Source organism: Nuphar pumila, chromosome 15 (genome assembly GCF_984573655.1).
Source record: "Nuphar pumila chromosome 15, dmNupPumi1.hap1.1, whole genome shotgun sequence".
In the NCBI taxonomy this organism is placed as follows: Eukaryota; Viridiplantae; Streptophyta; class Magnoliopsida; order Nymphaeales; family Nymphaeaceae; genus Nuphar; species Nuphar pumila.
Window position 1 is genome coordinate 41,412,735 of NC_143263.1, and position 60,948 is coordinate 41,473,682.

General features: G+C 39.5%; 3 protein-coding genes across 4 annotated transcripts in view; all 3 read right to left on the reverse strand.

The window, feature by feature from the left end:
• The window catches only part of LOC149815240 (aldehyde dehydrogenase family 2 member C4-like), a 14,797-nt gene extending 2,892 nt beyond the window's left edge, over positions 1–11,905 (reverse strand). For both annotated transcript variants that reach the window (XM_089989434.1, XM_089989433.1), the window contains exons 1-6: positions 11,736–11,905; positions 10,175–10,317; positions 7,941–8,324; positions 6,133–6,222; positions 2,322–2,495; positions 1–10 (exon numbers count right to left, since the gene is read on the reverse strand). The exon at positions 1–10 is cut by the window's left edge and continues 128 nt beyond it. In XM_089989434.1, the coding sequence (XP_089845560.1) occupies positions 1–10; positions 2,322–2,495; positions 6,133–6,222; positions 7,941–8,324; positions 10,175–10,317; positions 11,736–11,841 (907 nt within the window). In that variant the 5' untranslated portion in view covers positions 11,842–11,905. The remainder of the gene's footprint in view (positions 11–2,321; positions 2,496–6,132; positions 6,223–7,940; positions 8,325–10,174; positions 10,318–11,735) is intronic.
• Positions 11,906–27,574: 15,669 nt separating this feature from the next.
• LOC149815241 (FRIGIDA-like protein 4a) lies at positions 27,575–45,872 on the reverse strand. The gene is made up of 3 exons (XM_089989435.1): positions 44,760–45,872; positions 42,351–42,511; positions 27,575–28,545 (listed from the first exon to the last, which is right to left on the reverse strand). The coding sequence occupies exons 1-3, from the start codon at positions 45,598–45,600 to the stop codon at positions 27,967–27,969; spliced, it is 1,581 nt and encodes a 526-aa protein (XP_089845561.1). The 5' UTR covers positions 45,601–45,872; the 3' UTR covers positions 27,575–27,966.
• Positions 45,873–47,136: 1,264 nt separating this feature from the next.
• On the reverse strand, positions 47,137–60,731 carry LOC149815242 (serine/threonine-protein kinase AFC3-like). Its single transcript, XM_089989436.1, has 12 exons — positions 60,617–60,731; positions 60,033–60,207; positions 58,448–58,474; positions 58,215–58,368; positions 58,072–58,120; positions 57,448–57,562; positions 57,169–57,260; positions 56,926–57,073; positions 48,562–48,626; positions 48,371–48,468; positions 47,965–48,070; positions 47,137–47,781 (listed from the first exon to the last, which is right to left on the reverse strand). The coding sequence occupies exons 1-12, from the start codon at positions 60,713–60,715 to the stop codon at positions 47,644–47,646; spliced, it is 1,266 nt and encodes a 421-aa protein (XP_089845562.1). The 5' UTR covers positions 60,716–60,731; the 3' UTR covers positions 47,137–47,643.
• Between the last annotated feature and the right edge of the window lie 217 nt (positions 60,732–60,948).

The following is a 60,948-nucleotide window of genomic DNA, read 5'->3' on the forward strand; positions in this document are numbered from 1 at the left end:
ATATCTCACCCTGCAATTGGCAACACTAACATCATTAAGAGCTTCAAGAGATAATATCAGGGCACTTGATTGATCTAACAAGCCAATTAAGCATAGAAAATGATATGGAATGATATTATGAAAAGAAAAACCCTGCAATGGAGTGATCATTTTTTTTTTGAAATGCTAGCTGGGGTTAGGTAGACCCCTACTAGATAACTCTTAAGCCCCATGTGGCAGAGGGATTCGAACCTGAGCCTTGAGCTTAGCACAGGACCCCGCTTACCACATGGGATACCACCTCGTCTTGAAAATAATTAAAAATTATTACATGTCAAACAGACCGTGACACGTGACATAGCTATTAAAATAATTTTGAGTATTTTTTATATTTATTAAAAATAACCTATTCAGGGGTGAAGTGTATCGATTTTCTGCCGATACTGACAACATTGGTGTTAGCTTTTATTGGAATGGATGGATGACCCAACCAGAAATGATGGAGGATCGAAGTGGGGCTATTGATAAATCATGGTGTATCCAAATCCATGCCTGAGTTTAAGAAGTGAGTCTCAAACTGAGTCCAAATCATAGCACTGTTTTTTGGCGTATATTAGGGGTGTAAAAAACACTTGAATAGGAGAACGCCTGCGAAATTAAAAACTAAAATTGCCCAGAAACGTTCCCACTTCTCTCTCTCTCTCTCTTATATATATATATATATATATATATATATATATATATATATATATATATATATATATATATATATATATATATATAGTCTACTAGAATATGAGAATGTTTTCGATGCTTTTTTGCAAATCTGACTATGCAGATGTGTTCAGCATGCACCATTTGTTAGAAATGGACTGTTGGATTATGTTTTTTTTTATGAAAAACATGTTTTTTTAATACATGGATATTTACTAAAATTATGAGCATCATGCATCACAATCAGATGATTCAAGAGCCTGCTCCGTATGATAAGATGTAAGAAAAAAACAAAAAAAAACCATGAAAAACTCGGTTTCACTCTGGTTATTATATTTTCAATTCTAGTGGCCATTTTATATATATATATATAGAGAGAGAGAGAGAAGGAAATTTTTAATACTAATGAAGGTAAGGAACTAATGAGCTAGAAATCATATATAGGTGCAAGTTATAAAGACTCAATCTAACTGCATAGATGTGTTCAACATGGTTTGTTTGCTAAGGATCAAGCCTTGGATCATGTTTTTCTGGTGTAAAATTGTGAACTTTTGAGTTATGAAATTTTGGCATATTGTGGACCATTGATTTTTGGACCCCTTTAAAAACCTAGTTTATTTGTCATAAATACACCATTCAAAACAAGTTTACTACTAAAAAACTATGTAGATCACATCCATTACGTTTGATCTACAAAAAAATGGAAATTTTTTTAATAAAAGAGTGATTTCCACTCATTTTTCCTTACCTTCATTAGTAGCCAATATTTACCCAAATATAAATATGGGAAATAGAAACCTACGAATTAGGCACCGTACTAAATGAAACATGTTATTGGATTTTCAGTAATTTTTTTTTCAAAATTCCGACCCCATAGATGTGTTCAGCATGCTTGATTTACTAAAAATTGACACTTCGATCATGCATTTTGGATGAAAAATGGTATTTAGAGCCTCAAAAAATTATAAAAATTATAGGCCATTGATTTTTTTAAACCTTATAAATATCTATCCATGCATCGTCAAATGCTATTAGAAGTGATTCCTATAAAAACAAGCATATAGATAACATATGTATAGCAAGATTTTGAAAAAACACAAAAGATCTAATTGCATGTTTCTTTTTGCGTCGTGCTCATTTTGTAGGTTTTTATTTTCTTATATATATAACTAAAATATATTAACTGAGAATATGTGCACTGGAGTGTAAACTGAGATTTTCAAAGATATTTTTTCCTTAAATTTTACGAGATGATCTAGATGCTTGACTCTTGGATCATCCGATTACAATGAATAAGAAGGATCCTTTAAGACCTGAAAATCAATGACTTAGAATTTTCATAAATATTCAAGCATCCAAAAATCATATTTTTTTATTAAAAATACATAATCCAAAAGGTCGATGATTCCTAGCAAATGGACCACGCCAAATGCATTTGCAGGATTGGATTTGCAAAAAAAGTATTAGAAATGTCTAACTCACACTCATTCACATATTTTAGTCACCCATTATATATATATATATATATAGAGAGAGAGAGAGCCGAAAGTAATTCAACATTACCACTCATGAAGATCAACATTACCAATATATATATATATATAGAGAGAGAGAGAGAGAGAGATTGCCTTGTTGTGGAAGCAGGCAATTTGGGCAAGGTTGACAGCCATATCGAGATCAGCATCATCGAAGACAATGAAAGGTGACTTGCCACCAAGTTCGAGAGTAACAGATTTGAGGTTGCTCTTGGCAGCAGCTTCCATCACCAGCCTCCCAACTTCTGTAGACCCTGTAAAGCTCACCTACACAAAGTCCAACCAGAACCAACATCAAAACATATGTGCAATGACAAAGTTCAAAGTTGCAGCTAGGCACGTGAGGCATTCGGACGAGTACAAATGAATTTACTTAGATTACTTCATTTTTCATACATTTTTCATTTCATTTTTTACAAGCAGAAACTGCATTTGGGATCAGACACCTAGTTCGTATTGTTCTTAGCCTAATGTACTTACGTCGCTGTCCTAACAGCATAAAACTAGGGATGACAGTAGAACGGGAAAATGGGGCCCCTCCTTGCCCCGTTTGGACCAGGGATGGAGGATATAAAATGGGGAATAGAGTGGGGATGGAGGTTGCAATCAAGACCCGTGCGAAGATAGAGGGCAAAATTTCGAGAAGGGGGTGGGGGTAGACACCTTGTCCACCCCACCCCTTTCCACTGCCATCCCTACATAAAACTCCATAAGCGCCACCTTGACCTCTAGATATATGGAGACTAGAACATGGGATAGGGAGAAGTTAAAGAAAGTGAATGATTTGAAATTTGAGTGACTTCACATAATGAAAATCGTTTATATTGAGCAGGGTTACCTGGCAATTGAAAAATGTCTCTGTGGCTGAAGAATGAACATGTTCTTGGGCCATTGTAGAAATATAAATAGGGCTGACGTTGAGAAGAAGGAAACTTTACTACAGCTTTTTTTTCACATGTTCACTTGCATCACATGCACAAGTGCTCGCCAATGGGGACTCGACTTGTCTAGTAGGAGCAGCTATTGTACGTCACCTTTTGTTGAGACGTTGCAGGTTCAAAACTCAATTAATGGTATAGTTGTATAACTGGCAGGGGTCTGCTTAATCCCAGCTTGCCTTTCAAAAAAAAAAAAAAACATGCACAAGTGCCCTCTGAACCGGTCACCCCTAACACGGGTTCTTTTTCTTAACGCAAAAAATTAAGAACCAAAGTAGGGTTTGTTTGAGAAATAACTGCATGTTCTTATAAGTTGCAAGTAGCTTAAATTAGGACTATAGAAAAAGGATCAATCTTGCCAGTCACTTGTTGCAGACAAGTAGAATCGCGTTAGGGAAAAAAAGGTAAAAATGTAGACAAGTAGAATCGCATGTACTATCTAATTAACATGTTTCAAAATTTTCTTAAAAAAAAAAAAATGCTCCCAAGTCGTTTTAATTTAAGAAAATAGCATTTTCTATGAACAATAGTAATTAAATTCTTCTACAATCCGTGTGCTTCTAACAATTATTGCATACAAAATAATGAATTGCTCTCTCCCTCTCTTGATTAAAATTTATCTCTTTGCTATGCTGATGATGTTATCATTTTCTGCAAGGCCTTTTGTAGAATCTTATCTTATCTTCAACAGTTATTGGTTGATTTTAAAATCATTCTGGTCTGGCTGTTAATGCTTCTAAATCTACTATGGTGCCAATTAACTTGAGAAGGAACGAAGCTGCTAGATTGTGTAACAGATTTGGATGGCAGTTGGGGACTTTGCCAATTAAGTATTTAGTGGTTCCTCTTTTTCATGGTAAGCTAACTGGAGGGTTATGTCAATAGCTCTTGATTAAACACTGCAAGAAAATAAACTTTTACTGGCGCACCCCAGAGGCAGCACCAGTATAAAGTTGCTTTTGCTGGCGCAGAAATGAACTGTACAGAAATTACAGAGCCAGTGAAGACCTTTAAAGTTAATAGTAGATTGGCAGGCTGAAAGAAGAAGCATCTTCCTTTTGCAGGGAGAATTCGTCTGATAAAACGTTTGTTAACTAGCTGGGTTGGCTTATGGTTTTTCGAATCCCTGTTAGCATCATTTCAGCTTTGGAAAGATTTTTTTCATCGTTTCTATGAGATGGTGCAGATTCGGTTCCTCACCTTCGTTTTCTTAATTGGGCTATGTTACGTAGACCTTATAATGAGGGGGTGTAGGATTGAAGCGAGTGAAGAACACAAATGTTGCAGACTCTGCTTTTCTTGGATGGACTGTGTTAAATGGTCAATCTCAATGGTGTGCGTTAGTAGGACCCAAATACTTGAAGACCAATAGTTGGAAGAATATTCAAGCTTGAGTGTCATGGTAGTATAGGTAATGGCAGCTCTGAGATTTTGGAAAGAGTTTATTGGAAAAATGTAGGCCTGAGATTTTGGACAGCCGGTTGGAGGTGAAAATATTTTGGTGGATAGTTTTATAATTTTACTTAAAAACAGCTTTACTTAGACTCCTTGCGGCCGTGAATGTAGGCAACTCTTGTCGAACTAAGTAAAAAAAATTCTTCTTTATCTGATTGATTTTCTCTTTTGTTTTTTTCTTCAATCTAGCGATAGTGTGTTTGAGTCATTCCCTAACAAAGACTTGGCCTGCTCTTGGTGTTCTTGTGAACTCTGTGCCAGATAGTGAACATGGTCTGATTGTAAAGGATACCAGTATATCAGTAAATAAAGCATGCAACAAGTATGCTCGGGATACTACATTTATTCAGGTTTTCCCTCGAGAGCTGCAGCTTCCAAACCATATCGTCAACTTCTGCTGCAATGACTGGGTAATGCTAGTCATGTTTACTAGGATAATAAACCAGTCAAATGGGTTGTGGTTTCTGATTGAAGTTGTTGGATGTAAGAAGAGATGAGGTAATCCAAAGAAGAAAATAATTGGGAACCACTCATTTATAGAGTACTTTTGGACTTTGATGATGTGGAATAGTCTCATATAGAAAAATCTCAAAAAAGGTTGTGGGCTTTATAACCTACATGCATATTCTATCACTTTTCCAAAGAATAAGGGGATGGAATGCCTACCACACATGCGCGAGCCCGCCGTGCCGAGCCGGGTTTGGGTTTGGGTAATTGGCTTTTTTATCCCGCATTTATTATTTTTTAAATAATGAGAAAAGAGAAATCGTTAACGAATCGTTCTGTTGACAGGTTACGTTACTTCGTAAATGGTTAATAGATCGTTTCGTTGACGGGTTACATTAGACGCAAGTGACTCTCGCATTTTTGTTTTCTCTCTTTCTGCTCTCTTGCTTCATTGTGGGTGTTTTTCGAAAAGGAGAGTTATGCAGCAGTAGTTTGCTGAGGTTGTATTCGAAGGGTGATCTACCGTCGGAGTGCACCGATCCAGGTCACCAAGGCTACTGTATCCTGGAGAAAAGACGCCGAACCTTTTGCACCGTATGTGGGGGCGAATCTTCTTTAAGGAGAGTATTTTTATACGCCTTAGCCTTATGTAGAATATTAACATGCTTTCTTTGTTGTTTTTATTCTATTCAATGCATATGTTTGATTTGTTGTTTTTGTTTGGATTTTGGTTTTAAACCGTATATGACATGCTTGAACCTCATTACGATTTAAATCAAATATTTTATTTGCATATCATGTTATTTGCAAATCCGATTTACAACATTATTCCGTCTTTTATTCTAACAGAAGCTACCATAGGTCAAAAAAATTTGCAAGCACGTGCAGTGCCAAACAACCCAATCTGACCAGCCTAACGGCCCTAATCCTTGTGGCGACAGAAGCAATTATTTTGTATATTTCTTTTGATGTACATAAGTTTTCTTTAATGGTAGGGAGCCTAACACAAAAAATATTTTATTTGCATATATATATCAAATTAAGCTTGGTTTTGAAGTACTTACTTTGTCAACCTCCATGTGGGATGCAATGGCAGCACCAGCTGTGGGTCCGAACCCAGTCACCACGTTGATCACCCCATCTGGGATGCCAGCCTACAATGCCATACAAGGAGGGGGGAAAATTAAACAAAATCAACCAAGAGACCCATCTTCTTCTCATGTAGTCCTCCAGTACAGAATGACAAATACTGGTGATGTTTTCAAAACATTCCAAAAAACCGCAATACTTTAGTTCACCATTTTATAAAATGAACAAATTGTGACATTTTCATTAAAACCTCAATTGGTCACTATTTTATCATGGCATTTATTTTTTATCGGCTATATATTTTTTAAAAATGAGTTCTTGATTTTATTTTTAAGTTTTTATTTTGTTTCTTCTTTCATATTTTTGTTCCTGGTTTTTAATTCTGCCAAGGATTTGCTGATAAAATACATAAAAATAAGAAATTTCAATTTCTCACTAGAATTTCACTGCTTTTATTTCCCGTTTTAAATGTTTGCCATTTTACTTCAAGGAGGTGTCAAAACAAACCGTCCATCTCCAGTTGGTAGGCTGGTAGCGCAGTCTCTTGTTGTCTAATTTTTGCCTCTTTACGGGTGCGGATCTAGGTATGTAAAGTTCAAAGAATACAATGGCGACAAATGAGTAAGGGTCCAATTGGACTTGTATTGGTTCCATGGATCCAATCCATATTATATAATTCTAGACAATGTCACAATTCTCATTATCAGTATTTCTTGGCAAGGCCCATAAGGGCTCGGTTCATCTGGTAGGGTTGACTTGTAAATGTCACCAAGTTGACAGAACGTCACAAGTTCAAAACCCACAGGCATCCCTTAACACAAGGTCAAAGTTGGGTGTATTCCCTTGGGGGGGGGGGGGGGGGGACCTCAAGGATTTTACCAATCAAAGGAGAGACAATGCGTGGTCCGTGATGGAGGGTTTTTTCTTGGATTATCTAAAAATTTTAAAAAAACAGCTAGGACAAAATCTTGCAATAAATTAAAGTTTTAAGATTTTAATTTCTTGGAAAAATCCCAACAAGATATTAGCCTAGACATAGGGTCAAAAAAGTGAATAAAACATATAAAATATGGGGGGAAACTTAAAAAATAGAGAAACATGTTAATATTAGAATAGATCACAATATTTTGAAGCGGGTTGATAATTTTGAAATTTCCATGTGCTTCTTCGAAAACATGTTAACATTACAATAAATTGCAATATTTTGAAAGGGGGTGTTGAAAATTTCATGAGCTTATTCAAAATTTATAGGTTTTTGAACATGATAAAATCATGATAAAATTCATTTAACTTTTGCCCCTAATTTCAAATATGGGCCACATGTTTATGAAATTTCAAATATCAGACAAATTTTTCTTAAAAATGTCAAATAGGAACCTCATATAGTCATATCAACGCGCCCCCTCATATTGGAATACATGAGTCCTTTTTGGTTTCTTGTTGTATTATCCCTTAAAACTGAAAAGTATTTATTTATCCTAAAAAAAAGTATAAACTTGTAATGATTAAGGTCACTGTTGTAATTTGACCTATGATTTAACATGAGTTAAACGAAAATAATAAATGCAAGCCCTTGTTTGACAGTTTTCAAAAAAAGTTCGGTATATTTGAAATTTCAGAAACATGTGATCATATTTGGAATTAAGGGTAAAAGGTTGGCACGTAAATGAAATTTTCCCCTATAAGGACATAATGTCTAAGTGGGGCCCAACCCAATAGTTAGCAGATTCGTCCACCCATTTGCCTCCCAATATGAGCATGTAGTTCTAAGAGATTAGCTCACCAACTTGGATAGGTGGGCGTAGTAGAGTGCGGTCAACGGGGTCTGCTCGGCCGGTTTGACTATGACCGTGCAGCCAACTGCAAGGGCCGGGGCTAGGCTTGAAAACAACAACAAGGAAGGGAAATTCCAAGGAACTATGATCCCGACTATGCCGACTGGCTCGCGCCAAGTATGCCCCAAGACGGCTCTGGACATCTTGAGGGTTTCGCCGTGGATCTTGTCGGCTGCGCCTGCATAGTACCGGAGACAACCCGACACGAACCAAAGGTCGTGGGCCTTGGTCAATGCCAAGACCTTGCCAGCGTCCAATGCCTCAATGGTGCCCAATTCGTCCACACTTTGGTCAACCATGTCCGCGAATTTCATCATTAGCCTTGCTCTTTCCTGCAAATGCCAAATGTATCCGATTAAACCAAGGATTTTGAGAGTACGGTTGAAACGGATTGGAGTTCTCACCTGAATCTGAATCAGATCCAACCCACATTGTTGGGTCAGGTTCAGATACAAAAATGGATATACTCGGATAAATTTGGATCCAGGTCAAAATAGGACAACCTGATATGGCCATGTTCGGTTCAGAATTGGGTCTAATTCACTGTGTTTATCTCTTTTACTTTTTTCTTGAAAGGCAAGCTAGGGTTAGGCAGACCCCTACCAGTTACACTATACCATTGGGTTTTGAACCTGCAACGCCCCAACACAAGGTGACGTTCACTAGCTGCTCCTACCAGACAAGCCGAGCCCCCCATTGGTATTTATCTGTTTTACTTGACTCAACAGATTTACCCATTTCATTGGATCCAGTACCACAGGGTCCTATTTCTTTACGAGATTTATAACTTGAGAACCGAGTCAGATCGAGATCCACCTTCAAAATTCAAAGTCAGTGTCAGGTTGATCCCGACCTGACCCGACCCATATCCAACCCATTTACATGACTAGTTTAGAACTGGTAGGGTTCTGATGATCATCTGAGTAGGAAATGTCCAAATTATGGCTTATGGAAGTAAACATTGTCATGTCTGCATATGGGTTTGGGACTGAATCAGATTTATGGGTGTTGATTGCCTCATATCTTGGATCTGATGGGATTTGAGACCTATGCATTAGGGAGCGTTTGAGATCGAGCCTCGGATCATGAGGTGACATCTGGCATGCCGATGTGGTGCAGGTCCCATGCCAAGATTTAAGGTTTCTCAAACATGGGGTCTCTACTCGAGGTTTTGAGATCCCTCGAGCCGGGGATCAAGAGAGTGGCTAAGTATCATGCCTATTTGACACTGGTAATTAGGAGTGTCAACGGGTAAGGTTTGGTTCGGACCCAAGTGGAACCAGACTTAGGACCAGATTTTCGGGTATGATATCGGGTTTAATATAAGAGAAACCATACCCGGACTCGATAAGAACTACATGAACCAAACCCGGACCATTGAAAATTTGCTGGTCCTAATAGGAACTCGGGTTGGGCCTAGGTCTGGTATAAAATTTCACAAACTATATTCGGGTCCAGACCTTCAGATCCGGATCTGAGTCTTAATTAGGTCTTTTTATTTGTCACCATACCCGGACCCTCTAGGGTTTGGTCCAGGTCAAGTCCAGGTTAACCACATGACAGTGGGGCTGCACTATGTAGCTGTGGACCCCCATGCAATGCTGTCAATGCGATAGGCTAGTGGTACAATCACATGACAGTGGGGCTGCACTATCTAGCTGTGGGCCCCATGCAATGCTGTCAATGCGATAGGCTAGTATGGCACTTAACCCCTCCTTTGATCTCAACTCTTTTAAAGGTGAGTGAAAAGGGAAATCCTGAATTTGAGAATGAATAAGGGAAGGTCTGTTTCCTCGAATCTCAAATCCAAGGACTTTGTCCCGTTTGAAATCTGAGGGATTCAAACCTACCCCCAACAATAGTCTAGAGATCAGAACATTATCACACTTTTAGCGTGCTGCTGCACCTGATCACCTGGCCACTCACCATCTTTAGATATAGCCAGTCAGCTGTGGGGGCACGGCTACAGATGGTGGGTGATCAGGTGCAGCAGCACACTAAAAATATGCAATCATATTGCACTTGATCCTCCCTCTATTTAGTGGAGTCCTGGGGATCTAAGATTCTCTGGTTGTAAAACATTGGATCTAGCTTGGAGCCCATGCCAGATCAGACCTTCGGGTCTGAAATAGATCCAATCAAACGCCTCTATGGGACTCAGCTTAGATTCAGTATGTCTTACCGAGCCGGACATCCTGGGCCATGGCCCTTTGTCGAAAGCCTCGCGGGCAGCTTTCACGGCTAAGTCGACGTCTTCCTTGTCGCCCTCTGCAATTTTCGCAACCACTTCTCCTGTCCTAGGGTCGACTGTATCGAAAGTTTTCCCTGTCAAATATACAAAGCAAAATTGACCATGTATCTATATTGAAAGTGACCATACAAGGGAACATCTAGAAAGAGCAACATTTAGATGAGCATCAATCCCACATAGGATGGCATACACTGCCAGTGCCACCATGTCATAACTAATCTTCAAAAGCAGGGGAGCTACTCCGTGGATCTGGACCCGGTTTGAACCATTGAGATAATTATAACTGAAACCAGATCCATTAAGACATGAACTAATTCTGTACGTTTAACTACTGGTTTTTTGGCAAAATTTGCGTGTAAAAACAGTCCAGACAAGGTCAGCCTCAGGTGGATAAGTTATTTACATGAGATTCAGGCCCTGATTCGGATCAGAAACACCAAAATTGATTTTTTTTTTTCACCTTTTATTTATTCTTTGATAAAAAATTCATTCAAGGGTCAACCTTTTTGGCAAAAAAATGAGATTCACTTTTCTGAAATTCTTGATATGAGCCATAGATTTCCTAGAAACTGTCAAATATGAATCTCAGGTGAACACCCATCATCTCTAAAATATCTCAAAAACCATGATTGTTTTTTATCATCATAAAAAAGAGAAAAAAAAAAAAAAGTAAATATTTGAGCAATTGATCGTGAAGGTTATTATTGTAATTTGACTTCTGATCCCCAAGGAGTTTTGGGTAGTGGAATGGGCCTAGACGGCTTGGCAGGCTGTCTAGGTTCAAATCTCTTTCTATGTTTATTCTTTAATTTAAAATTCTTTTTCATTTATTTTCAGTTTTGGTCTTCTTAAAATAGTTTTTATTTAACTCCAAGTAAAATGTGGACCAACATGAGATCCTCAATGGCATAACATTTAGGGTGGGTTTGAATGCCTATCGGATTTCAAATTCATGGCACTTTATTCTATATCTCACAAAAGTGGAGATTTCAAATCCGAGGTAACCTCATATTGACGTTCGGTTGCTTGTAGGGTGCTGTGCAAATGAGAATCACTTTCTAAATAAATCTCATGAGGTCTCAATTGCAAAGGCTTGCTTTGAAGGGGGTGTTTTGCACAACTCGCTTTTTTTAAGCTAGGTGGCTTTTGAGGGTGCTGTGCAAATGAGATTCACTTTCTAAATCTCATGAGATCGAACCAAACGTCTAATTGCAAAAGCCTGGATTTCAATTTCACACCAGCACCACATCAGTTTTTCTGTGCCACACAGATCCTCGGAGGCACCCAATTATGCAGAAAAGTTGGACAAGTTGGGATAAATTTCATTATGCTTCGCGATTCAATATCCCAACTTATCCCAGTTTTACAGATAAAGGGGGTTGTTTGGATTGCCCGGATGAGCTGGGAAATTGCTCGTCCACTTTAGAAAATACAAACAACGTGAACCAGTATAAAAAAAACAATACAGATTCGAAAAGCAAATAATAATAACCTGAAACAGCGTCAACGAATCTCCCATTGATGAAGAGCTTCGTGAACTTGATCTCTGGAAGCTTCGCCTGGTCACCCAAATACTCACTGCTCCCCTCTGACCCCATCCCCTCTTAATCTCTCTCTCTCTCTCTCTCTCTCTCTCTCTCTCTCTCTCTCTCTTAGCCCTTCATTACTTCCCTCGCCTTTCCATTAAATAGAGAGCAGATCAGGTCCAAGGTTCTTACAACCGTCCGAGGGACCCTAGCTGCCGTTCATCACCAAGATGAACGACCCTCAAGAGAGTTCAGTATTTTGAGTGCATCCTGACCGTTCATGTCATACCCCAAGACGGGGAGCAATTATGGGTCGGCCCCAGTTCTTGTCGTGAGGTATGACTTTCAATGCGCTCACATGAACGACACCCCCAGACCCTCCAAACAGTTCAGTATTTTGAGTGCATCCTGACCATTCTATGTCACACCCCATGCAAATGGGTTTGTTTGTTTTTTTTTGTGATGAGGAACTCTTATCCAAGCCACAAAAAATTTCGGGTGGAGCCCACCAACGATCATCCTGCCTTACCGGGCCCACCTCTGAAAGCTACAGGTGCCAGCCGGGTTTGATCCGACTCAATACTTTCACAACCACCCCTCTGGTTGGTCTTGTATTGGGGGTGACTTCAATTAGCTGTCAAAAGAGGGAGAAACTCTTGTAGGATCCATCCACATAGAGTAGAGGGGGTAGCTCGTTTAGAACGATTTTACCTGTCCTTCATCTTGAAGGTGAATGGCAGCATCCACAGCTTGTAGGAAAGAAAATGAAACTTTTTTGGGGGGAATTTTATAATCCCTACAAAACTTTCTGTTTTTCTTTAATATGCTTGTCAACATTTAAAGACTTCACATTATATGCAGTGTCGCCGCATTGTCCATTTCGAGAAATGTTGAGATGGACGGTAGGCAGTAGTGGAGCTGCATGCAGCCCCTCTGCATAAAAAATGGCCCCAAGTTTTAATTATCAAGAGAAATTTTGTCACCCTTAATGCAAACACCTTACAAGGGTTCCACTTTCCTGGCCAAGGGTAACCGTGGTTTGTCACCTGACAAGGATAACCGCAGCTCAAAACCCAAAGTGGAGCTTCCCTTGCCGCATGGTCGAAGACTCGAAGCTGGATGTACTCCTCAGTGGGCGATGAGGGGGCTTTTTTCATTCGCCTTACCAAAAAAAGGTGAAAATCTGTATAACGTGTGGGTTTCTGCTTTTACTTCTTGGTGAGTGGGTTTTACCATAAGAGATCATGAAGGTCAAAATATTTATTTGGGATGATGGTTCAATCGTTCTGCAAACATACAAAATGATTTTTGATATTGATATATGATCCTTGTGCACTTGTGAGTCTTACATACACATTGATAAATGCGTTTGTCTATTCGTGCATAAGGAATTGAGTGTGATTTCTTCATGCAAAACTTGTCCTTTTATGGAAATTATGCACTCATCCTTGTGGAATTTATGTTGAACTCCTTTATGAGGTTTATGAATGCTTTTTTAAGTGTGTCATTTAAAACTATTAAAAATATTTATGTTATTGTGTGTTCTCTTGTTGGCCCTTTTAGTAGCCCTTGTGATTGTGCCAATTTGAGTAGTAGTTTAGTGCACTTGAATGGTTTGTGCCTTGTGATTAGGGGCGGCAAAACCTGACACGACCCGCCAACCCGCCTCTTAGGCGGGTTCGGGTTGGGCTTAAGCCAACCCGTTTAATAAATGGGTCGACCCGCGTAACCCGTTTATTAAACAGGTCGGGTTCGGGTTGGGGGTATGCCAACCCGACTGACCCGTTTAATAAACGGGTTAGATGGGTGGGTCAACCCGCCAACCCGACCCGCGAACCTGAGAACCTGTTTACCCGACCCAACCCATTTATTAAATGGGTTGGCAGGTCGTGTTGGGTTACCCGTTTATTAAACGGGTCGGGTTCGTGTTTGCCACAGCCAACCCGTTTAATAAACGAGTCGAGTTCGGGTTGAGGTATGCTGACCCGCCAACTCGTCGGGTCGACCCGCCAACCCGACACGATTGCCACCCCTACTTGTGATTATGATACTTCTTAGACTCATGGCTCCTTAATGAACGTTATTGCACATGTTTTTTTTTTCATGTTACCTCACATGAGTTTTAAGTATATATTATGCTTCTTGCATGCTTGTGATACTTAGTAAAAATGATATTTTTTATATTTTGAGCCTTCTTGTGTGTACCCCTTTGTGGGTTTTTGTGAGTGTGTTCTTTTAGAGAATACTTTTGTGTTTGTTCACTTGATATTGGTGGATATTTTGGTTCGTGATTGAAGGCTTTTTCGTTCTTTACTTGGTATTAATAAAGTTTGTGTTTTTTGGAGAACCTTTATTGTGTTTGCCCTTTGTGGGTTTTGTAAGTGTACCCTTTGGGTATGTTCGATGGCGTGTTCCGTACGTCGCACAAGATGAAAAGGACACTCTTTTTTTCAAACGTTGGACTCTGTAGACACGTGGAACGCGATCTGCCGCATCCAAAAATGGGCATCATTTTCATTCCACCCCTGTTACGAAAATAGCAGAGCAAGGAAAACAAAATTAAAAAATAAATTGCATCAACGGGCGCACTCGACCCTCTCTCTCGTCGGCAGCCGATGGAGGGTCAAAGGTGAGGCCGCCCGACCCCCTTATTCTTCTTATTCTTCTTCTCTTGCTTGTTCTTTTTTATTTTCTTATTGATTAGGGCTTTTTTTATTTTCTTTGATTTTCTTTTTCTTCTTCTTTTTTTTTATTTCCTTCTTGTTTAGGGCTTTCAAGAATCTCCATTGAAGCCTGCTTGGAAGAAATTTCATAAGACCGATTCTTGTGGCAAGAATTTTGTGATTATTATTCATGCTCATTGTGTTATTATTTCAAGTCTGGTCATGCCAATTGTTTGTGGCTTCATTTTCAGGTGCACTTTTGGAATTGTCCAATCTAAATTGTTGTGTTCATCATTTCTTAGTGATGATTTTTGATGAGGCATTCAGAATCAGAGTTTATCAGCAACCACAAAAGTGGTAGTTTATCTCCTACTGGTTGTTTGATAACATGATTTCTTATGGAGGCATATGTGAAAAGTCTTACACACAATCAAGTTTCCAAATAACATGATATTCAAAACATATACGAACACAAAATAGCATAAAAAAGCTTCACACCACAAGAGAGAACAAGTGTTTCAAATGCACTTGTTATTGCAATGAGGGGATAAAACCCTTTCATTAATTCACTTTTACAATGGGCTCATTGCCCTTATTTATAATACATTACACTTTGAAAGAGTCGTTGGGTTATTCCCAACAGTTCTAATTAGAGCTGTTGAGAATCAACTCAACGACTCTTATTTGACATATTGTGTACACAGTCAGTGGCTGACTGTTGTGCACTGTATACAGTCAGCTACTGATTGTGTACAGAAAGGGAACAAAAAGTAAAAAAGAAAAAGAAATAAAATGAGAAATTGTAGAAATAAGAAAATAAAAATTACAAGAATATATGTATATACTTTAAATATGTATTTATATACTTATACATATACATATTCTTGTATTACAAAGAGTATATATATATATTATTTTCTAACAGTCTCCCTCAAACTTATGGTGACATCACCGAAAGTTTGTCAAGTAAAAAGTTGAATCTTGGTGAGCACAGTGCCTTGGTGAAGAAATCCGCAAGTTGATATTCTGATATCACGTAGGAAAGATCAATAGTCTTCTTTAAATATTCTTCACGAACAAAATGACAAATCATCTTTATATGCTTGGTTCTTTCATGAAACGTATGATTTCGAGCAATGTATATGGAGCTCTTGTTGTCATAACATAATCTTGTAGGATTCTGAAGATGAATCCCCATATCTGAAATTAGTTATCACAACAGATCAGTCCTAGCTCTAAAATCACATCCATATTGTTAAATGGGATAAGCTACATTGTTTGGTCTAAGGCAATTACGCTCTATCTAAGTGGCAAATCTAAACTTGGCTTTATAACCGAGAAAATCGTTAATCCCGGAACGTTAGATCCAAAATATGATGATTGAAAATCTAATAATGACTTAGTTATGTCATGGTTACTTAACTCTATGAAATCAAAAATTGTTGAAGGTTTTTTGTTTCTTAATATTGTTGAAGATGTTTGGAGGTCAGCTAGTGAATTGTATGGAGAATAATATAATATTGCCTGAATGTATCAGTTGTCTCAAGGCATACATGATTTTAAAAAGGGTGATCTTCCTCTAAGTGAGTACTTTAGTAAAATGTGTATGATATGGGATGAATTGGACTCCTATTCCCCCATATCACTGATCTTCGGCTTCTTCATAAAGCCAAAGAGCAAGAACGCATTTTTCAATTACTTGCTGGCTTTGGATGTGATTTTAAACAAATGAGAAGTCAGATCCTTATGAATTCAGAGCTTCCTTCATTAAACTTTGTTTTTGCTATTTTTATGAGAGAAGAATCAAGAAGGAAAGTTATGAACCATGTCAACAGAATTGAAACTTCTGATAAGACTGCCTTCAATGTTAAAACAGAATCTTTGAAAACTCTTGATGATCGTAGAAAGAGAAAAAACAAGAAATGGTTTTGCATTCATTGCAAAAAGGAGGGACATTCACGTGAGCGATGTTGGGTTCTACATGGTCAACCTGGCACTGAAAGACCTAAACAAGAACATGTTCATGTTGCTATAGAACAAAGATTTGATAACACTCAAGCTTTAGATAAAATCTTTGATCTTCTCCAATCTTTAAAAGATGGACAGGTTGGAACTGCTTTCTCTCACTCTTCCATATCTTCTTCAAATAAAGGTACATCTTCTAACTCTTATGACACTTGGATAATTGATAGTGGAGCTTTAGAACATATTGCAAAAAATGTTTCTCTTCTTGAAGATTTCAGTTATGATCATGGAAAAAGACTTGTTATTGTTGCCAATGGGAAAGTCGTTCAAGTGGATGGAGTTGAAAAAATACACTTCTTTAACAATCAGTCGGTTTCCAAAGTTCTTTATATTCCTCAGTGTACATCTAATTTGTTGTCTGTTGCCAGAACAGTTGAAGAGTTCGATTGCACTGTCACATTTTCTTCAACTAATGTATTGTTTCAGAACCGCAAGACGAGGAGGACGATTGGTGAAGAAAGAAAAGTTCATGGGCTATATATTCTCGAGAAAAACTGTAGAGCTTTCATGTCAAAGGGAGAAGAAAGTAAATCATGGCATCTTTGGCTTGAACATCCATCTAATTATGCTCTTGAGAGTTTATTTTTCGGCTATAAGTTTGATTGCAATAATTATGATATTTGTAGACTTGCAAAATTATCATGTCGTCCTTTTCCTAATTCAGATATTGTTTCTTCTTGCATGTTTGAATTAATTCATTCTGATATGTGGGGACCAGCCCCTATTGACTCATATTCTGGTTTTCAATATTATGTGACCTTTATAGATGATTTTATCCAAACTTACTTGGGTATATATATTGAAAACAAAAAATAAAGTGCTTATTAAGTTCAGGAAATTTTACAGGTTTGTTGAGACTCAATATGGAGCCAAAATTAAGGCTATTCGGTCTGATAATGGAACTGAATTTAAAAATCAGCTCTTTGAGCTATTTGCAAAGGAAAATGACAGTTACCATCAATTTTCATGTGTTGGGACACCTCAACAAAATGGAGTCATCGAACGAAAAAATAGGCATCTGTTGGAAAAAACTTGTGCCTTACTTTTTCAAATGAATGTTCTTAAATACTTCTAGAGTGATGTTGTTCTTATTGCCTGCTATCTGATCAACAGGCTTCCTAGTAAACGTCTTGATGGAAAGTCTCTGATGAAAATTCTCAAAGGAAGGAAAGTGAGTCTTAGTCATCTTAAGATCTTTGGGTGTTCTGTGTTTGTATCCACTAGCCCATATGAAAAGGACAAATTGACTCCTTGTGCTATTAAGTGTCTTTTTTTAGGATATTCTTCATCCAAGAAAGGGTATAAAAGCTATGATGTTACTCATAGTCATTTATATATCTCTAGAGATGTTAGCTTTGATGAAGCTACTCCCTATTTTTCAGAAAACTTTGATGAATCCAAAAACCTTCATCAAGGGGAGAAAAATATATTTGATTCTATTGTGCTTCCCAATGTTAGTCCTTTTGATGATGTGATATCAGTTGAAGCGAGCAACATTGAACCTATAACACATATTCAGCCAAGTGATATCCAAGCCACTCAGCCAAGTGATTCATTTAATCAGTCGGAGGAGCAATCTATAAGAAGATCAGAGAGAACTACTAGGCCACCAAGCTATCTCAGAGACTTTGTCACTTACATGACAACTGAGCATCCTATTGAAAAATGCATTAGTTACAATAATCTCTCAAAAAGGTATGTTGCTTTTTTGAGTTCAATTGTGCAAGAACCCGCCACTTTTAATGAGTTAAAAAGTCAGGATATTTGGGTTAAAGCTATGATAGAGGAATTATATGCCTTAAATAAAAATAAAACTTGGGAAATTTACAAGCTACCTAAAGATAAAAAGATTGTAGGATGTTGATGGGTCTATAAAACAAAATTTAAGAGTGATGGTACTATAGAGTGTTTTAAGGTTCGCTTGGTGGCTAAGAGATTTACACAAACCTATGGTGTTTATTATGAAGAAACGTTTGCACCATTAGCAAAAATGAATAGTCTTCGGATTCTTTTGTCTGTGGCTTGCAATTATAATTGGAAAATGTTCCAACTTGATGTTAAAAATGTCTTTCTTTAAGGAGATCTAAAAGAAAAAGTTTATATGCAGTTACCCCCTGGGCACCTCCAAGAGGGAAATCCAGAACTAGCTTGCAAATTGAAGAAAGTTATTTATGGGTTAAAACAATCTCCGCGAGCTTGGTATCTTAAACTCAGTCTTGCTCTTGAGAAAAAAAGTTTTAAAAGGTGTATTTATGATAATTCTCTCTTTGTTCTTAAAAATCATCAAAATCTCATTGTTATGTTAGTATATGTTGATGATATTATAATAACAAGAAATGATGATGATGAAATTCTCAATACCAAGAAGTACCTTTATAAAGCCTTTGATATTAAAGATTTAGGAAATTTAAGGTACTTTCTTAGAATAGAAGTTGCCTATTCTAAAAAAGCTATTTTTCTATCTCAAAGAAAATATACTTTAGACCTTCTCAAAGAAACATGTAAAACTTGATCCAAGCCTGCAGAGACTCCTATTGAGACTAATGCTAAGTTTGATATTGATGAAGAAAGTCTTTCAAAAAGAGATGTTGAACAATTTCATAGGCTAGTAGGAAAACTTATATATCTTACTATGACAAGACCAGATCTTGCCTATGTTGTCAATGTTATTAGTCAATATATGCATGACCCAAAGCCATGTCATGTCAACGCTATTGACCGTATTCTCAGATATATCAAAAGTAGTCCTGGGCAGGGTGTCACTACAAGAAACCTGTGGATTAGCGACAACCTAAATCCGTCGCTAATCTGACGCTAATCTGTCGCTAAACAGTTTAGCGACGGATAACTTTCATCGCGAATTTTTCGACGCTAAGTAGTGTCAGAACTTATTCGCCGCTACTTTCGTCGCTAATTTGTGACGGACATGATCCATCGTGAGTCCTTCGCTATTTTAAATTAGCGATGGATAATATCTGTTGCTAATCCATCATTCAATTTTAAAAATAAAAAAATAAAAATTGCTCTCTGTCGGCGCGTTCTTCGGCATGGAGCAAATTTTTTTTTCACAAAACCTACGTGTTCCGGCGTCGGGACACTCTTCCGCAGCGAGCCAGTCACGGCGGGAGAAGGGACGTGGGAAGTCGTAGGTGGCCTCTCACGGTAGCCGATCGGGAGGGAGAACGACTCCCTCTGGAAGGAGACCGACAAGCTCTGTGTCGACGGCCAGAGGACCATCTAGCAGAAATTGGAGGGGTCGGCGTTGATGAACATCATCAACGTCTTCTTCGACGCCCGAGACTTCCTCTTGGAGATCCGTCTGATGGGCAGAGGGGCGACGGTGGTCCGACGGGCGGGAGGGAGGAGGGGGTCGTCCGTCTCGGAGCTGGTGGCACTCGTGGTGGTGAGGGCGTTCGGCTTGGGAAGGGAGGCGAGGGAGTCGGAGTTGCAGATTTCAAGCTGGAGCGCCCGAGTGAGGGCGTCGGTCTCATGGGTCATGAATGCCTCCAAGAACTAGGAATCGACAGTCAGCGAAGGCTGGAAGGCCCACGTGTCGAGGCTTGAGCAATTTTGGGACGCCATTGATTTTTTCTCTCTTCCATTCCTTTCTCGCCAGAAACTTCACGGTCAGAGTTCCAAAAAAAATCTTGAAATTTAGTTAAATTAGCGATTGGAGAACCAATGCACCTATGCTTCCTTTCTGATAAGTAGACCGCAGTTTAGAGTTCGAACCAGAGGGAGGGAAAAACGTAGGGAGGAAAAATTTTGCGCCTCGGGTGGGACAGTTTAAATCGAAAATTAGCGACAGAATTAGCGAGAAAATTTTTTTGTCCCTAATCTGTCGCTAATTAGCGATGAAAAAATTCTCTCGCTAATTTTGTCGCTAATTAGAATGTTTTTGTAGTGTTTTGGCGATAGAAAAATGGTGTCGCTAATTCATCGCTAATTAGCGAGGGATTTAGCGAGGGAGATATTTCCGTTGCTAATTTCATAAATATTTTGAATGTTAGCGACAAATAGTTTTCTCTCGCTAATCCGTCGCTAATTTGCGAAGGAAAAAATTCATCACAAATTATCGTCGCTAATTAGCATTTTTCTTGTAGTGTGTTATCTATACCAGAAATAACCATCATAAAATTGAAGGCTACTCTGACGTAGACTGGGTGGGATCTTTAGACAGAAAGTTTGTCACAGGATATTGTATTTTTGTTGAAGAAAATATTACTTGTTAGAAAAGCAAAAAACAAAACATGGTTTCAAGATCCAGCGCTGAGTCTGAATATCGTGCAATGACTGCTACTACTTGTGAACTGATATGGACCAAGTTCCTTCTCACTGAATTGGAAGTAAGCGTTGAATTGCCAATAAATATGTATTGTGATAACAAGTCAGGTATTCATATTGTTGCCAAACCAGTTTTTCATGAAAGAACGAAGCATATCGAGATTGGCTTCCACTACATCAGAGAAAAAAATTAAAAAGGTGAAATGTGTACTCCTTTCACCAAGAGTCAGGATCCACTTGATGATGCTCTCACTAAGGGATTAAGCCATGCACAATTTAAAATCATTATGAGCAAATGGGGTTGTTTTGATATACATTCCCCACTTGAGAGGCAATGTTAAGAGGCAATGTTAAGATTGTCTTTCCTTCTAAGCAACCAGAGTTTTCTGCTTTTAGCGCTTCTAATAGCCTGGTTATATAAAGCCCTTTGTATTGCTGGTTGACAAGATATAAAGTCTGAGCTTTCTTGTTGTACCGTGGATGTAGGCCATAAGGTAAATGATTCTTTGTTATCTTGTTCTTTTTGTTATTCTATTATTCTACTTGGTTGGAAGTTGTGATGGGGGATTTATCAAATCCCAAGCATCTCCATTGTTCCAAGTCACTACCTTGTGAGTAAAGACCGATATGTGCGTATTGGGAGGGGAGATGGTGTTAGAAATGGGTCGACTTCAAAAACATCATGTTGTTACCAAATCCACTGATTTCATCACCCACTCTGAACAACCTGACAAACGGGGCACTCTGCGTGGTTGGTAGGAGCTGTCAGTGCACGTCTCCTTGTGGTGGATGTTGCAAGTTCAAACCCCAATAGTACGTTGAATAATAACTGGTGGGGTCTGTCTAACCCCAGCTTGCCTTTAAAAAAAAAACTCTCAACAACCAGGGAAGGTGAAAAACTGACACTAGCCAGTGTTGAAGACGTGGTTATCTGATTGGCCAAACACCTTTTTTGAATAGGAGGAGGTGTGGGGCCCCCGTCTTAATTGATGAAAGCAGCTACTACGTGGTTGGACCAAACACGGATCCATTGAATCTGCTCCCCCCTATATTGGGTCCTGCTGAGCTAAGGTCACCCAACAATAGGGCTACAAATGGGTCAGATTCAGGACGGAGGTTTTGCAAATTTTGGCTGTTCTGTATCCGACGGGATCTGACTTTCCAATGTGTTTAGCTGTTCCAGATCCAAACCATTTGCATTCTTACCCACCAATAACATTAAACTCAGTAGTGACCCTCCTCTCTCCCAAGGAGCCTGCCGCATCGTCGTAAGAACAGGGGATGCATCTACGGCGGGATTCGAATATGAGACATAGACTATACTAACCACATGGCAACCCTGCAGGGCCAAGCTACACTAATTTGATCCTTTATTTTTTAAATTAAAATATGAAAATTGATGTAGTCATTGAAAACAAACAACAGAATATGATGGTTAGATGAGTAAAAGTTTCTCTATAGCCAAACCCAGAAATCCACAAGTTGGGAGTTGGGTTCAATGAAAATGAAATGACAATCACATCACATGCTTGACCATATGAACAGGAACGAGGAAAAAAGATGGAAGAGAGAGTAAGATTCTAGTCTCTGATGGCTTGAAGACAACTTACTAGGCAGCTATATTTGACCAAGTGATCCTCTGGATTCTTTTGCATGGTGAAGGCAGATAGAGACATTCTAGATCTCAATTGGTGCACAGTAAAAAGCACCTTGGAAAATCTTTTTTTTTCTGACAGCTTGAAGTTCTAGAGGCCTTCCTGTATAAAATGAGAGCTTCTAGATTTTCAGTGGTGGCCTACTTCGTAAGCAAAGTGAATTTTTTTAAACATGACTTCTTGTACATAGTTGCCAAAAATTTGAATAGATACCAGAAGAGAAGCCAGTGATAGAAAGTAGTATGAAGCGGGAAGCGGGAAGTGGGGTATGGTTGTTTAGTGAGTATGCAAGTGCATGAAAAAATGAAAAGAATACACAGCAAGCAATATCAAGCACAGGCCCAAGCTGATGAGAAATAGTGCAAGTACAAATATAAATATATATATATATAACCAACACGCAAGCTTGTTATTAAAAAGTTTTACTTTTTCTAATATGAAAAATGTAGGAAGTGAGGAGAAAGCAAGTTGGAAGTGAAAAGAACCAATAAATAAATGTTACGGACACGAAAGGAATCAATTTTAGAAACGAAAAATAGGGTTTCTCACTATAGAGAATCAAGTTTTCCATATATTGAAAGCAGGTTTCCCAAAGCTTCTCCTCCTTTTCAATCGCTTCCTAAGCGAGCTTCATCTTAACAACAATTTTACCAAAAAAAAAGTAAGTGTGCACAGCTTAGGTGTCTATGCTCAAGTGACTGGTGAAATCCATAAACAAGTTTTCCTATGTAGCATGAACTTCCGGTAACTACGGTCTTGTTGTATACATCAATTTTACCAAAAAGAGTAGGTGTATAAATCAATTTTACCAAAAGCTGGTCCCCACTAAATCGACTGTGTAAAACACATTTCTATAGTTAGATTTGGAAAAAAAAAAAGATTTAAAATTAGTGAGCATTATAAGTGAGCTTGGTTGTGCATAGGGCTGTCGACGGGTCCAGTTACCTAACCCGAACCCGAATTCTCAGGTATGAGCATGGAAGGTGCCGATTCTTCAAACCCAACCCGAGCAATATGCAAACCGGGTTTGGGTCATGATTTTTGGCAGGTACCTGACCCGGATTTTTTGTGGGAACCCAATCCGAGTATTTTATATATTTTTTTAATAAAAATAAAACTCTAAAATTATGCTGGTCTGGGTTTGAGACCCTATTTTCGTGACCCGACAAAATCCGAACCTGAACCCGAACCAAGTTATTAGTTATATGGTTGAGTCTGAGTCAACCCTGACCCTGCCCTGGCCCGACTCGTTGACAGTACTACTTGTGTATCACAATTATCGGTGTCAACGGGCCTAGTTTACTCGGACCCGACCCAACCCGAACCAAACCTTATAGGGTTCGAACTTGGTGATAAATAAGAAGACCCGATTAAGACCCGGACCTGGACCCGATGGTCTGATTAATACATGGACGTGGGTATAGTTTGTGAAAATTTATACCAGACCTGCAATTTTTCATTGTAAAAATGATAAAAAAAAAAATATGGTTTTACCAGGTATTGTTCGGTTTTGGTTCATGTAGTTTTTATTGGGTATAGGTACAGTTTTTCTTATAGTAAACCCAATTAGACCCGAGTCCAGACCCTATACCATACCCAAAAATCTGATCCAAGTCTAATTCCACATGGGTCCCAATGCAACCAAACCCGACCGTTGACACCCTAATCGCAATGAATGTGACCTTTGAATTGTGAAACTCAAGATAAGAGTTGGTGGAACGCACACCAACCAGATCAAAAGTGTGTTGAGAGAGAGAGAGGGGTCTGCCCTGTTGAATAAGTCACAACGTATCTCTGCATGCATTTTCAGCCACACACTGACTTCCGCAGGACCAAACGCACAACCTTTGCTTTTGCAACGCATGGTTGACAAACGCACCCACCCCATCCCCCATATGCATGTACGTAGTCTCTCCTACCTAGCTACCTACCAATAACTCTGTCACCAAGATACGGGTAGAACCTGACACTTGATTCGAGTTTGACACCTGAGGTATGAATTTTTAAATTTTGTAAGTAAAAATAAAAATTTAGTTTTATATTTTAATATAAAAAATGTATGTATTGTTGAAACTGTATTAAATGTACTAAAAAATAAAAAATAATGCTTATACATGCCAGTTGTGTCACCGTGTCCAATGGCATGTTACTTATACATACCACTCACCCTACCCACATCAGACATATAGATATATTTTGGCAGGATTAAGATCTCTGAAACTCCTGTTTGTTTGTTTTTTCAAAAAAATCTAACACCATAGATGTGATCTCCAGGTTTTGTTTAGTGGGAAAAGGCTTTTGGATCGCCCAAATCCCACCTGTACAGGTTTTTTCAGAGATCCAAAAATCAACGGCTTTGAAGGCATCAATTTTTTCTGTTTCATAAAAACATGTTTTTTTCATAAAAAAAAACAAATCCAATAGTCAATTCCTACCAAATCGAGCATGCTAAACACATCTATGCGATTAGATTGTGTTCAAACAACTCACATCGTATGATTCAAACAAGATTGCAGGTGCAATCGACTGTACCAAATATATATATATATATATATATATATATATATATATATATATATATATATATATATATATATATATATATATATATATATATATATAATGTGTGAGAACTGAACATATTAGGCCTCATTTCTCATTCTGCCCCAAAGGTTTTAAGTCTTTTATGATGAATATAAACCGTTAGATATGTTTAGCATGGTCGATTTAGTGGGAATCAACTCTTGAATTATGTTTTCGATGAAGAAAACTGAACATATTAGGCCCCATTTCTGGTACTACCCAATAATTTTTAAGCGTTTTATGATAGACCTGAACCGTTAGATATATTTAGCATGCTCAATTTAGTGAGAATCGACTCTTGGATCATGTTTTTTCGACAAAAAAACATGTTTTTATGGCCCGAGAAAAACTAGTACCTTCATTGCCATTGATTTTGGATCACCCAAAAAACCTGTATTCTGGTTAGATTCCGGTGATCTAAAAGCTGCACTAAACAAAACCTATAGATCACATCTATGGTGTTAGATGTGAGAAAAATGCAATTTTGAAGGGGCAGAACGAGAAAACAATATAAGACACAGGATTTGTAAAAACCTTCCGCGAAAGCGACCACTGCCTTAACCATTAGGAAAACAATGATGTTTTTTCAAACATGTTATATATATATACATTATACGAGCTTGACTTGTTTAGGCACACCAAGCCTGGTCTTGTGTTCAAGCTAGGCTCATTTATATTCACAGACGAACTCACACGGCTAGTTGTGCATCCCTACCATTGAACTGTGGTTAACTCCTAAACCGGCTGCTCCTATTTTCACTCAAACTCTCCCTTTTATAATTATTAACAAAGTCCCGACAGCGCCACCCTCATCTTCCACACCACCACGGTGAATGCCCATGGAAGTCTCTCTCTCTCTCTCTCTCTCTCTCTCTCTCTCTCTCTCTCTCTCTCTCTCTCTCTCTCTCTCTCTCTCTCTCTCATGTTTATGATAGCTGATGCATTATTTTGTTCCTATCTAACAATAGTTTAGTTTACTATGTCAACAGATTTTTTTTTTATGATGAAGAACTCTCGCCAAAGTGGGGAAAAACCCAGGTGTGACCCATGACCACCTTTACATGGCCGACCTCTGAAAGCTAGAACACACCCATGCACCAGTGGAGTTTGGTTTGGTACCTTCGTCTTAGCATCCTCACAAGCACCCTGCTGGCCACATAGGCAACCCCCGCGGTGGTGTCAACAGATTATTAACGATACTTAACTAGGAGATAATTACTTTGGGTATGAAAAAATAGCTGAATATAAACCTAAGCATGCTTTTGAACTATCTTTTTTTAACTATGAATTTGAATTACTCAAAACACGATAAATGAAAATGACCATATTGTACAACAAAAATGATGTTTCTCAAAAAAAAAATTTACAATTTTCAAAAATTCATCAGTGTCTAAAACTGCAGCCTTTCAGGTGTAAAGAAAACTTTTCACCCTTCCAATATGCAAATTTTCTCTTATATGTGAACTTCTCTCTCAAATATCCAAATATGTGAATTTTCTCTTGTATTTGCAAATTTCCTCCCACATTTGTGAATGTCTTGTTGAATGCTTTCACATTTGCAAAAGTCTTCCTGCCTTTGCCTATTATGTTGTTTTTAGTAAAAAGAGTTTGTTGAAAAAAACTGACACTTCAAAAGTGTGATGGCCATTTAGTGACACTTCAAAAGCACTACGAAAGACTTTAGATCAGCTTCAAAAGCACGTATTTTAAAAAAAAATCATAAAATACAGTACATTTGCATATTTAAAAAAATGAATATATGAAGGCATTCACATATTCGTGTTTTGAGAGAAAATTCACAAATGTATGAGAAAAAATCATATATGAGAAAAAATCAGTAAATAAAAGAGAAAATTGGCATATTTGAATATTTATAGGAAAGAAGTTTGAATAACTAGAGAAAATTAGCATGTGAGAAGGGTGAAAAGATTCTTTTACAACCAAAAAGTTGCTTTTGACACAGACAGATTTTAAAAAATTGTTGGATTTTTTGAGAAAAGCATCATTTTTGTTGTACGATCATTTTCAAAAAAAAAAACAGGTATAATGTTGTAAATAACCGTACAAAGATCACTACTAACATATAAAAGCCATATCTCTGGAGCTACACATGAAAAGACCGAGAATTTGGCTCGATAGTGACTGGATCAATCCTTCTGGCCTCTTGAAAGAGGTGCCTCTGTAAGACAAAATGTCTAATGGCAGAAGTTAGCGGGTGATGCACTTACTACTTGGGAATCCACAGTCCAAGGAGCTCGCTTTCCAAAACTCTGGATAAAACTCAATTTACGAAAAGCCCCACAAGGTAGATACCCATTGCCTTCTCTTTAGTCTTTATTTTGCCGATGCCTGGGCTTGCTAATTCATATATAGTTAATAGGTCCTATGAGGGTGTTTTTGCACCACTTATCCCACAAAAGCAGGATAAAATGACTTCTCGATCTATCCCACTTTTGCGGATATTTGTGCGTCCAAGATCTCCCTAATGTAGAGACAATCTCTTAAAGTTCGGAAATTGTTCCAAGTCTTACAAAGAAATGGCATTCACAGAGATTAGCAATACCCAAAAAATAATAACAATAAAAGGATATAGTTCAGGAGGCAAAGAAGAAATCGGATACTCATTCGAATTTGTACAGAAAATATAGTGCATATTAAACTTACCAAGATAACATGAAGACGCCAGTCAGAAGTCAGATGCAACTGGCACTAGTCATGGCCTTTCATTTACTGCATACATCGAGCCAACCAAGACCTTTCCTCATCTTAACTTCCCTAGATTTCCCCTTCTATGATGTCCAAGTTATCACTTGAGCATTGTTATTGTCTGTTATTTCCCAAACATAGGAGGAGAAACAAACTAGAACTTAAAAGAAGAGAAAGCAGATTAACCTAAAGGTCAGATTACATGAAAGTGAAAGAAAGGGCGATCAGTCAAAATAACAACTAGAAAGCAAAAGTTAAGTAATGCCTACAAGTGAAGAGAGCTAATTCAGATATGTAGGAGCCGGGTATGAAGACAAGCCAGATGCATAGTCATAGCCACTGTAACTAGCAGGAGCAGCAGAGTAAGGAACAGCCGCAGCAGCGGCGGCGGCGGCGGCAGCAGCTGCAACAGCAGCAGCAGCAGCAGCAGCACGAGAGGTGGCCACATCTTCCGGCATATATGGGTAGTGACGTTGAGACATCGCTGCTGGACTCCGGCTTCCACCAGTGGTAGACTCTGGCATGTACGGATAGTCATAACCACTGTATGTTGAAGGGAAGGTAGCAGGGTGCTGATGGGATGGTAAAGTCTGGTCCCGCCAAGTTGACGACGGGTACGCATTGGAGTGCCTCCCAGCTTTGGCAGGTGGGAAGGAAGCAGAACCTACACCACCACCACTAGCCCGGCTTCTCTTGTTCTGTGACTTGGGGGGGCCAGTAAACTTCTTCTTGTCCATCTTGGCTTTCTCCAATTGAGTGACACGTCTCTTGAGGCTTTCAGGTGAGAACTCAGACTCCAGCTTGTGGTCTTCAATGCACTTGATCATGGTTTTGAGAGTGTTCAGTTCTGAAAAGTCATCCTAAACAGAAGGAAAAGAAAATCTATGAAAGGCCCATCAAGATTATATCTCATTTGAAATCTTAAGCCCATAACTCAAGGTCAACGGAGCACTAAATAGCCTCTTAAGACTCATTTTCTAAAAAAGCATCTAAAACTAAGGATTTTACAGATTACCTATTTTAATTTTTTCATCATGCAATCCTTTTCCTTTTCTTGGTCTCAATCTTGTTCTCTTATATCAATTCATATCATGACAAGGGATTGCTCAATCCTCTAGTTGAGAATTGGCAACCTCGGTTCTCCTCTTTTCTCTTGTTCTCTTTCTAGTCTCTCTTGCCACACATTTTTTTCTCTGCCAAATGAGAGTTTGTAATTCTTTTTCTTTATACATCATGTTTCTATTAATATTACTAGATAATCGTGGTCGGGCTCTATAAGATAATTCAAACGGTAAAAGAAAGTTTACATCACAAACATTTATCCAGATTGAAAGTAAAAATAATGAGAAACATAAACATATTGATAATTTTAAAAATTTATGAAACAGTTTTATTTTGTGGTTATCAAAAAGGGGAGAAAGGCATTTTAGAGATGAAGTTTCCTCATTTTATATGCCTATTAAAAAGGGAAGAGAGATGTCTTGGAGAGAGAGAGAGAGAGAGTTATAAATAGTAACTCATAAATGTTTGAAAAAATTACTATGTGCCATGTAACACTTTCTTTTTTATGAAAACTCTCCCATAAAAAATTTTAATTACATTCTCAACTCACATGACATAATGCCAATAAAGAAAAAGTTATAAAGTAACTAATTTTTTGCACTTGATATTTAGGATTGTGATAAATATATGAATAAAGAATGAAAATATGTATTTAAAACAAATTATACTACTTCCATTTAAAACATACAAAAAGTGAAGCAAACAACACCTAAAAAGGAAAAAAAACTTAAGGTACCAAAGATTGCCTCTATCTCGTTTACCCACCCATACAGCACAATAAAGAAAACTACAAAAAATAACAACTTTTAGTTACCATATCAAAGGTGAAAAAAAGGTTCATAGAACTACAGGAGGCCAGCTAACATGCTGTCGGTGACGAAGGGTTTTTCATTGACCTAGCCAAAAAATGACTTAAAAGGTAAAAAATGAACATATTTACAATGGGAGAGGGATGAAGTGCTTGGTCAACAAAAATTCATCCATTGAAAAGAAAAGGAAGGTAATTTGAATATGTTGAGAGTAGGTGGTTTAAAGTTAAACCTTCTTAGTTTTGGAGGTTATTTGAAAAGTTTTTAAATATTGGACTTGGATGTAATTTATTAATTTGGACTCTCTCTATTTAACATAGAGAGAGCCCTAATGTCGATCAAGTGAATTAAGTTTTCTCTTTATGTGCTCTCTCTCTCTCTCTCTCTCACCAGGGTTCGGTACAACATCCTATATCATTCTACATGGTATCAGAGCATCGATCGTGGGATCTTACTCGATCGTGATCAAACTGTTGCCGAGTTTCTCCCTGCACCAACGAAGGATTTTTTTTTCTTCAGGTTAGCTGCTTGTGATTTCTGTGTAAGATCTGATAACAGATCTGGGATTTGACCAAGGTCATGGCCCAGATCTGTCATCAGATCTAAGGAACAGGATGCGTGCCTCTAGTTTCCTGTTTTTTTTCTCCGTGATTCTCTGTTGCCGTGATCTCCCTGTTGCCGTGATTCCCTGGTACCGTGATTTCCTGGTGCCGTGATTCCCTGTTGTTGTGATTACTATTGCTGTGATTCCTGTTGCTGTGATTTCCTGCAATCTTCTTGTCGATATCTGTTTATTTCTTGTCGTGACTTCCTGCTATTTGGGAGAAACAGCAATTGCACTTGTTGTGCTGTGCTGGTGATTAAGATATGACTGTCGAGCTCTATATGTCTGGAAACACCTCTGGTATGATTCAATTTATGCATATACAGAGTTGTGTTGGTCGTGACTTCATGATGTGCTGAAGAAAAATTATATTTTGGAACTATTACTCATGTGTATGGGCTGTTGTTCACTAATGTCGTGGAAACTGTGTTGAGAAAGTAACTTTGTTGTGGGTTGTGGATTCTTATTGTCGTGGTTTTGTGTGTGTGAACAGCTGCTGGTTGTCGTGTGAATGTAACACACGCTATCCCCTGTATTGGTTGAAGTCTCTCCAGTTTTTGTTTGCTGAAATAGAAGTATATCTTCAGTATGGCTGAAAGTTCGAAATGTGATTCCAAATTGGAACATGTTGGAGAGTATAAGGCATTTGCCAATCCCTTTTCGTATGGATCTTCTGTAAGGTTGAATGAAACTAACTATGCCAGGTGGTCCAGAACGTTCATGATGTCAGTATCTGGACATCGTAGAAAGCATATCTTGCTGGAAGAAGAACCCACTGAAAAATTGGGAAAATATGCTACCTGGGATGAAGATAATGACATAGTTAGTCATGGATCATGAATAGTGTTGAAACCCACATTGCAGATGGTTTAATTTATTATAATGCAGCCAAGCAGATGTGGGACAATCTTAGAGATACGTATTCACAAGAGACCAATGTGAGTCGTATCCTGCAAGTCGAACAAGAGATATATAATTTACAGCAGGGAGATCAGACCTTGGCCCAGTATTATGCATCAGTAAAAGCTGCGTTTGAAAGACTCAATGCTCACAGGCCTCTTTGTTGCTCGAAGCAGAAAGATCATCAAGAACAGACTATGGTTGCTCGGTTTCTTACAGGTTTATCTTCAGAATTTTCTGTTGCAAAAGTCCAAATGTTGACTGGATCAGATGTACCTACCCTTGCTGATGCATATAATCGCCTTAGTAGACTTGCGATATCTCTTCCACAATCACAGCCTGTGACCCAGTCATCTGCTCTAGTTGCCTCCTCTGGTTATGGGCGTGGAAATATTCAGAATATCAGAGGACGAGGTCGTGGACGAGGTATAGGAGGCAGAGGAAAGCTTCAATGCACATTCTGTGGAAAATCTGGACATTTAGAAGATCGGTGCTGGGATAAACATGGCAGGCCAACCTCTTCATCATCAAATGCTTATGCTCCTAAAGCAAATGTTACTACTCTTGAGGCAACAAAGGTACAGGAAAATATCTCTGCTGGTGACAGTAGTATCACCCTCAATCGTGCTGAATATGATGAGCTGATAGCCCTTCGTTCTGTGAGTTCCATCCCTCCTGTAGCTGGTGTTGCCTATTCAACAGGAAATCACCTACATCCAACAAACAGTAAGTGGATTATTGACTCCGGTGCATCCAGACATTTGTGTGGAAATTCTCTTGTTTTTTCAGATCTAAAGGATATTAATGCTCATCGAGGAGTCTCATTAGCCGATGGGAGTTCCTCCCCTGTTGTTGGTCAGGGCAATATTTCTATATCCTCCTCATTACAGTTGCAAAATGTTCTTCATGCTCCAAACTTTCCTCTAAGTTTACTCTCTGTTAGTTGCCTTATAAAAGAACAAAACTGTAGAGTAATATTTGATCCGATGGGGTGTCATTTTCAGGATTTGCTGACGGGGAAGAAGATTGGTGGAGGCTATGAAGCAAATGGAGTTTACTACCTACATCATCCAATGGGTAATGTTCATGCTGCCGTGGAACATTCATCCAGTCCTGTTCAGTGGCATCGTCGTCTGGGCCATCCTTCATTGTCAAAGCTTCGTTCAGTCTTTCCTCAAATTCCTTCCACCACATCATTTCAGTGTGAAGAAGCATCATCGAAGCTCGTTCTCTTCAAGTCAAAGTCAGTCTAGTAATAAAGTTTTTGAACTTCTTCATGCAGATGTATGGGGTCCTAGTAAGATTCCTACTAGGACTCAGTGTCGTTACTATTTGGTTATTGTTGATAATTTTTCTAAGTTGTCATGGGTGTTTTTAATAAAGGAACGATCTGAAGTTCCACGTATTATTCAATTCTTAATTCTTGAAATAAAAACTCAGTTCGAATCTATTGTCAAGATTGTTCGCACTGATAATGCTCTCGAGTTTAAATCAAAAGGTCTGTTACAATTTTACCAAGATAATGGCATCCAACCCCAAACTTCCTGTGCCTATTCTTCTCAACAAAATGGTGTGGCTGAGCGAAAACATCGGCACTTGCTTGATGTTGCCAGGACTATTATGATTCAATCCAATGTTCCTGCGTTATACTGGGGTGATGCGATTACCACTGCTTGCTATCTGATCAACCGCATGCCTTCGTCTTCTGTGGGCGATCAAATTCCATTTCATATCCTAAAACCTAATGTCCCACTCTTTTCTTTTTCACCCAAAATATTTGGATGTGTTTGCTTTGTACACAAACTTGGCCCTGACCGTGATAAATTAGCTGCTCAAGCTACAAAATGCATATTCATAGGTTATCCCAAAAATCAAAAGGGATATCGATGTTATGATCCTATTTCTCGCCGAGAGTATGTCAGTGCGGATGTATCTTTCTTGGAATCCACTCCATATTACTCCAGTACCGGCTCTCCACTGCAGGTTGATCCAGCTGAGTCTTTTCCATTACCTATACCTCCTTTTCCGTTGGAGTATGTGCCCTCACTACCGAACCAAACTTCATCCGCTTCCAGATTTCATAATCCTCCATTGGTATATGTGCGTAGAGCTCCATCTCCGCAAGAGCCTTCATCTTCTTCTTCCCCTGAGGTAAGTTCTACTGACAATAGTGATCTTCATGATGATGATAACAGGCCTATTGCTCTACGAAAGGGGACACGACAATGTACCTTATATCCCATATCTCATTTTGTCTCCGATGTCAGAATTGGAAATCAGATGAAGTCTTTTATTTCAGCCTTATCTGCTGAAACTATTCCACTGAACTATCGGCAGGCAGAACTTGATAAGCGATGGAAACTGGCTATGCAAGAAGAAATGGATGCTTTAGTATCTCAGCATACATGGGATCTAGTTGATTCCCCAACAGATGCTGACATTGTTGGATGTAAATGGGTATATACAATAAAGTACAAATCTGATGGTTCTATTGAAAGGTACAAGGCCAGATTAGTAGCAAAAGGGTATACTCAGACATATGGAATTGATTTCTTTGAAACTTTTTCCCCTGTTGCACGGATGGGTACGATTCGTCTTGTTCTCTCAGTAGCTGTTCAGCATGGTTGGAGTTTGAACCAATTAGATGTGAAGAATGTGTTTCTATATGGGGATCTATCTGAGACTGTTTACATGCAACAACCTCCAGGATTCGAGGTTGAGGGGGAGTGTCAGAAAGTGTGTAGATTGAGAAAGGCGATTTATGGTTTGAAACAGAGTCCTCGCGCATGGTTTCAAAAGTTGTTTGAAGTGATGTCACGCTTTGGCTTTAATAGGTCAGCAGCCGATCATACACTATTTATCAAGAAAACTAGCTCTGGCATAGTTGTTATGGTGGTATATGTGGATGACATTATTCTTACAGGAGATGATGTGAAAGCCATTGAAGCCACAAAGGCTCATCTTCAAAAACATTTTGTTACAAAAGACCTTGGTTCACTGAGGTATTTTCTGGGTATAGAAGTTGTCAGGAGCCGTGAAGGGATGGTTTTGTCTCAACAGAAATATGTTCTTGACTTATTAAAGGAAACAGAAATGTTGGGAGTCAAACCAGCAAATATTCTCATGGACCATAAAGTTCAGTTGTTTGAAGAAGCGTCAAAAACGGTTGATAGCAAAAGCTATCGCTCCCTAGTAGGGAAGCTATTGTATGTGACTGTGACCAGACCGGATATTGCTTTAGCAGTAAGCAAGGTTAGCCAGTTTATGGACAAACCAACTGAGGTACACTGGAATGCAGCTATTATGATTCTCAGATATCTAAAATCTTCTCCTGGAAAGGGGTTATTGTTCAGGAAAGGTGGAACTCTGGAGATAGTGGCCTATTCTGATGCTGACTATGCAGGATCTGTAGTGGATAGAAAATCTACCACAGGATTCTATGTGTTTTTTGGAGACAACTTGATCTCATAGAGAAGTAAGAAACAAAATGTGGTTTCTAGGTCAAGTGCAGAATCAAAATATCGGGCTATGGCCCAAACAGCTGCTGAAATGATGTGGGTTCGTACTGTTCTTCATGATCTTCAGGTGAAGGTTTCATCTCCTATGACCATGATGTGTGATAACAAGGCTGCAACATATATAGCAAACAATCCTGTCTTTCATGAGAGAACAAAGCACATTGAGGTTGATTGTCACTATGTAAGAGATATGGTCCAAGCTGGACATATCAATACCAAATATCTTAAGTCAGAAGATCAAGTTGCAGATATGTTTACAAAACCCCTTGCTAGACCAAATTTCTCAAAATGTTGTGACAAGCTGAACATGATTGATATCTATGCTCCAGCTTGAGGGGGAGTGTTGAGAGTAGGTGGTTTAAAGTTAAACCTTCTTAGTTTTGGAGGTTATTTGAAAAGTTTTTAAATATTGGACTTGGATGTAATTTATTAATTTGGACTCTCATAGAGAGAGCCCTAATGTCGATCAAGTGAATTAAGTTTTCTCTTTATGTGATGCCGTCTCTCTCTCTCTCTCTCTCTCTCTCTCTCTCTCTCTCTCTCTCTCTCTCTCTCTCTCTCTCTCTCTTCCTCCTCTCTCTCTCTCTAACCAGGGTTCGGTACAACATCCTATATCATTCTACAGAATATACAAAAAAAAATGCTTACTATGGTTAAAAGGTGAACCTAAAAAGCAACCATACACAAGGAAGTTGAGAAATTCTTGGCAAATTTATAGGAGATGGAGGGCAGTGTCTTGATTTTAGACGTTTCCAAGCGGGGGGAGAAAAAAGGAAACGTCTCATACGGAGATACATTTCAATTCCAGAAAGAAAGGGAGAGAAAGAGTTTAGAATATGAAAAGTGATAGATGTTTAGTATATGAAAAGTTAACTGGTGTACATTTAATTTGCTCAAAATTTACATAGTTGCTCAAAAAATACATAGTTCAAAAATTACACATTCTATTTTTGAAAAGAAAACTAAAAATGTCCAATAAATTTATATTTCCATTCATTGGACACATGACAAAGCTATAATTCAGAGAAAAGTTATAAAGAACCCATTTTTTGCCTCAACTACCCCTGCTTCAGCTTTTATAAGATTTAGGATTTAGAACATATATATATATATATATAAATCAAAATTTCAAATTTCAAGGTGTCTGAGAACGTACCCATGTCTAACACCAAGATTCATATCAGTACCCAGGTAACATTGTGTGTGTGTGTGTGTGAGAGAGAGAGAGAGAAACTGTCATAAAACATTAACAGCATCAGAGCAACAGGTCCCATAACTTGCCATAAACATAACTTTAGACACAATGCTATGCCTTTATATATATATATATATATATATATATATATATATATATATATATATATATACAACAGCAACTACGCCTTCATCCCAAAACAATTGGGGTCGGCGATATGAACCAACAAAGAAAATCATTCTAGGTCTTCCACATGAATCCTTCTCCTCCATTCATTTTTATCCAATGTCATGTCCTCGGTGAGGTTCAAAGCATTCATATCCTTTCCTATCACCTCCACCTGTGTCTTCCTAGGCCTACCCCGACCTCTTTTAACTAATATGTTTTCCCATTTCTCCATCTTTCTAACTGGAGCATCATTAGGCCTTCGTCGAATATGTCCAAACCACCGTAAACGATTCTCTCTCATCTTATTTTCAATGGGTGCAACGCCTACCTTCTTACGTATCTCCTTGTTCTGAATCTTATCTTTTATTGTATTTCCACACATCCATCTCAGCTACACTCGTTTTTTGAATATGATGTCTCTTGGCAGCCCAACATTCCGTACTATATAGTAAAGCGGGCCTAATAGTCGTCTTATAAAACTTTTCCTTCAACCGCAATGGCATTCTACGATCACACAACACTCCAGTTGCACTCTTCCATTTCATCCACCCAACGTTTATCCTATGATTTACATCTCCATTAATTTCTCCATACTTTTGAACAATAGATCCCAAATATTTGAAAGAATCATCCACCGGTATTTCTTGCTCACCAAACTGCACTACACTCCCATCACTACTTCGTTGCTTACTAAATTGACATTCCATGTATTATGTCTTACTCTTACTACACTTAAAACCTCTTGCTTCCAATGTATGTCTCCATAATTCTAACTTAGCATTAACCCCAGCTCTAGACTCATCAATCAAAACAATATCATCAGCAAACAACATACACCACGGCACATTTTCTTGAATTGATCTCGTAAGTTCATCCATCACTATAGCAAATAGGAAAGGGCTTAAAGCAGATCCGTGATGTAACCCAACCGTTATAGGAAAATTGGTTGTCACCCCTCCACAAGTGTGGACATTGGTTACTACTCCTTCATACACATCTTTAATTATACTAATGTACTTGAGAGAAACACCTTTTTTCATCATTGTCCACCAGAGAATGTCCCTAGGTACTCTATCGTAAGCCTTCTCCAAATCAATAAAAACCATATGCAAATCTTTGTTCCTCTCTCAATTTCTCTCAATAAGTTGTCTAAGAAGATGTATAGCTTCCATAGTTGATCTTCCAGGCATAAAACCAAATTGATTCTCTGATATCATGACAACCTTCCTCAACCTAGACTCAATCACCCTCTCCGACAGTTTCATAGTATGACTCATGAGTTTTATACCACGATAGTTTGTGCAATCTTGTATATCACCCTTATTCTTATATAGAGGCACCAAAGTACTCTTCCTCCACTCATTAGGCATCTTATTTGTCCGCCAAATCTTGTTAAAAAGATTTGTCAACCATTCTAAACCTTTCTCTCCCAAGCACGATTCATCTCATGAAAAGGAATGGAAAAGTCTCCAAGATCCTGAGCATGATTTTCATTAAATAGCTTATCAAAATAATATTTCCATCTCTCCTTAATCTCCTCATCTTTGACTAAAACTCTTTGTGTTTCATCTTTCATACATCTAACTATACCTAGATCTCTCGATTTCCTATCTCTCATCTTTGCAAGCCTATAAATATCCTTCTCGCCCTCTTTGGTATCCAACTTGTCATAAACCTCCTTATATACCTCATCCCTCGCGTTCCGAACTACTTTTTTAGCTTCCTTCTTTGCTATCATATACTTCTTCAAATTCTCATTATCACGACTTTTAATTAGATTTCTATAACACTCTCTTTTAACCTTAATAGCTAATTTGACATCCTCGTTCAACCACGATGTATCATTACCTAGCAGTGCACCGCCTTTAGACTCACCCAATACCTCCTTAGTCACCTTTCTCATGTCACCCGCTATCCTATTCCACATAGATTCTGAATCCTCCTCAAGACACCAATCAACTTCCTTAACTACCCGCTCTACAAACATTCCTTGTTTAGCTCCTTTCAGTGCCCACCACTTAATTCTAGGATCTATCATATGTCTATCTCTTTTGCGGCATTGTCTAATTCTAAGATCTAAAATTAAGACTCTATGTTGTGTAGCTACACTTTCTCCCGGTATAACCTTACAATCGATGCAACAACCCCTATCTCTCTTTCTAAGTATGAAAAAATCTATCTCACTCGTATTAAACCCCACTTTTAAATGTTACTAGGTCAGACTCCCTCTTCCTAAACCAAGTGTTTGATAAAATCATATCATAAGACAAACCAAAATTTAAAATCCTTTCTCCACTTTTGTTTCTTTCTCCTATACCATAGCCTCCATGGATACTCTCGAATCCATCCCTACTAATGCCTACATGCCCATTAAGGTCACCGCCGATGAAAAGCCTTTCTCCATAACATATCCCTTATACTACTCCATTTAAATCTTCCCAAAATTGACGCTTAATGGAATCATCTAAACCTACTTGAGGTGCATAAACACTAATAATATTAATAATACCCGTACCTAATACTAATTTAATAACTAAAATCCTATCACCCTTCCTACGGACCTCAACTACATTATCTATAAACTCGTGACTCATAACAATCCCTACTCCATTCTTATTCCTATTTATTCTTGTATACCAAATCTTATATCCCCAAGGTTCTATCACTTTTGCTTTCTCACCTACCCATTTGGTCTCTTGTAGACATAAAATATCAATCTTTCTCCTACACATAACATCTACTAACTCTACCAACTTACCAGTTAAAGATCCTATGTTCCAAGTGGCTAACCTAATTTTATGGTCTTGGACTAACTTCTTTACCCCCACCCGTCCAACAAAGTGAGGGAACCCTTGCCTATTTGACACCACACCCGGGCGCCGGTGTGACGCGTCGCTTCCGGGCGACGACCTATCAACCCTTGCCCATTTATCACTGCCTCCAGGCCTATAGAGTACAGCGCATCGCTCAGTAGGGAACGCCCTAACGAAATTCTCATATTGGTTAATATTCATAGGGTATGACTAAGTTTTTATGTTGTCTGTCACAGGCCTACCGCAACCCTCCTCCTTTATCTGGGCTTGGGACCGGCAGTGTATAACTAAACAGTTATACACAGGCGGTATATATATATATATATAAAGGTCTCAATTCCAGTTACATGAATTACCAAGCATTTTTAGTTAATTTTTTTTCTCTTATTGGAAAATGTCACACAACATTACTCCCTTCCAGGGGGCAATACTAATATACTCAACCAATCAACTTGCTATTGGACAATTTCTCGGCATGCTAAAAGATCATCAAAAACCTAGTCTTCCCTTTCATCAAAAAGTTTAAGTTGACAAATGTTTCTGGCATTTGTTCTTTTGATAGTGTTTGAAACCCTAACAAAACGACATATAGAATAGCATAGTGCATTGATTCATGGAACAGTCCATGCATGTGGCAAAATAGTCATACTATAAAGGGAAAAAAAGTATGAAGCCCCTAGGACCCTAGAAAACATATCGTAACTCATATCGGCCAGGCCCAAAATAAGATATGTATCTTATCATATCGTATCGTAAAAAATCAAATGTTTTAAATAAAAAAATCATAACATAAGAAACAATGATGAATTGCATAAGATAAAACCATAATATCACATATCAAAATAATTATGTGCTATGAATGGCATGAATAAGACATGGAACATTCAATAATCAATATAATATGCTATAAATGGCATGCATATCTCACCAAAAATGTAAAATATGAAATAATATGCATGTTAAATAACAAATCTAAGCTAATAAGTCACAAGGCTCATAATAATGTGTGTTTACATAAGCAAAAAAATCATAAAGGTGTTTTTTCAATACTTAAAATTGTCACATAACCATTTTTTTTTAATTAAAAAAAAAAGAGTTAGATAATGTCAATCATGAGTATCATCATCATCTTCCTTTTTTTGGCAAAAAATCTCCCTAAATCACTCTTAAGCTCTTTAGGGATGAATACGAACTAGCCCCAAGGGGCCTTATATGTTTTCGAAAAAAAAAATGAAATGAGTGCAGTTAAATTGGTGTTTATAGTGTATGTAAGATACACACCCATATTGAGATACGGGTGTGTATCGTATCAGAACACCCCATAGATATGATATGTATCATAGCATATAATATGATACACTACGATTATTACAACACTGCTTAGGACCCAATAAAGGATAGGATCCAACCCTGACAGCACAGTTACTGACAATGGTCTTGTTTTCATAAATAACATAAAACAATGCATGATCTTGAATTCTATCATAAATGTCAAGAATCGGATTCCTCCATTAATAACACAAACAAAAGAAATTCTCAAAAGAATATCTTTGAAAAATGAATTGAAAAAGCTAAAAACAGGATCTCTTTTATTTTTGAAATTTTTTGTTACCTTTTATTTTTCAGGTGCACTACATCCTGGCTAGGTGGGTCGGCTTAAGACATTCAAGTTGAAGGATGCTGCAAGTTTGACACCTAGGGTGCAAATTCCTTGCTGCATGATCTCTTTTATTTTTGCAATTTTTTGTTACCTTTTATTTTTCAGGCGTACTCCTACATCCTGGTTAGGTGGATCGGCTTAAGACGTTCAAGTTGAAGGATACTGCAAGTTTGACACCTAACATGTGCATTCCTTGCCGCAAGATCGAAGCAACATAAAACTATCCCGGTGGGCATGGGGGGTGGATTTTTATACTGAACATCGAAGCAGGGACACATCAAGGTGGCACCTCTTCACCTGTAATAAGATACCCGAACCATAATAGTCACTTCTCTCCATTTTTGAGAAAAAAGAGCATTCCTATATCATATTAGCTCCTTTTGCCATGACCTAGTTTTGTATCCAAGCTCCATTAAATTTGTAGTCCCCTAGTTAAACTATGATTCCTTTTTGAGCTGTATGAGGAGAAAACTTCCTATACATTTCCAATAGAGGTATTGCCGATACCATCTATCGGATTCTATCCCAATAAGCCACCTACAAAATCATTGCAATTGATATCAGACCCTGAGGAGAGGGAAGAGAGCTTCGGACAGTAGAGTTTCACAACCGAATAAGAATCAAACTATATTTCAATCCAACAATAAGATTTTGTTTGTAACTAGTAGTTTTTTTTCTGGTTAATTGGTCATGTTTAATTGATAAAATGTAATGAATACTGACCATGGCAAAAAATGAGATTTAATAAGTAACGTGTCAAAATGGAAAAATTATGTCTTCAATCTTCTGGAACTCTTCCAGGTATATATAACCATACCCTGATGGATACCAAAAGATCATATTGCATTGATTCTAATTTCTCAATCAGATGTAAAAAAGAAAGGGAACACTTTCACTTTTATCTTATTTTATTTAGTTTACTGCATCTCTTTCTTTGTCATTTGTGGCAAGCTGGTGTAAGTTTTCAAGGAGAACCTTGATATTGTTCTAGATAGATTCATGATTTGTTTAATACTTGGGTGATTATAGAAACAAGTGACTCACATAGGCATGCTCACAGTTTTAAATAGGGAGGAATACCAGATTCATGTGATCATAAAGAAAACATAAGAGATAGCCAATAAGGCAGCAATGCTTCCATCTAATGCAATAGGTGGACAGGTAGAGTTGTTGTACCTTTACTTAAGGAGCCCTCTGTATGGATCCCACCAGGGCTATCCCCCAACTTGGTTATCAAGAAACAGAAAATACCCCAATAAGGTTTTCAATTTTCTACTTAAATAACAAGTAACAACAAGATCATCAACTTGGAACAAATTATCAGAACGATAAGAAACAATATTTTAAGAAAGAAAGGAAACTTGTGAATTATGAATCCATCCCGCTAGTAATAAATTACACACAAATTCACAGAAGAAAAAAATCAATTGTGACACGTGAATTGTGGCCCACATGCGACTAGGTGCATAAGCATCCTCATATCTTTTGGTTAGTTTAAAATATAGGGTCTGGTTATTTGAAGTATAGAGTTCCCACTATGAGAAGGTTGCTACTTCATGATCACAGGTCACAGTTCAAAGTAGAGAACCCAGAACACATGGACAAACATTCAAGATTTAGATTAGTTCTAAAAAAAGGTAGCCTGGATAAATGAATGTTCTCCAACTCATTGTAGCGCATAACAACATTCATTCACACTAATATGGACTTACAGCTCAGAAGATCACAATATGAAAAATGCTAAGCAATGTAAAAATAAATAAATAAATGATATTGGAGGAGCTATTCATGAAAAAGCTAGAAGAAATAACTGGCTAAGAGGTATTGCCAATTAAACGCAACCAATGGACAAATTTTGAAAAGTAATATAAGCAAGTTCATCCATAAGACAAAGCAAAAGAACAGAAACGTTTGCAGGAGTTGCAAGTCAACTTACTGCAGAACCACCCTTTGCAGCACCATTTGCATTTTTCCTTGTGTTCTTGAGGTAGCCCTTCAGAAGTGGCACAGGGGGGAATTGACTAACTAAACCAGACTCATAAATGAAATATATAGCATCAATCTCCTTGCCATTGTTAACCAATTCTTCAATTATATCTGCATGGATCAAACAAACAGAGAAAAAAAAACATAAGGACGCATGCATGCACACAACACAGAGACATACTTACATGCACAGGTGGACGTGTGCGCACACACACACACACTTTTGGAAGAGTTTCACAAGGACTACCTCATGAACTATGTCAAAGGGATATTCCCACTTACCCTCATGTCATGTCTAGGGATGGCAGTGGACCGGGGGAAAGCGGGGCCCCGCCCCGCCTCGCCCCGTTTGGACCGGGGATGAAGGGTATGAAACGGGGATGGAGGCGGGGATGAAGGTTAAAATCCATCCCCGTCCGGGGGTGGAGGCGGGGATGGACTGGCACGTTCCCCCGCCCCGCCCCGCCCCGCCCCGCCCCATCCCCGCCCCGGCCCCGCCCCGGCCCATCCCCGCCCCCGGCCCATCCCCGTCCCGGCCCCGCCCCATCCCCGCCCCCAACTCAGATGAACTGTTTACTAACCCTAACTCCCTTCCCTAATTTCCTAACCCTGGAGCCGGGCGACGTTACTGTGCACGTAGGACGCCGGGTTCTCGATAGCGTACCGGACTCCGGCCTGGGCGGCGAGGTGCATCACGTGGGTGAAGGCGACGAGGTCGAAGAGCTTGGCCAGGAGCCGGGCGTCGTTGATGTCGCCGGCGATGACGAAGACGCCGTGGTCGCCGAGGATTCGACGGCGGGCCTTCTTGAGCGAGGGGTCGTAGTAGTCGTTGAAGTTGTCGAGGCCGACGACACCGTCACCGCGCTTCCGGAGGGCGAGCGAGACGTGGGTGCCGACAAAGCCAGCGGCGCCGGTGACGAGCACGCTCATCCCGCGGGGTCGGGGACGGGGGCGGGGTCGGGACGGGGACGGGGCGGGGGCGGGGACGGGGACGGGGACGGGGCGGGGGTGGAGGACATGAAACGGGGATGAAGGCGGGGGTGGAGGATAAAATCCATCCCCGCCGCGGAGGCGGGGCGGGGGTGGAGGATAAAATTTTGAGGCGGGGCGGGGGTGGAAACCTTGTCCCCCGCCCCGCCCCGCCCCACTGCCATCCCTAGTCATGTCCACCAATAAGCTATCCTTAATGGAAAAATACACAAGCTCTTTTAACCATGTCTATGTGGCATAGCTCACATCTTCAAGCGCGCGCACGTGCACGCACACACACGCACAGTGATCCAGTTTTGGAAGAGTTTCACAAGGACTACCTCATGACCTATGTCAAAGGGATGCTCCAACTTACCATTGTATCATGTCCACTTATATGATATCCTTAATGGAAAAATATACGTCCTTTTAGCCATGTCTATGTGACATAGTTTCAAGCACACACACACCCAGACAGTGATCCCCTTTTGGAAGAGTTTCACAAGGACTACCTCCTGACCTATGTCAAAGGGATACTCCAACTTAACCTCATGTCATGTCCACCTATATGCTATCCTTAATGGAAAAATACACAATAATGGTGTATCATGTGTCCGTTTAGCCATGTCTATGTGACATAGCTCATATCTTCAAGCACCTGCAAGAGTGCGTGCAGGCGTGTGCGCACACACACACACACACACAGATCCACTTTTGGAAGAGTTTCATAAAGGCTAACTCACGACCTGTCACAGGGATACTGCAATTTACCCTTGTGTCATGTCCACCTATATGCTATTCTTAATGGGAAAATACACAAGAATGATGTATCATGTGTCCTTTTAGCCGCGTCTATGTGACAGCTCACGTCTCCAATCAGATTACATCCAACGCACTGTATGAAAGAAAATTCTATGTCGTAGTTTTGGCAATTTGTGAAACTAAAAAAGGTTTTGGCAAATTTATAGAGGAACAGTGTTGCCTAGAGCAGCCTAATGATGCACTGAAAGAGTTTTGGGCGCATCAGATGAACATATTTTATTTTCATGGATCCAGGAGATGCAGAATGTGCATGCAGTAAACCAAGATCAGGCACCCAAAATAAACCCCACAGTCAGCCACCAACTTAATACAATCCATGATTAAGAATGTGTATGCTCTGGAACAGGAAATTCCTAGTGGCCGTGAATTCCAATCTTGATCCCTCTACGTAAGGTATTATCAAAATTTGTCAACTTAGAAAGTGTTATTCCAAAGTGCAGCGACAAGGAGAAACTATATATTTGTACTATAAGAAAATGATCATTAATTACCAAAAAACATATAGGATGATGAGAAAAAAAAACCAGTAGTAATAATCTAGTAAATTAAAAAACAAGGAAAAGCTTACCTCCCATTTTTTCCTTAAAACCTAGTGAGACCGCAAGCTTCGGCATGTCCCTTCGAGAAGCAAATGCCACCACAAATTTCTTCAAATAATCCATTTCAAGCTTCTCTACAAGTACGTACGTCACCAGAAGCTGCAGAAACATCTTCACTTCGGCAGCATTTGAAGCCAAACCACCCTCCTCACTCCCATCGATTTTCTCCTTCCAAGCTTCAGCCAGCACCCAGGCCCGCTCCTTCACGCTCGTCGCAACTTTCCCTTCGATCGACAAGGCCCTGAGCAGCATCCCACAGGCCCACCTCTGGTCTGAGAGCCCAACCTTATCCCCGCGCTTGAACACGAAATCTTCGAGCGCCTGCAGTACAAGGGATAATGGATCCACCGCCTCCGCAATCGCAGGCTCCAACTGCGTCCTGATTGTCGCCAGATCCTTCCTTCTAGCTATCAGGAACCTCCATAGACCGCTGGCATCCATCTTCCGGCACAGGAAGCGGAGGCTCTTCGCGATATCAGCACCCTTGGGCAAGGCCCCAGCATGATCCTCGATCTCCGATAGAGCCGCCTGCTTCAGCTGCTCGACGCGGTCAGTAGCAGCCGATTCCTTTGAAGGAAGCGACTCCTCCCTGGTGGCGAGCGACTCTAGGGTATCCTTGGTGGTGGAGTCGAGGGTCTGGAGCTTCGAGTCCAGGGTTTCGGACTTATGCTGCAGAGTCTGCTCCAGGGAGGAGATGTGGTTGGAGAGGTCCTTCCAGAAATTGGTGAACTTCGTGAGGATCGCCCTCTCCGTCTCGAGGTAGTCGATCGCCTTCTGAATCGGATCGACGTTAACGGCTACGGCGGCCATCGGTGAACGTACCAAATTCGGATTTTCCACTCTATCTGAGGCACCGATTGTCCGCGGAGCAAGAGAACAGAAGCCCTAACTCTTCTGCAGAAACCCTAGAGTTCTTGGGGAAACGAAGCCTTAATTTCTCTACGACCCCCCAAATTCTGAGAAGCGCAACCGAAACCCTCTCGCAGAAGACCCAAATGGGATGAAAGTGAAACCCTAACTGTTTCAGAAACCCTGGCAGTCAGGAAGACGCCTCTGAGAGAGAGAGAGAACTGGCGGGGTTAAAAGGCCGGCGACACGAGTCAGACACATATTTATACCGCCCGCGCAGGGCTGTCAACGGGTTGGATATGTAATCGGGTACACGATCGACCCGGATCCCATTTATCGGGTTGGGAGGGGATTACTAGAGGCCCGGATTTAATGTGGAACCCGACTGACTATAAACGGTTCTGGTTCGAATTGGATGTGCCCAATACCATATCCGAAGGATTAGAATTCGGATGGTGAAAAACTCATACCAGATTTGGATGTCCATCAAGTTCGGATATTTTTGGGATTATCAAAAACTCAAAAACATATCTGCATCCCATTATAATTGGATATAGTTTTTTGGCTTACCAAATGCAAATAAATGGAATTGAATTCGGTCTGGATAAAAACTGATTCATTTGACATCCCAAAATAGATATGTTCAACATGTTTTGGTTGATAACTGTCGGTAGAAACACGTTTTTAGTCATGAAATTTTGGCACATTGTAAGTTGTTGATTTCTGAATTACATGTCATAGATCACATTATTCAAAAAATCATTCCTCATTAAACAAACTATCTATGATCTATAAATAAATATAAAATAAAGGAGATTTCTACTCGATAGTTCCTTATCCTCATTAGCACCAAATCGCGTCTGAGATTTTCATCTGCAAGAACTGACTCGTTTCTTAAATGGGTTTAAGTTTCAGATTCAACACATGAGATGGCATATCATTGCGAATCAAATTGGTTTTTTATTCTGTTTGGGTTTATCCAACCTAAAAGAAATGGAAAAGATATGAATGGTTTCTACTCAACAATCCTGAATCTTCCTTGGCACCAAATATTTACCCTTGAACAAAATCGCTAACGTTGAGCCTTTGAAAGCAATAGTAGGCAACCGTTGAAGCAACTATTTCTTAGCATTATCCTTAATGTATTTCACCCATAATGGGAAAATCTAATTAAAATCACAGCACATTTTGATGTTTCAGTAGAATAAACTAGGTAAACTTATTGAGAAAAAGTGAGAAGTTTTCGGTAGAGTACAAACCCTATGCTAGAGTGAAGAAAGCCTTTTCTCAAAGCTAAGGATATGTGAAGGCCTTTCCATTCCAAATATTCATATATTTTTTTTGTGTCATAGAACAACAATCTTTTAGACTCCGAAGTACAAATAAAAATCTAAAAATATCCAAATCCAATTAAGCCCATTGCAAAGGAAAACATGTACCTGACAAAGAGAGGGATATACATGGATTAACATCTGGTAAGAGTTGCAACCTAACTGGAATCCAGTTCCAACATGCTGATAAAATTACATATAGTTTTGTCACTACCAAAGAAAATACAAGAAGCTCCACTGCTGGCACAGTAATTCATTCTTCATACACAAACATTCTTATGTCAAATTTGATAATTATATAGTAAGAAACAAAAAAGGTATACAATCATGCTGCAATATCGATCCTTTGGAAAAATGTTACATTCTTTTTCAATCTGAACAGTAAATTAGACAATCCACCTGCAATCTCAACAACATGACGCCGTATGGTATAACTGGACTGAACAGGCTATCTTCCAAGATGATTATTCAGTTGCCCTTCTTGCTGGTTACCAAGATCACCCTTGCCAGGGAAGCAATTTACAAAGTGATATGTGACCAACTTCCTGTTCAACAGCAACTGATGGCAGCTGAACAAAATTCTGCACGCAGGCATTCCCACAAAATCAAGAGTTTGTTTGCCAGCCTCCGTTCACGTCATTGTCCCTCATGCATCCCATCACTTCATCCTTGTTCAAGCAGCACCCTTAAAGAATGGATGGTTCAGGGCTTCACGAGCTGTAAGTCGCTCAGCTGGATCAAAAACCAGGAGACCTTGCAACAGATCTGTCAATGCTCCACTTGAGTAATCCACATGCTGGGAAATAAGGTTCTGCAGAAGTCCCCAAAGCAAGAGCATAAGACAAGAAGGCTAAAAAACGATACTTGTAAATAGGGCATTCAATTTCCAACTTCAATGACTCTCAAGTGGAACAGGAGCATCGTGTGAGTTGCATTAACAATGAATATACCAGGTTGCTACAGCCAATCTTAGTTTGTTGAGCAAGGAACTTACCTTAAGTCTATCAAGTTTCCTCACTGCTCGGATGCTCTCTCTTGAAACTGCCCCCTCTGGCCAGTTCAACCTTGCTCCTCGACAGAAATATTTCTCAGTAGATTGACTACAATAGGCAAGATCAGAATAATATCACCCTGGTAGCTAGACCAATTAAAATGGCAGCTAAAAAAAAGTTAAGTTAAACTATTTTGTACTACTCAAAACCTGCGCCCCCACCCTCCAAAGGTAAAAAAAGAAAAAGGAAATCAGTAGGTTTTGGTATCCCGAATTCCCAAAACAAGGATGGGAGTTTCCCAACAACCCCCTTTTCCTAACTCCAACATGCCTTGATTCAAGCACATAGAGAAAAAATATGCACATGAAGTTTTTTCATGCACATGCTTCACAAAGCATAAACAAGTACCTAGCTTTCCTAATCATCCGCTCAGGTAAAGGACCCAAAACTCCCTCCATCATAGCCAAATGCTCCAAATTCTCGTGAGTTTGGAACAGTGTTTCACCCTGTGGAAAATTTAAAGTTTCAAAACCCACCTGCACAGTTCCACGATTCTAGAATACTTATCATTGGCAAGCAAACAAACATTATAGACTTACTGATAAAAGCTCAACTAGTATGCAGCCGACACTCCAGATATCGCACGGATAAGTCCATCCCAGGCCTACAGTAACAGGCCATAAGTGTCATAAACACGTTATGAGTAACTATTCCTACTTCAAATGTTCCAATTGTATATTCACAAGGATAGTTTTAAGTTTCAGAATAACAGTCAAAAGGGCATTTACTGGTCTAACAATTAAAGCTTGGAAAAATCAAGTGATACAAATGTCGGTCCAAAAATGAAGAGAAGCAGCAGAACTAAATAACCAACAAACACAAAACCGTGAAATTCTATATAATAAAATGACATTGGTGACTATACATAAATATGAACCCAGATAACCTCATTTTGAACAAAGAAACTAATTTTGGTCATACAAAAGAATGACTAAGAAATTCAAGAACATATAAACCCCACCAACATTTACTGATGATGCGGATCCAAAATTAGAAGACCTGGATCCCAATCCAATGCTCCAAATACTTGAGCTTGTGGGACCCTTCCATGAGGCGCCACCTCATCAGCCAGCATTGAAGAACAAGTGGGACACACCCGTGGGACGTCCCCTCCAGAAATGGAGCTTGAAGACTCAATGGGCCCCACCTCCTTGGCACCCCAACCAGCCTTAAAGCCCTATGGAAGTCGTGTAGCCCTCTTGAAGACCCTCTCTCTAAAAGTAATTAAGAGAAGTCAAAGGAACTTTATTTCTGGGGTCTAAAAATGAGAGCAGGAATTAGAGAGGGGCCAAGTGAGACCCACCCTACGGGGCGTCAGAAGTAGAGGGTGTGGGCTAAAAATGGAGATGAATACCTCTATTTTTGGCTTAGTCCAAGTAGGGTTAACTAGATTTAGTTTTTTGCCTAAGCCACAGAACCAGGTGTTGCACTCGTGTCGACGTGACGCGACGTGGATGCGCATGCAGGTGCGCCACCCGGTGCGGTCAACTCGACCCTGGGTGCGGTCAACACACCCAAGGTCATTTTTGTCCAATTTTTAGACTTTAAAAAAAATGCCCGATGAAAAGGGTTGCGAAGAAGAGGATTAGGGCAAAATTTTTTTGCCCTAATCCTCCCTTCCTCTCCTCCCGATCTCTCCTCTTGAAGCCGAAGACGGTCGACCTCTCCGTCGGACCCTGACGCCGCCGACCGCTCCGCCGGACCTCTCCTCCTCAGGTACTCTCTATCACTCGCTCTGTCTCTCTTCTCTTTGTCTCTCAATCGCTATGTCTCTCTTCTCTCCGTCTCTCACTCTCAATCGCAACTCGTTTTTATGGTTTCATGTTTTTTTGTTTCAGAGTTTGCTACTATTGGGTTTAAGATAACAAATTTTGAATATTTTAGTAGACTATTCATGAGCTAGGTTACCATCATTTGATGTATCATGGTCCCAGAAATCTGATTGCAGGTTCTTTTGTTGCAGCATTATAGAGCAGACATCAGGTGCAGGTATGGACGAAAGGAGCTCACAATAAAGCAAGGCTGTTACTTTCAATGGAGAGTTTTTCTTTGGGTCTCATTCCAGTTGGGTAATTTTTGTTTGAGAAAAAGTTCACCCTTTCTGATGACCACGACTCAGCTGACTCAGCTGGGGTTGCCATAGTTTGTTTTGTGAACTTATTATGTTGTGCATATGTACAGAGACTGTCTTTCCTCAGAAAAACAAAAATTACAGTGTACCGACTATAGATCTTGTTGCCTACTGTGATGTGTTGGAAGCTTTCTGCGGAAAACAGAACTCCCAAGTTTGTTATGCAACCCCATGCAAGGGGAGCCACTTTCCCTTGAAAGGGATGCTTGGGAGGGAAAGTGCTTCTCCATGGGGAGAGGCATGAACTCATTTGTGCATATGTACAGAGAGCGTCTTTCCCCAGAAAAACAAAAATTACAGTGTATCGACTATAGATATTGTTGCCTACTGTGATGTGTTGGAAACTTTTTGCGGAAAGGAGAACTCCCAAGTTTGTTATACAACCCCATGCAAGGGAAGCCACTTTCCCTTGAAAGTGCTTCTCCATGGGGGGAGGCGTGAACTCATTTTGATAGGAAAGATGTTTTTTTGCATTTGTCATTTAGATTTCACCACATCTTTCTTATGGAGATTTATGTTTCACCCGCTCTTTCCTATGAAAGACCCTTTTTCATATGAAGGGCATGAAACAAACGACATAGCAACTTTAAATATTCAAAGGGGTTGCTGTGTAACATCCCTTTAAACATTCAAAAGAGTTTCTGCTTTACTTATTTGATTGATATTTAGGTTGATTTAATTGTGGTGTTAGTTTTTGTGATGTAAAATAAAATTGTAGATTGTTAATTTGATATATTGCATGCATGATGAATGATATTATGACAATGTTAATTGTTGAAACTTCAAAATTATATAATATATATAATTTTTTACATTTTTGCCTTGCCGCACCCCCGCACCTAAGGTTTTTTAAAGTGCCGCACCCGCACCCATGTGACAGTTTTTTGCTTATTTAGGGTTTATCTAGAATTAGGTTTAGATTTAATATTTGCTTGTAATTTGTGTAAGGCATTATATGCCCCTCATTGGCCTATATATAGGAGTTTTGTTCTAAGCTTAAGCATTATCAATAAAATGAATTAGAAGTTTAGAACTTGAATCCCTTCTCTCAAATTCGTCTCTCACTAGCTCGAGTCCCTCTCCCTTGACTCAATTCTCTCTCTCTCACGAGTCCCTACCCCCTTACTCGTCTCTCTCACTCTAGGGCTAATCCCTACCCTCATTTGGCATGGCTGATTCCTAGTGGGTCAGCTCACTTCAATGGTCCAAGGTTGTTGCCAAAGCCCACCTCAATCTGGCAGTTCCAACTCCAAGCCCAGCTTTTCAAGCAAAACTGTAAAGCCTTGGCCTGTCCCCAGCTGAACCAACCTCTGTATCAGACCCCAGCTCACTCAACCCAACTTCAGTAAGTCATACAAACCCTTTCCTTAACCCCAAACCTAATTTAGAACCCACCTAACCCAATTCAGCCTAAACCCGATTTATGACCTACCTTGAAAAGTGGTCAGACTTTGTAAAATCGCCCAGCCCAAACCGTAGAGCCTCTGGGTCTGAAATTTTGACTCATCCTACCTTAAGATGTCTAGTGTCTACCCTCCAAAAATCATGATTTATTGAGCTCTTTGCAAAGACATGTCGATTTTACAAGTCATGTATGTCCCCACAACCTAGTATGTCCATGTCATGTCTGTCCCGCCACTTGTCCAAGTCATATCTCCATGTTCGTGTGTTGCCTTCCCCTGAAAATTTAACCGAACCTAGTCCAAGGTATCCATAATCATCCCTCCAAATTTGGGATTTTTTTGTTGTGTCGTTTGGCCGCATTGATTTTTCTATTGAACCCTGTCAGTAGCATGCACCGTGTCTACTCGAGTTTGACTTTGACCTAGACCCTGAGCTAACTAAGCCTACCGCTGCCCAAAAATTCCTAACCCAAGCCCTGGCACACATTAACTGATTACAAGAAAGCACAATAAGAATCAACAACATGGATCCACTATGACCATTAAACACAACTCTGGAGAGCTCTCCACTCAAAAGCAGACTATCAAGGTCAATTACAATGCATAAATATCCCCTTGCTCAGTATTGTAATTATTAAACAAAGCTATTGGAATAGATCAACACATATATTGTTGTGTAAGGTATTTCATATTCTCTCTCTATCCTTCATCTACTTCCCTATCCTATCTCATTGTATCTTCACCCTTATTTTCCCTTAAGCATAACACTGAACTTTCATACTCTCTTGTTTTGAGCTCATCTCAACAATTACCTTAAAACACTGTATTCTCAAATACGGCTGAACTGCAGGATAAAGGGTGATCAGAATAGGGCACTTAATTTAAAGGAGTCTTGGTCAATAACATGCCTCAGATTGAACAACTTCACAATCCAAACAAACAGCTGTTCACGTCCATGACTAGTGGAGATAACCCTTCTTTTCAAGAGAAGTAAATTTACTCAAACTACAAGTTACTTTCCGAGATCACCTGCACTCAAAAGAGTGCAAATTGGAAGTGGTTTTATCTTTTTCATATGTACTAAAATATCCTTGGTGATGCCAATAATGCAAAGCAAAGGCACCAACATGACATCTTGACATTGTAAGGCAAAAGATGTATAGTGATTGAACAAGATCCACTAAATTCCATGCCAATCTGCAAGTTCTACATGAGCAAAGGTGCACCTTTATAAACAACTCACCCCACCACCACAAAAAACAATAAATTTTCAGCTTCTCCTGCTCTCTTCCTCACAAATGTGCGAATCATATAACGAATATGCACCCCAACTTGATTATAGACGGTTAGACAATGACTGGACCCATGTGCCTGGGGCAAATGTAGTTCTTGGAGGACCTTACCAAGTCTGGCTGCCAAGTGTGTATTTCTTGATCCCCTTGTATCCTCAGACTAAACATAAAGCAGTTGAACCCATGCCCAACCCCAGCCTTGTTTAAGAGAAGAAAAAAAATGGCTCTAGGTGTGATAAGGAATAACTTATAGCAACCTCACCTACTAAAACAGCTGGACCCACAAGGGTAGGTCTAGAAGCAGGTATTATTCAAATCCGGCCCATTGATAGTGCTGGCAATAGGATGTCTCTGGTCAAGGTGGACCAACAATGGCTCATGTTGAGTTCGGTCCAGTTTGAAATTAGCAACATTTGACGGACTTAGACCTGCACCTAAACCAGCCAGGTTCAAGCAGGCACCGCCCCTCAGGTTGAAAAGTTGGATTGAGTCAGGTCAACCGGTTGGGTCTTGGATAAAACCTAAATATAAATTTCCAAAGTTTTTCGCACAGCAAAGCCCAGAAGGGAGCATGAAAGCTTCCACTTTCTTTTGCAGATCTATATTTAAACCATATCGTATTTAATCATCATGTTATAGTGGCTTACAATTATCTCATGTTAATGTCATGTAGTTATGCATACTCTGCATCTTTCCTTAAAAACATTTTTTGTGGGTTCCAGTTCAGCATAGGTCAGGGATGGATAGGGTTCAGGCCAGGACAACTCTTATCAAACCCAACCCAAAACTAAAATGATTCCCATACTTTGGACCTGTACACAAACCCAGTATCAAACTTGATTGGAAAGGGTCAAGGCAGGGCAATGGGTTTGGTTGGGTCTTTTGGCGAGCTGTACAAATTGAAGGCCCTAACCTAGACACCAATTAATGCCGATTCCAGCTCTAACAAATTTTGATGACATCAAATGATATTGAACTTTCAAGAGACAATGAACCCTATCAAGCTATCACATATCAGCAATTCACTTAGCGTATGTGGTTCATGTTGACACAACATGATACCGAAATATCAGGTGCACCACAACAGTTGAGGATCACCGTAAAACCTTCATCAGACATGCAAACTCCATAGTCCTAATTTAACATGTGCTTCCTATCTATATTAATTTTATGTTTTGTTTCATTTTTATTCCTTAATGATCTTAAATCTAACCTAGTAACTGGTAAAATTTCAAAGTTTCACACTTCCACACACACATACATATATATATATATATATATATATAAATTAAGGGTGGCAAAATCTGACACGATCCGCCAACCTGCTTCTTAGCCGGGTCGGGTTTGGCTTAAACGGGTTCGTGTCGTAAACGGGTTGACCCGCCTAACCCGTTTATTAAACGGGTCGGGTTCGTGTTAGGGGTATGCCAACCCGCCAACCCGTTTGACCCATTTAATAAACGGGTTGGGCGGGTGGATCAACCCGTTTACACGGGTTAGGCGGGCGGGTCACCCCATGGTCCATTCCCAAATGCCCACCACTACCCATCACCACACACACTCTCTCTCTCATATCCTCCTCTGCCACCCTCCTCCGTCGGCAGCGCCTCCCGCACAGGCAACCCACCCCTCCCTCTCCCTCCTCCACTGATGCTCGCCGTTGTCCCACATCAAGCAAGCCCATGCTCAGATTGTCACCTCCGGCCTCGCCGGCGTCACCGCCAGCGGCGGCCCGCTCATCGCCGCCTGCTCGCTCTCCCCCTCCTCCTCGCCGGACTACGCCCTGGTTGTCTTCCACCGCATCCGCAACCCCGACACCTTTGCCTGGAACACGCTCATCCGGCGCTTCGCCGAACATGGGGACCCTCTCCGAAATGTTGCCCTCTACGCCTAATTCGTCTCCCGCGGTGTCTCCCCGAACAACTACACCTTTCCCTTTGTCCTCAAGGCTTGCGCGTGCGCCCCTGCCTTGCCGGAAGGCGAGCATATCCACGTGCACGTCGCAAAGCTCGGGTTTGTCATCGAAGTCTTCATCGTGAACGCGTTGATCCATTTCTATGGTTGTGGGAGATTCCAATCTGCTCAGCAAGTGTTTGACGAAATGCCTCAACGAGATATGGTTTCTTGGAACGCTTTGCTTGGGGTTTATGTTTGTGACGGCCAGATCGAACCCGCAACACGCTGTGTCGTGTAATCGTGTCGGGTCGACCCAACCCGTTTATTAAACGGGTTAACCGTGTCGGGTCGGGTTAACCGTTTAATAAATGGGTCGTGTTTGTGTTTGCCACATCCGACCCATTTAATAAACGGGTGGGTTCGTGTTGAGGTGTTCTGACCCGCCGACCCGACACGATTGCCACCCCTAATGTAAATACACATAAAGTTATAAACCCTCTCATAGAATTGTTGAGTCCATGTCAGGTATCATGTGATATTCTATGTCTGTCTGTGTCCTTCTCACTCAGCTATTGAGTGCATACGATCATCAATCAGCTACATCACCCCATCATACTTGAACATCCCGAACACCACCATTATATAAGACTTCACCAATAACCCATTCTTGTACAAATGAAATATCATCTAAATCTTCACAAGGAAGCCCCCTTGATGTATTTTAGGATCTTTCACATCGCATCTTATCATCCCATACAAGCTTATGTTAGTAACTCTTCCAGCCAACATTACTATGTGCAACTCCTAACCCATAAAACACCAAAAGCCAGTTATATTGTTTCTAAACTGCAAAGTATTAGGAGTTCAACACAAACCAGCATAACAAAAATGGAAATTATGCATAGATCCAACAGAGGTTCAATCATCCACTGTGAGAATGCTAAACACAAAAATAATGAAATAGTAGCCTCCACCCAAGTCAAGTGAGTTGAAAGACATGGAGTCCATGGCAAGAGAATAAAATAAGTAGATACCATAGTGGCAAACGTTTTTTTTTTGGCAAAATCTCGTTTTTCAAAAAACTCGCGAGAAATTGAAAGATTTTCATAAATCTCGCATTTTTTTGGCAAAATCCCAGCAATAAAAATATTTTTTATAATAAAAGATTAATAAAAATTATTTAAAAATAAAAAGATGTTTTTTCACGATAAATAGCCGTTTAAAACATAAATATCGCATTAAATTGTGGTGTTTATGTTTTTTCATAAATCTCGCGAATATCGCGAGAAATTGCCATTTTAAACTTTCAGGCAAATTCTCGTGATATTATCGCGAGATTTTCATAAATCTCGCGATATTTGTCACTATGGTAGGTACACAGTGGGCAACAAAAGTAGCTCATGTTTCTTGGTCTAAGAAGAAAGTGGAATGTTCTACCCCAGCAAATACTAGGAAGGTTACACCTAACAGCCTACATGAACAGTGCTCACAAGCTTTTGGACTGTCAAATAGTGGATGGCAGCAGCTAAGCTTTTGGCTCTTTACAAAATAAGGATTTAAAGGTCATATACAAGCATGTGTCTGAGCACATGCGTGCGCACACACACACATACAACCATAGGTCATTTTTCCTTCCTTTTTTATTTCCTTTGAAACAGAATGTCTAGGAAAAGTATCTATCTCAGCAAAGCGGTGTCAAAAACCAAAAAAAAAAAAACACCAGTCATGTCCCTTGGTTTTCTAATAAATTAAGTCCTTTTAAGTTTAAACCTCTTAAAGAAATGAAAACAAGAACTTTCAACTTCCCAGCATTTCATGTTCCCAGGTAGCTGATAGTACAGTAAGCCTTCACCAGGCTTATGGCTGAGAATTGTTTTGAGTCTTTTGACAAAAGCAAGAGCAAGAAAAACCCAAAGGGAGGAGACCACCTTTATGTCCTTTCAGGTAGCTGATAGAAAAAATTGTTAACAAAATAATGCAGGCTTACAACACTGATGGCCAGAAACCAATTTATGCACAAGCATAGCTCTGTGAATATACAGATTTAAAACATTACTCATAGAAAAAGTAAAAGACCTAGTTAGTTCTGAGCCTCTTAAAACATAATGTCAAAAATTTATTCCATTCCACCCAAATAAAGAAACTTGATTTTCATTTGCCCCATCAAATTAACCAGTTTACCTAGGATAACCTCAGGTGCACGGTAATGCCTTGTAGAAACAACAGAGCTATGAGCCTCATTCTCAAGGGTTGTGCTACCAAAATCTATCAACTTTATGGCACTTGACTTTGGCAAATACTTAAAATGCATCTCACCCTGTGAATTCCTCTGTACCAATTCATCCATTCATTGCACAGAAATTACTGAAAACCTGAAAAAAGAAAAAATTGGCAGTTTTCTAAAGCACTCATGACATGAGATACCTTTTTGTATGGAAGCTTCACATACTCAGAGGACACAAGAAGTATGTTTTCTGGCTTCAGATCAGTGTGAATTAGACCTAAATCATGTATATCTGAAGGATATCAAAAAATTAGAATGATTAAGTTGAACAAGGATAACTATGGATAACAGCAGAATGAAATCAAGCCTGCTGCAAGAATATAACATAAGTGTCACAGAAGAGAATAGATAACGGAAACTAAAAGGAATAACAAAAAGAAAAAATAAAAGAAAAAAATAAAAGAATATAATCTACACACATGCGACAGATTCAAGAAGCTGACGCCCAAATTCCCTGACTAGATCAACAGGAAAGGGGTTGTATTTATTTCTCCGTAGAAAATCAAATAAGCTCGGTCCAAGCTTTTCACACACCTGGACAAATCATAAAAGCTCATCTAAGAAGGCATTCTAAACAATACAGATCTAATACCATCATCTGAAACCATGAAAACCACAATTCAAACTAGTTCTCACATTTTACATTGATTCCAATAAATATGTCACAAATAAATAGCAAAACAAAGTTTAGGCGATCTACAAAAAGCTGAGTTGGGCAAACATTATAATCTCCCAGTAGCATCTTTCGAGAAAATGTATCAATAACTTCAATTACAGCATTCGAGTAAGTAACATGTAAGTAACAAGAGTAATATGAAATCAGGAAACAGCAGGAAATTTGAGCAAAGAGACCAATGTGTGGAGATACACCACCATGGTCTTGATGGCTACCCCAAGGTCAGGATACCACAACAATGGCTTCAGTAAATGCTTTATCATAAATCATAGGGAATCCATAGTCAGAAATAATATCAAATTTGTAGGCAACTAAAATATCATAACTCATAAAGAGCAGATTACGAAATCCTGCATGAAATACTTACAATACAAATATGATTGCGATAGTCAAACCAGTTCCGTATCTGCACACAGCTGCAGCAAGGGATCACAACAGAGCATGAGGATACATGAACTCAGGATAACATGAAAATTTGCAGTGTTTCTTAGGAAATTAAAATGTACATACCGTATTCCACCCATGTCATTCCTTGTGAGCTGATTAAGAACATCAATTTCCAACATAGCAGCATCACGATATTTACGTATGCTTCTCACTACCTTGATTGCCACATACTCTTGAGTTTCACGATCCCAGCACTTTAGAACACGGCCAAAGGTGCCTACAGTTTGAAGGATCACAAAGCAAAATCAAATAAACAGTCAACAAATTGCTCACAAGTAGAAGATATTGAAACATACCTTCACCAATCTTGCTCAGTATTTTATCTGGAAGACAGAATGAACAATTTATTTGTCAACATCATCATTCAATAAAAACACTAATAAAAAAATGGATGAAGTTTAATGATGAAATTTACAACCCCAACAGTGTCATCAACTTAACCCCTGTATAGCAATTAATAAAAATTGTGAATGACACCCAATGATGATACCTACAACCTCACCAACAATAATGTGAGTTTTAAACTTTGAATAACCATGGTTTTGTGCTCAATAAGAAAGATAGCAATGGAATAAAATCAACTAATCACCAGACCCTTTTTTTCTTAATAATACGAAGAATGCCTCCTCACATCAAATAAATAAAAGGAAAAGGTATAAAAAGAAGCTCTTGCGTGTGTTAGAAAAAGGGAAATTCACAAACACCCCAATGCAACATTCTTTGACCGTAGTTTATGAGTATGCTCAAGCATTATAACCTCCACTTTTGTAGATGCAAATGATTTATTCTTCCTAATATATGCATGTAAAGGCAACCCAATTAGGAAAATCACATCTTAAAGGCATAGCAGTTAGCTACCAAGTACATTTGTATTTGCATACCTAGGGCTAACATGGGGACAGTTTGCAATAAATTTAGGCATTTAGATTTTGTTCCATGTATCTTCTACGCTGATTTAACATGGCACCACAAAATCAAACACTTGGTTTACTAATAATTTTAAACTACTCATGCTCACACTTGCTCCCTCACTCCCTTGCTTTTCCTTGTCACGGTTGACTTTTAGATTCTCACTTATCTTCTCTCTACTGGATACGCTGCTGACAAGCTGAAGACAATGATACATGGCATTTTATCTCAATGTCAAGAAGCCTTCAACCAATGAAATCACATTCATGATTTGATAGATCTAGAGACAATATGAGCACAGATGAAGCCCTTCTAATGTTCTGTAAGGCTGATATTAAGTTTTTACATCTTACATGTTTTCTTGCAAGTGTCTACAATAATACAACAACTCTACTCTGGTAGTGTCTAACAGGACAAGTCTTTCCATGAGAAAATGGGAGGTTCTCTATTCCCTTCTTGAGTTAGAAAAAGAAAAAAAGTCCTATAAGCTTGTTGGTTAGGGATCAATTTTCTGTCCCCGTGGAAAACACAGATTCTGTCTGAAATGACAGTTCTGAGTCATGCATGCATTTCTTTAGTGCCCTATACTGTTGTCATCAGCAATAAAATAGGCGTTTCCGTATCAGGCTAGATGACTCGACCGACTTCTTCTGTCTCCTTAGCAGCTAGATCTTTCGCTGACTTATAAAACTTCCTAACATATTTGGTATTTTTCATAGATAGGCTTTGGTGCCCAGGTCCTCATATTGTGTACCCACTACAAATACGAATAGAAACCCTGCTGTTTTTTAGATTTCTATGGTGAATGAGATGAAAGAACTCCACATAACAATAAAGACCACAACAATACATCAAGAAGTTGCACAGGTGTTTTAGGATGCAAAATCACGATCATAAAGTCACAGGGATCACATCTAGAACAGAAGGAATTGACAGAAAAGCAAAGGTAAGAAAGGGTTCAAGAGACCATACATCTGGGTGTCAAATTCTCCCCGAGATTGAACACATAATGCCCCTCTCGATCGTCATCACGCAAAGGCGGCGAAGCTTTTGCAGAGCCTGCCTGTACTGCAGCCAAACGGCAATCCTCCCGGTCCCTCTCCCCTTCCTCTGCCAACCGGCTGACGCCCTCCGGTTCCCTACGTGCCTACACAAACCAAAAACCGTGCCAATTTCCAAGAATAAACAACAAACACTCCGAACTTCATCTCCATTCTCCACCTTCCACAATCTCCCATCACCGTCGAGCAAAAAAAAGGCCTAATTCATTTTTCACCACACAACCCACTAAAGAAACCCTAATTCACCACGCAATCGGACATGCTTTCTCATACCTGACAAGTAAACAAGATTCACGACACAATGGCGACAACGAAACAACAACAATGGCAATGAAGAATGACAGGAAGGAGAACAAGAAGAAGAGGACTGTGAAGAGAAACCTAACTCTTTCACACAGCCAAAGCATGCTTTCTCATTTTCCGAAGAACAAACAAGCACAAGAAGAAGAAACAACAAAAACCTTAACATTAACCCTAGTTTTTTTAAGGACAGACCTGGGGAGGAAGGGGAGAAGGGACAACGTCCCAAGTGGGTCGAGGCCTCTTCCTCTGTCTCCTCTCCGTCCCCTTCGGCTCCATCCGACCCGTCGCCATCGATCGACTCTCTATCTCTGCAATCTCTCTCTCTCTCTCTACAGAGAACAGGGAAACTCTGGAGCGTCTTCTTTCCCATCTCGGCTCCCGCAAAATTTAGCGCCCGCGAGTAGGGAGTATTCTTGGGACGGGTATACCCGAACCGAACCGATTTTGATGCACTCATGAAGTCATGGTCCGATTTCGGTTTAGGATATGGATCAATTAGAAAAATGGGTCGGTTGTTGGGTATT

Excerpts from the sequence above, each read along its gene's own strand:
- LOC149815241 (XM_089989435.1), bottom strand. The coding sequence starts at position 45,600 with ATGGCCGCCGTAGCCGTTAACGTCGATCCGATTCAGAAGGCGATCGAC. Across the intron at positions 42,512-44,759 it reads TTTTAAGGAAAAAATGGGAG|ATATAATTGAAGAATTGGTT; the intron begins GTAAGCTTTTCC and ends TGATCCATGCAG. Across the intron at positions 28,546-42,350 it reads CTGCAAAGGGTGGTTCTGCA|GATGACTTTTCAGAACTGAA; the intron begins GTAAGTTGACTT and ends CCTTCTGTTTAG.
- LOC149815242 (XM_089989436.1), bottom strand. The coding sequence starts at position 60,715 with ATGGCGACGGGTCGGATGGAGCCGAAGGGGACGGAGAGGAGACAGAGG. Across the intron at positions 58,475-60,032 it reads GGAGAATTTGACACCCAGAT|ATAAAATACTGAGCAAGATT; the intron begins GTATGGTCTCTT and ends TCTGTCTTCCAG. Across the intron at positions 48,627-56,925 it reads TGCACCTGAGGTTATCCTAG|GCCTGGGATGGACTTATCCG; the intron begins GTAAACTGGTTA and ends CTGTTACTGTAG.